The 72,089-nt window shown below is 32.9% G+C and overlaps 3 protein-coding genes and 2 long non-coding RNA genes across 16 annotated transcripts; all 5 read right to left on the reverse strand.

Moving 5' to 3' along the window:
• Positions 1 to 777: 777 nt before the first annotated feature.
• On the reverse strand, positions 778 to 2,839 carry LOC115991647. Its single transcript, XR_004092266.1, has 3 exons — positions 2,278 to 2,839; positions 1,981 to 2,124; positions 778 to 1,409 (listed from the first exon to the last, which is right to left on the reverse strand). It is a non-coding gene; the product is annotated as an uncharacterized LOC115991647 (long non-coding RNA).
• Positions 2,840 to 15,096: 12,257 nt separating this feature from the next.
• LOC115991237 (G-type lectin S-receptor-like serine/threonine-protein kinase At1g11300) lies at positions 15,097 to 16,190 on the reverse strand. The gene is made up of 2 exons (XM_031114967.1): positions 16,131 to 16,190; positions 15,097 to 15,405 (listed from the first exon to the last, which is right to left on the reverse strand). The coding sequence occupies exons 1-2, from the start codon at positions 16,170 to 16,172 to the stop codon at positions 15,097 to 15,099; spliced, it is 351 nt and encodes a 116-aa protein (XP_030970827.1). The 5' UTR covers positions 16,173 to 16,190.
• A 359-nt stretch (positions 16,191 to 16,549) lies between these two features.
• On the reverse strand, positions 16,550 to 19,402 carry LOC115991650. The gene is made up of 2 exons (XR_004092268.1): positions 19,373 to 19,402; positions 16,550 to 16,611 (listed from the first exon to the last, which is right to left on the reverse strand). It is a non-coding gene; the product is annotated as an uncharacterized LOC115991650 (long non-coding RNA).
• A 14,462-nt stretch (positions 19,403 to 33,864) lies between these two features.
• Positions 33,865 to 39,672, reverse strand: LOC115991238 (G-type lectin S-receptor-like serine/threonine-protein kinase At1g11330). The gene is made up of 7 exons (XM_031114968.1): positions 38,361 to 39,672; positions 35,498 to 35,593; positions 35,263 to 35,423; positions 34,970 to 35,180; positions 34,573 to 34,810; positions 34,330 to 34,483; positions 33,865 to 34,240 (listed from the first exon to the last, which is right to left on the reverse strand). Exons 1-7 carry the CDS (start codon positions 39,640 to 39,642, stop codon positions 33,932 to 33,934), a joined length of 2,451 nt encoding a protein of 816 aa, XP_030970828.1. The 5' UTR covers positions 39,643 to 39,672; the 3' UTR covers positions 33,865 to 33,931.
• Positions 39,673 to 46,294: 6,622 nt separating this feature from the next.
• Positions 46,295 to 53,056, reverse strand: LOC115991636 (TMV resistance protein N-like). Of its 12 annotated transcripts, none has more exons than XM_031115477.1 (9): positions 52,837 to 53,056; positions 52,204 to 52,720; positions 50,882 to 51,986; positions 50,314 to 50,766; positions 49,136 to 50,228; positions 48,651 to 48,931; positions 47,898 to 48,554; positions 47,272 to 47,729; positions 46,295 to 47,040 (listed from the first exon to the last, which is right to left on the reverse strand). In XM_031115477.1, exons 2-7 carry the CDS (start codon positions 52,701 to 52,703, stop codon positions 47,961 to 47,963), a joined length of 4,026 nt encoding a protein of 1,341 aa, XP_030971337.1. In that variant the 5' UTR covers positions 52,704 to 52,720; positions 52,837 to 53,056; the 3' UTR covers positions 46,295 to 47,040; positions 47,272 to 47,729; positions 47,898 to 47,960. The 12 variants fall into 12 exon arrangements, with proteins under 12 accessions (XP_030971337.1, XP_030971332.1, XP_030971330.1 ...); XM_031115472.1 differs by having other exon boundaries at positions 47,272 to 47,372; positions 47,594 to 47,653; positions 48,651 to 50,228; XM_031115470.1 differs by having other exon boundaries at positions 47,272 to 47,372; positions 47,594 to 47,729; positions 48,651 to 50,228.
• Between the last annotated feature and the right edge of the window lie 19,033 nt (positions 53,057 to 72,089).

The following is a 72,089-nucleotide window of genomic DNA, read 5'->3' on the forward strand; positions in this document are numbered from 1 at the left end:
AGCAACAACTCATAGTCACAAAATAATCAACATCGGACAATGATCTTAATTTTAAACCATACGAAAAGTCAGTAACTGGTAATTTCACAAATAACGGCGGACATATCTTCCCCATAAGCAAAAGCATACATATAACAATGAAGCACAATATATATCCAAAGTCATATACATATCCTGCATTATCTAAATGAGAGTTCTCTAGCTAATTCTAATCCCCTAAAACCTCTCCCTTTTGTTGTCATGAAATGCAAAGGGAGACTTTCTCTAAGAAGCCGAAACATGAATGTATCAATGAGGCACACTCCAAAGGATGGCCACTTGCTTAAGACTATTTTAGCAACTATGGCATGGAGACTCATGGTAGGTCAAGCATGAAGAAAAGTAAAATAAATGTGTGGAGTTTTATTTTAGGAAGAAGACTAAATTACAATTTATTTATACCCTTAAAGTTCATGGTAATTTTGATTTTAGCCTCTAAAGTATCAAAATTTGGACCCACACTTGTAATGTTACATCACGTTTGGACTTTTAACACTAACTTTTATTTCTGCTGATGAAATGTCCACTAAGTGCCATCTAAACTCAAAACAATGAAATTTTTATATTCAAAACTATGTCATTTTGAGTAGTGTGGCATGAAGACTCATGTCTTGATGCACACAAAACACTAGAGAAGACCATTGACAACCCGAACTTTAAGGCGCAATGCTTGAAAATTGGTGTATACCTGAAGAAAATAATGAGCAGCGCATTTTAGCAAACACAAGGTGTGCATGTTTAAAATTGGAAATGAAGAGCACAAGGTCACATTAAATCTATCCAAAAATTTACACTCAGTTCAGCAATAGCACATTATCAAATAACAACTTGCAGCATTACTAACAAGTAACAACATTAGTATAACATAGGAAAAGGTCCTTAAACTACTCCACTTTAGCAACAACCACAGGAATGGCAACAAATGGAATAGCCTTCTGCAATGTCAGTCCGAATTTGTCTTTTGTGTAGATATCTTCGGGTGTGATTCAATCCGGAAGTTTCCAATCAAATTGGTGAATGAGAGAAGCTGGCAACAAGTTTAGGAGTCTTACAGTAAGAGCTAAACCTGGGCAAATCCACTGCCCAGACCCAAATGGAATAAAAGTGAAATTTGTTCCTCAAAAATCCAAAACTTCAGTACTCATGAACCTTTCTGGTATAAATTGTGTGGGCTACATGAGATCTTGGGCTATAACCCATGCATTTACAATCACATGGGTGTGCTTAGGATTGGTGTATCCACAATTTCCACATCCATCTCAGCATAAGGCACACCAGAAGAGTTGCTGTTGGATGAAGCCGCATTGTTTCTGTAAGCAAAGATTGTAGATGGATGTGGTAGTTGTATCAGTTCCTCCATTGAACAAGTCCTGATAAATTGTCACCATGTTGTTAAATGACAAATGCATAGAGGTCCAACAGCTGAATAAGAAACTATAGGGTTTGTTGCTTGGACAAATTATAAGGTAGCATTTTGGGATAGTTTTACCTCCTCTCATGTGAATAGTGTATTCTACTATAAACTTTATTAAGACTTGTCATGAAATATTGAATAGTTATCCATTTATTCACTTCTCATTCTTTGATTACCAAAATAAAAAAAGGTTTTGCAAACTTCAATTCACTTTTTCATTACTTTTCTTTTACGAACTTCAATTGCATATAGGTGTGCAAGTCATGGAGCAAAATCAACATTTGAACGGAGCGAGGTGTATTTTGGAAATTTCTTCAATATGAATCATAGACCCAAATGCCGGCAAGGAAAAGATAAAAACAGCAATTACATATGCATTTGTATATTAATAGAAGTTTAACAGAGCATTTCATATGCTTAGCCAAATAAATAAAATAAAAGAGAGTATTACATGTGCAGCACACAAAAAAAGAAAAGTTATTTAATCAACAATAAGAGCAATTTGATAGTTAATTTAAATGATTTACCATTTTGAGCCCTTGAGAGTTGAAATCATGACCAATATAGTGAGAGCCCAGGTGGGTCGTTTGGTCCCCTTCTTCCATTAAATACCAAGTGCACCAACTAGAGAACAATGAAAAACTTTGTATCATTCCAACCTGCTTAAAAAGCTAAAAAAGAAAGTGATACAGTATGATTTTAATTATTGAAAAAAGGTAACACTAAGAAGAAAACAGAAAAAGAAATATGTCCAGGAACACAAGAAAGAAAAGAAAGAAAACAATTAGATTTATAATGGTAGGAGAGGAAGGATGATAACTTACAAGTAAAAGAAGAGAACAAAATTCTGTTTGAGATGCTAAAATCTAGATCCTAGATTTCATAATCACCTAAAAGCGTAATATACTGCGTCATCAAAAGAGAATCTTCGTCCACTGCAGTTGCTGCTATCATGCGCAATAGTTTGATTGGGATCTTCGATGTCTTCCTTGTATACCAAACGGACCCCGATTTTCTCCACCTATAAGCTCCAGGTAGCTATTTTAATCTCAACTTGATGGAATTCCTTCGCATCAATAGAAACGCAAGGGGTTTTCCAATTGTGGAGATTAGATAAATAGAGCAGCCCAAGGTAATGCGATTCAAGTTTACCATATTTTCCCCCCCATATCAAGGTCAAATGGACAACAAGTTGTTTGAAATCCATCGACTTTAATCGATTGAAAATTAATTCGAGATGGGTGTTGATGATGCTCGCTGGGTACAAAAACGAGGCACAAAACAATTCCCCTCCACTCGCACCTGTATGTTCACTTTTTTTATTTTGAAAATTTGATTCAAATTTGGGAAGCGACATAGATATTGATATCTTTGGAAAATGCAAGAAGTAACAAATGAGCTATAAGGGTCTTCGCATATGTTCACTTCTTTAGACCATGTAGGGCTGTCAATGCTCGACCCAACCCGTGAACACAACACAAACCCAACACGGGTTTTTTCGGGTTAGGGTTGGGTCTTAATGGGTTTGGGTCATAAACGGATTGACCTGAAAGCAACACGATAAGAAACATGTCATAAGCAGATTAACCTGCGTAACCCGTAATAGACACGTTTGACACGTCAATTTATTTTTGTCAACCCAAAATGACCCACTTAATACAACACGTTTAATTTTTATAACAAATAAATATTTTTTTTATTTTAGATTTGTCAAATACCTTTTATATCCAACATATATTTTAAATTTAAAAAGAAAAGTAAGTAATTACAAAAACTTACAAGGGATATAATTGGAAATTGAAACTTTACAAACCCTAGATATCTAAACCTTAAAAATCCTAAATCTCTAAACCTTCTTATAAATATCTTCTTCTTCTTTTTTAAGTTGAATACCCCTACCTCGACACAACACAAACTCGACACGCTAACCCGTATTGACACCCCTAAGACCATGTCAGAACTTCACTTCCAGGAATAATAGAAGGTAATCTCCTCCCTAGGAGTTTACCACTTTGTCCCTAAAATATACAACGCATGATGTTGAGTTTAAAGAAAAAAAAAAAAAAAAAAAAAAAAAAAAAAAAAAAAAAAAAAACACTCGGATAGAGATAGAGATATTTAGAAAACAAAGAGAAATACCTGAAGCAAGTAACTACCGCTTTGAATATTGTCAGCCAATTTGAAGCAGTTGATACATTTGAAACATAATTGAAAATGACATGGCTAGAAGGAATCATTTTGTGATTTTGGCAATCTCTCTAGTGAGGTACAATTGTTGACACATATACAATTAACTTTTGACGGAAGATTTGGTAATGACCGAAGCCTCTTGCAATCGTCCAAGTCGAGCAATCTATGTCTAATGAGTTGAGAGATGCTTTCAGGAAGGGAAACGAAATCATTTCCACTTAGACGTAACGCATTTAAAAGGGATAGGCAGCCAATATCATTGGGAATTGCTGAAAGATGGTAGTCCCTAAGATCCAAATCTTTTATTGGCATACATGATGAGAGACACAATAATGCACCCACAGGATCTTGACTTGTTGGCAAAGAATCAAATGAAGATGATGGCCATTGACGTTCACTAAAACACACTCCCATGACATTTTGAAGGCAAACGGTGGAGGAAGGCAACTCTTTTATAGCTGTAACCCGCAAATAAAGAACTGACAAACTTTCCATATTCCCCAGGTTCTCTAGCAAATTGACAATTTTTGAGCATCTAGAAAGTTGAAGACAGTTTACTTCCTTCAAATTAAAAATGGTGCTAGGAAGACACACAAGATTTTTGCAATCTTTTATATTCAAAGAACAAAGGGCAATCAAATGTCCAATGGAAGATGGCAACACTTCTATTGTTGTTCCTTCTAAAGAAAACGTATGCAGAGCTTCAAGATTCCCCAGGTTCTCTAGCAAGTTGACAAATTTTGAGCATCTACAAAGATAAATTTTAAATAGTGACTTCAAACTACAAATGGTGCTTGGAAGAATCACAAAATTTTTGCAATTTGTTAGATCTAATGAATGAAGGCTAATTAGAAATTCAACTGATGAAGGTAGTTCCTTTATAGCTATTCCACACAAAGTAAGTGTCTTCAAACTTACAATATTCCCCAAGTCCTCTAGCAATTTGTCAAATTTTGAGCATCGAAAAAGATCAAGATTGTTAAGCAACGTCAAACTACAAATGGTGTTAGGAAGACACACTAGATTTTTGCAATCCTGCAAGATCAAAATATTTAGGCTAGTCAAACATTCTACAGATAAAGGTAATTCCGTAATAGTAGTGCATTTCAAAAGAAGTTTCTGTAAGCGCTTCATGTTTCCCACAAATTTTGAAATTTTCTTGACTTTTGGGCAATGAGTAAGATTAAGAATTTCAAGAGACTCCATTTCAAACTTGTTTGGAAGAAAACTTAGTTCTTTGCACTGTTCTAAACCAAGAAGCATAAGCTTTTTTAGATCCCGATGGATGGGTGCAGCTGACATAAATTTGAACACCGTGCAAGAACTAATTTCTCAAGATTTGGGACCCCAGTGAAGTCGGGGCTAATAATCAAGGCTGATGAGCCAGCCAAATCGATGAACTTTAGCTTGTCAAAATTCTATGAGAAGAAAAGAAAAAGTTTAGAATAATTAACTTCCTAGTGTCTATTTAAAAAATTATAATACTATAAAACCGCAAATTTGTATGAGGATGCTTATTAATGCTCCTACCTTCATTCCTTCCCGAAGTCTTACAATTTTGCTTCGTTGCAAACAAAGTTGAACAAGCTCATCTGATTGGAAATAAGGCAACGATTTTGAAGGGTAATCGCTCCATTCAATAATTCTTAAATTATTAGGGTGATGTGTGGGGACATGCAGAATATTAATATTATAAATTCTTAGAAATTTAAGATTGGGCATTTTTAAAAAGACGTTAGGGTTCCAAAGTGGCCCTATCTGGTTTTTTGATGATGTGAACCTTCACCAAGATAGAGTCCTTTGGACCCATCCTTGAAGAGTAACCAACAAAGCTAACCCTTGCGAATATAGAGAGCTTAGAACCTGCCCCTGAAGATTAATCAATAAAATTGACCCTTGCGACCTCCAACATGCCTTTTTTTCTTCATGATAAATACTTGTATCCTTGGCTCCCCTGATATCTATGGCTTGAACTGCTTTTGTTCCCTAATAATAAAAAAGGAATTCGAGAACTGAAAAATATATTATTAGCATAACTATTTATATTTAAACTTTGCTGAATATGAAGAAATTGAATGAGCTCAAGTAAATAACCTCTTACCGTATTTTTTTTCAACACATGATCAATGTCCTTATAAAGCGACAAGATCCTATGCTTCCCAAGCTCATCACGGGAATATTGACAAACTTTATTCCTACCCATTTCTCCTAGTAAATTGTGTGTCAACAATTCATTATTATATGAAATTTTCAAGAGAGATTTGTCAATGAGTTCCCTCAATCCAATTTCAGGGTAGAGGTCAAGACTATGAAGTATTTCTACTACATAATCTTCACCTCGTGATTAAAGAGGCATGCAATATATAAAAATATTTCCTTGAGTAAGTCATCGAGTCCATCAAAACTTTTTTCAAGTACTTGGATAACAATTCTCCCAGGACCTTCTTTGAGCCTCTCTAAAGCACTCTTCCATTCAACAATACTTTTTCCAAACAAAAAGGAACCCAAAACCTCAAAGAGCTAAAGGAAGACCATCAACATAGTTTAAAAACTTGTTAGATAGTTCTAAAAATTCATCTGGAATGTGCTCTTTTTAAAAAGCTTTCAAATAAAAAAGATGATAGGCATCTTCATCTTTCAATGGTTTAACTTCATATATTTCGGATTTAGTTAGAGAATGTTGCAACAAATCTTTATATCTTGTTGTTATGATAATTCTACTACCCAAACCAAACCAATTATGCTCTCTAGCCAACCCTCATAACTGTTTTAATTGATTTACATCATCAAGAACAAAAAGAATTTTTTTGTGACATAACCTAGTCTTGATTTTGTTAGATAGATCATGATCATCATCATAATCCAAATAGTTTTCCTTCAAAAGTTTAAGAATAAGGGTTTTTTGAACCAAGGGTAAACGATGTCTTTCACAAACTTCCCCAACATCAGAAAGAAAACAAGAATTGTCAAATTCTTCCAAAACCTTATCATAGACAAATCCAACTAGAGTTGTTTTACCCATTACCCCATTGCCCAAACCCCTATAAACCGAACATCATCAACTTGATCTAAAGCTAAAAGAGACTCCAATTCCATAGCCTGAGGGTATATTCCTACTAGGCCTTGATTAAGTTCAAAGAATTTATATCTAACTGTACGCGTGATATATGTCTCACAATGCTTCGTATTTCTTGGGTCTTAGGATTGCAATGAACAAAAAACAATACATTGAGTTTGAAGTTTGAACCACCAATAAATAGGAGATACAAAAAATATGAAAATTGATTGGCTCATGAAAAAAAAAAAAAAAAAAATTGAAAGAAGTACAAAACATTTATGTAGATTTTCCCGTGGGACTTGCTACGTAACGCGTAATTCATCTTAATACCAACTTAAGGCCTCATTTTATCCCAAATTGGGGTAATAAAGATTTGAAGAATCATTGAAGTAGAGTTTTTTTCCCCTTTTTTTAGAGATAATTTCAATTTATGAGATCTGCTTTTGATAATTTCTCTTTATTATCAGACCAAGATATCAATTGATTTTTTAGTATAGATGTATATCAAACTCCAAAGGGTAAAACTTAGATACAGTACCTTAGGTGCTGTTCCTTAAGTACCCCTTTTAATTTTTTGACACCTGTCAAGTTAAATAAGTTAGCTAACGAAGCGTTAGCGTCATCTCCTTTTTTCTTTTTCTTTTTCTGGTTCATCTTTTTTAAATCTCTCAAACTTCTCACAGTTGCGTTAAATCCCATTTATAAAACACACAAGAAAACCCTTAGAACCCCAACCTCTTTGACCTTATACACTCAAGGAATATGAAATCTAGCTTCCATAAAGGTTTCAAAGAGCAAATCTTTTGGAACCTAGAATTTTGAAGGGGCAAAACTAATTTTCATACGCATAGGATGCGTTTTTTGTTGCTGCTAAAAACATATGATGAGTTCAAATATTAATAAAGGGTTTAATTTAGATGAACAAATCAACCTCACGAGCCAAGTCCACTCATTCATTGACCTTTGAAATAAGAATAGGAACATATCGACTTGTTTTATAATGAAAATAATGGGATTAATGAAGAAAATACCCCCTTTATCCTTCTTTGCTTGATTTAAATGAGTCAGAGTTTGAGTGTGAGAAACCTACTACTGTTGAAGGTTTGTTGATTTATAGAAGCCAACAAGATCTTCTAATATTGTGCTTGAGAAATCTGAGAGTTTTGTTGATGATATGATGTGCACAAACCAGCCCCTTTGTCCTTCATTGCTTGACTTTGATTAGAACTCTAAGATTTGGGTGTGAGAATCCTAATAGAGACCTGGGTTCTTTAGAGATGGTGCTTGAGAAGTTTCAAGTCTGAGAGATAGGAAGCTATCATGTTTCTTGTTGAAGGAGACAATGAAAAAAAAAGGGGGAAAAAAAGAAAAGAAAAAAGAGACGGGTTAACATCCATTAGCTAACTTATTTAATTAGACAGGTGTCAAAAAATTAAAAGGGGTACCTAAGGTACCATATCTAAGTTTTTCCCAACTCCAAATCTCTTATCCCATGACAAGAGACTTTATTAGTTAAGCTAATTAGAACCCATATTAAAGTAGGTTTGAGTGTTCATTTACTAATGGCAAAGGTATTAAACATCCCATAACATCCTTTGATAACAATTAACAAGACAATGTGTTGATTAAATAATAACAAATATGCACACTAAAGTACAATGGGCTAAATTGCTTAGCAACATCATTTTGTCTCAGTTTAGTGTTTTGATTGTTCGGGAGCCTGGATATATAGGGTCCAATGTTTGGATGGGTCTAAGGCCCATACCGTGATAGTAATATGAACAATCATCGGTTGGGCTTGTAGTCTCAAGTCACGATGGGAGCGTTGGGTTGAGCCTCGAGCGTGCTGGGTTCAAGGGTGTTCAAAGTAGGCCTATGGACCCAATGGTTAAAAAAAACAGAACACGATGCTTAAAATGATGTTGTCATGTGATAGCAATGGACCCAAATATTTCACATTTTGAAACAATTAAAATTAATCCCTAACGTATTAAAATATGGAAAATCTAATTGGTGCATCTAATCCAATAATTTAAACTAGACACTGAGTACGTGCATGCTTAGAGGCTCTTCTATTTTTTTTTAAAAGTTAATAATTTTTATTTATTATAATTTGGATGAGCATGTATTAACTCTTACTTTATTTTCTTTATCTCCAAAAAAAAAAAATATAAAAAATGCAAGAAAATTATTTGAATAACCAATTTCTTCTCTTCCTTGTTGTTATCAAAATCAAGGTTTTGAATTCCGTTTTGAATTGACTATTGAAACAAAACATTCTAATATCGGTGAATTGTTTTGGAATTATGCACCACACACACACACACACACACATATATAATTAATGAAAAAAATATATTATTATTACTTATTAATATTATAGATAAATAAATTATAAAAATTAATGAATTAAATATAATATTCAAAATAAGTGGTCAGAATTTTTATTATTATTTTTTTTAAGAAAAGAATTAGTTATTCTATAAATACTCTAACATACTAGGGTATATAAAAACTAACAACCTTTGAGAGCTTTCCTTTCAAATCACTTTTTCCAATCCAAAACCCACCCACGTGATCTCCTCACTTTGCCATTACATCTATGGCTTCTCCACTTGGACGCAACCATAGTGTTAGGTTCTAAAGACTTAGGATTTATGTATTTAGAACTCTAATTTGTATTGTTGGCAAACCATGATCAAAACAATGTGTTTAGAAGTGTTTTAGTCTAGCTCAAAGTTGTGCATTTATGTAAAGTTCGAATCGAGTTAAAGCAGGAAAGCATTGTGCCTTTCGGCCTGGCTCGATCGATCGATCGAAGCTCGGGCAAAATGATTTTCTACAGATTTTTCCAACTCAGCCCTAAGTGTTTTAAAACGTTCTTAGGGTTTCTTATTTGTTCTAAGTATAAAAGGCAAACCCTAGCCATGTTTTAGTGTTGCTCATAATTGCGGTTTATGTAAATCTCTTGTGAGATCTAGAGGAGCTTTCCTTTACACAAACTTAGGGTTTTCAAGGAGAAGATTTATCTACACCTTGATGATCAATTCAGTTGCTGCCATTGAAGCTTAAAGAAAACACAAGCGGGTGTGCTTGTATCTGGTGGTGAATCCAAGAAAGAAGGAGTTCGTGGATTCGAAGTTTGCACGTGGTCGTGTCAGTAAGTTCTACTGGTTGGTAGCAATAAGAAGTCGAGCATGGGGGCTTGTAAGTCTTATTGTATGAACTTTGATTCTTTCAAGATAGTGGATTCAAGTTTACCTTGAGGATAGCTAGGTCAAATCCCCCCCAAGTTTTTACTGGTTTAGTTTCCTAGGTGATCATCTCTTGTGTTATTTATTTTCCGCTGCTTTGCTTGATTTGATCTTTGTTATTGTGATAACCTAGACTTGTGAAATTGGACTAAGTAACAACTTGCCTAATTACCTAGGTTAATCTATTGTGTTTTAAGGGGTCTAAAAACCATCACATAGTAATCTCAAATCGCTCTCGGGTTAAGACCTCATTTCAATGAACTATAAATAACTAACACATCGTTAGTGAGGGAAGGGTGACTCGAATCCAAGAGTCAAGACACTCTGCATAATGGAGTCTTGTTGACCTAAGGCCTCAATCACTAGGCCACCAATCGCGTTGGTATGTTCATCTCTAATTACAACTTTCGTTGGTAGTTTTCTAGGAAAGAGGCTACTCTAGACCATCAAAAGTCTTACATTCCAGAAAATACTTTTTTATATCACAAAAATTGATAGGATGTCATCCCCCATGCTAGAAGTTGTTTATATCTTAGTTACCTTAGTCTTGAAGTTGTTTGTATATATCTCATTAACCCCAGTCTAGAAGTTTCATATAACTCATATTCTCTTCTTTTTGAAGAAAAAGGTAGATAAAAAAGAAGAAAAAAAGAAGAAGAAGATAGATAAAAGTTAGAACAAGGAAATGTTGAAAGTTCGTAAGAGGGAATAGGATACTTCAATTAAATTTCTTGAATTTTACTTATTATATTTTCTAATAAATTTCGTGACGTATCCTTGCTTCTTAATCATCTTCACACTATCAAAGTCTCTCAACTCTCAAATATAATCTATGTTTTTAAAACCAGATTTCCTGAAGTATCCTTACTTCTTAATTATATTTTTGAACAACATGGCCTATTATCTCCCATCGAATAACATATACACCAATTGGTCAAGCTATTTATTTTTCAATCAATTCTCTCCCATACTCTGCCAAATGCATCTCACCACCCCACCCTCATTTTTGTCACTTTCCACTTTTGATAGTATAGTAACTAGCTTGTAACCCCATGCATATACATGAATACACTTAAAAATATATAATAAGATACATAATATAATTCATATACATATAATTTAAATACTATTGATAGTCATTTTCATATTTTGTTAACTCTTTAAAAAAATTTTATAATGATATTATTAGGTATAAAATGTAAATTGCCCATTTAAAAAAAAAAAAAAAATTTATTGTGAAGCACTTTTTTTTTAGGATTCATTTATTTTAGACTATTTGGTTTTTGTACTTAATAACTCATTTAGATGAATATTTATGATGTGGTTCCACATTTGATTCTAAAATTAAGAAATAAAACTCTTTAAGAATAAATAATTTAGGACACGTGGTGCAAAATTAGAACTCTAATTTGGAACTCTAATTTGGAATTCTAATTTGAGTTTCTCTTAACTTCACCTATTATTATATATATAGATTAGTAACTACATGGAGAAGCAATAATTTATTTTTGTTTTGTTGTGCTTTAATTTTTTCTAAATACTTTATGAAACCTTCTCAAAAAAACTATTTTATAAAAGGTGGGTTTCAGTTAACTCAACTGATAAAATCTCTGATGGTTGAATAAGAGATCTGGGGTTCAATTCTCGTTTATACCAAAAAACGATTTGTGTCTTGGTTTAATAATAAAGAGCACAACCATCGGAAGCGGACGCCGTAGGTTAAAACTCTATATAAAAAAAGGGTAAATTCCATTAAACTCCCCTGAAGTTTGGGCAAATACCACTCAAGTCCAAAACATTTTAAAATTAACCAATTAGGTCCCTAAAAGACAACTTAATCCCTAACACCCTTAACACCGTAACCCCTCAATTACTCATTTTTCTTTCCCTCACTTAGACTTGTCTCTTCTCTCTCGTCCCTCTCATTCTCTCTTAGATCTCCTTTCTCTATCCCTTTCTCTCTCTCCAACACGACCCACTCTCTCTCAAGGGTGTTCATTAGTTGAATCATTGTGGGCGATTTCCCTTTGACTGGCATCGATCAAGATCACTTGAGGTCGGTTTTTCAGCATATACGGTGGTGGTTTTCATCTAAATGTTTGTCAATGCTATGATCTTTAATAGGTAAAAGAGAATATCAGCCACACAAGCATGTAAAAACGAAGAAGATCTCAATATTATAAACCTAATTAGAACCAACACGAACCAAATCTAGGTTAAAAATCATTAGATTTGGGTCCGAATTGAAGCCAACTTGAAATAGATCTAGGCAAATCTTGGTTCAAAAGCTTTTATATCTGGGTTGAAATCAACCAAATTAGCCGAAGCCACTTTTGATATGGGTGGATTTGCAGTGGGGGGTGGTTGTGGCTTCCGATGTGGTGGTTGGTTTGCTATGAATTGTTTGGATTTGAGTTTTGTTGTAAGACTTGGGTATTGTTGTGGGTTTGGCTGGAATTTGTTTGAATTTTTGGGATTTGAGTTTTGTTGTTGTGGGTTTGGCTGGTTTTTTTTTTTTTTTTATTTTTTTTATTAATTTTTTGGATTTGAGTTTTGTGGTAAGATTTGGGTTTTGTTGTTATGGCTTTGGTTGGGATTGGGTATGGATAAAATTGGAGCAGATTTAAGGTTAGAGAGCAATATAAGTGAAGAGTGGTCTGAAAGAGGGAGAGGAACGAGAGAGAAGAGACTAGAGAGCAGTGATAGAGCTATTCTTGGATCTGGGGGGACAATGCCCCCCCCCCCCCCCCCTAGATTTTCAAAATATTTTTTTAGTATTTATATGATATATTATTTTTAGCAATTTGTTCCAATAAAATTGTACTTTGCCCCCCTTGACAATACCATTGGTATTTTTAAATGCTATAAAAAAATTTAGCCCAACAGCAAAAATTAAGCCAAAACAACACCCCAAAAAAAAAAAAAAATCAAAGCCGGTTCTAATTTGATATCTACCTAGCCTAGGAGTAGTAAACGCCAAACTTACCTCACACATATAATAAAAGGGAAAAAAGAAGGGGATTTCTAAGCCATTCAAAAAAAAAAAAAAAAAAGAAAAAAAAGAAAAAGGAAAACCTAACTTATGGTTGAACATAGTGAGGAATTCGGTAGCCAGCGGCAGAAGAACTGAAAAAGCAAAACCAGTGGCAATGGCAGTCAAGGACGCTAGGGCTGGGAGCTTGGGGATGGGACAGTGAGACTTGAGAGTGGACTCAAAGACAGAATATATAGAGAAAGAGATAAAAGAAAGGTAATAGTCATCTTTATCTTTACTCTTTAGCATTAGAAAAAGTTGCATCTGACAAGTGACAAACACAAGACCACACGTAACAGTCAACACTTGATGTTTTCTAATTTTATTATTATTATTATTATTATTATTATTATTATTTTTAGTTTTGTCTTTAACAATAATGAATAGGCTGTGATGTTTTGTGATATATATATATATATATATATTTTTTTTTTTGTAGTTTTTTCTTTAGTGTTATTGTCATTTAGTTAGTGTTTTTTAAAACATTAAAATTGGATAAATAATTAAAGAGATTATTTGTAACTTTGAAATTTATTGGTTAGTTGTAAAATATTTGTGTGCATAATATTTGTCTATTGTGTGTAATGATTGTAGATAATTGACCATATAATAACATAATAATTTCAAATTATATTTTATTTGTAGATTATGAAAAAGTCAACTACCATATTTGATTTTTTCAAAAGAAAAGTTTCAAATGATTTAGAAGCTAATACTAGTGGTGCAACATTGCCAACCAGTAATGTTGAGGAAAATCCTAATGTTTCAATTGAGGAAAATCTCGATGTCCCAATTAAGGAAAATCTTGATGAACCTGCTGAGGAAAATCTCGATGTCCCTATTGAGCAAAATTCTCAAACAAAATTTCAAAAGGTTGATATGAGTTTGTTGCAATTAGAACTTGATCCTGGATTGCGTAGACAAATATATACTTATCGTGTTGATCAACGAGATGAGATACGTTACATTAAGTTGGGTCCATACCAGCCTCGTTTTAAAAAATTTTAAAAATCTGAGAAGGGTCGAAGCTTTCAAGGTTCTTACTGTGACAATTAGTACGGATTCAATCATAGATGATTTCAAAGATTTAAAAAGACGACAAGTTCCATTTTCATAAATAACTGCATTGTAATATCTTAAAAAACAATAATTTTGTGTATTTTTATTTGTTGATGGTTTATTAAATGATTGTTTATTTAGAGTTTCAAAAAAAAAATTTGTTTATACTTTTGCCCCCCTAACTCCAAGTCCTGGCTTCGTCCCTGCTAGAGAGAGATAGAGAATGAGTAGAATGAGAGAGAAGAGACAAATCTAAGTGAGGGAAAGAAAAATGAGTAACAGAGGGGTTACGGTGTTAAGGGTGTTAGGGATTAAGTTGTCTTTTAGGGATCTAATTGGTTAATTTTGAAATGTTTTGGACTTGAGTAATATTTACCCAAACTTCCAAAGAGGTTAATGGAATTTACCCCAACAATAAGTACTTTATAAAAGTTGTGGCAACTGATACTTTTTACAAATTTAATCCACTACCTTGAACAGTTGCCTTTATTAGCTTTCTTTCTGGTCATGTGTTGCAATCATCTTCATCTACAGTTTTTCAAACCACACTCATGATCAGTAGACCCCACTGTAGGATCAGCACCATGCTTAGCATTTGGAATTGACATATATTGGCTTTCTTTCTTGTCAAGTGTCTCAATTTGAGGCTTCAGAATTCTGCAAAACGATGCTGGAAAAAATGCCTTAAGTGAGGATTCTAAAGTTGGTAACAATTTTAACAGTATATTGAAAGTTGTGACTCTTCAACTATGACCTTTTTTGAAAGTTTTGACTCTTCCATTATGACCTTTTAATGATGCTCTTTCATTGTGTCTTCGTTGTCCATTTTTAAAATCATATTTAGGATTTTTTTTTTTTTTTTTTTTTTTTTTTTTTTTTTTTTTTTTTTGAATATTTGAACACTTATAAGAAATTCTGAAATTCTATAGAATTGTTATATGTAGAATTCAAACTTTGTTATATCTGAACTTTGAAAAGAGAGTTCAGTTTGCATCCTTAAAAATGCTAAACAAAGGGAATGCTATCTCAAGCATTTTCTTCCTAGTTCCTATCTAGCATAAACTGTTGTAATAGTGATATTGCAACTGGAGGACTTTATCTGGCCCAGTTGAGCAGGCTCTTCATTTGAAGCAATATGCCTTTCGGTGAATGCAGGTTGCTTTGGAGTGGGCAAATCCAGAATCTCACTATTAAGCATTGAAATTATAGTCGACACAGTTGGCCTGTCTCTTGCCAATTCTTGCACACATAGAAGTCCCACATGTATGCATCTCAACATCTCCATTTGAAAGCAAGGATCCCATATTGTTGGGTCTACCAAAGCCATTATGTTATCATCGTTCCACAATTTCCATGCCTGAAAGATGACAAGTGTGAAAGACAAAAATTTAACATACTAATTAGCTGAGCTTTAAAGAAAAAAGATTATGAGTCAGATACCTACAAATCCTACAAGGCTCAAGTAGTACTGCTAATCATCATAAAAGCAAGTGGTTTTTCTCCCAGTAACAATCTCAAGTAACAAGACACCAAAGCTAAAAACATCTGATTTTTCTGAGAAAAAACCTTGCATTGCATATTCAGGAGACATATATCCGTTGCATTTGAAAAATAAAACACTTGCTCATCATTTGAGCACAAATAATGGTGTTATTATTTAAAATTTAATTTCAACAAAGCTCTTACTATGTCCCGATGACCCTTTTAGTATTGGCTTGATTTTCACTGCCATTGAAAATTCTAGCAATTCCAAAGTTTGATATTTTTGGATTTAGCTCTTCATCTAACAAGATCTTATTTGCCTTTAGATCCCTATGAATAATCTTCAGTCTAGAATCCCTATGAAGGTAGAGCAAACCTCTACCAATTCCTTCAATAATGTTGAAGCGTTTTTTCCAATCAAGGTGCTTTTGGTTGAGTGGATCTAAATAAATGGCGACAAAAAGAAATAACAAATAGTTAGAGTAAATTTGTAAATGGAGGTCAAGGGTTCAACACATTAAGTATATAGAAACCAGATTTCTAGATTTCAGAGTTATTCTATTGAAGAGTCTAAAAGGAAGGGAATTTAAATGTACTAACCAAAAACAATTGCATCCAAACTTTTGTTTGACATGTAGTCATAGATCAACATCTTCTCTTTTCACTACTATTTCCTGTCCATCATGCAACTTTCCCTGGCAAAAGAAGCAACGAATATAAGTACATATCTGTTTGATTTGAAGAAGAACTAATGAAGGCTACTAGAGCAACCATCACCTTATAGACTGTACCAAAGCCACCGCTCCCAAGCATATTAACTACATGAAAGTTGTTTGTTGCAATTGCCAATTCTTTTAGACTAAAAGTTGGTAGCTCATGGGGTTTAACGTCATTCGGGTTTTTAGATGGTAAACTCTCCCTACTTTTATTTTTCCTTGCTGTTACAAATTCTAATAGTAAGCTATGCATCTAGTACTTTCTAGTTCCCGTTACTAATGATAAGGCATATTACCTCTTTGTTTGGTCATCCATCTCCATAAGAAGTATGCGGTGCTGGGAATGGCCATTGCTCCAATAATCACTATAATTGTGATGATTACTTTCAAATTTCTCTTTTTTTCTGTGTATCAAAACAAGTTTCAAACTAATTCTTTCAAATTAGAGAAAATAAATCTATATAATATCTAAGAGTTAAAGCTAAGGCTAAGCTTCTGTTGAGTCACACCACATTAAAAAATATAAAAATATATCATTGTGTCATATCATCCACTTAAGTTTAACATCTTCTTTCTTTTTTTAAACTTTTCTTCTCCCTATTATTATTTTTTTTTTTTAAAAAAAAAAAAAAAACTTTTCTTCTCCCTATTAGTCCATAACTACTATTATACTTCTTCCAACTTTTCCCCTCCCCTTTTGCCTCTTTATCTCTCTACTACTATTTACTTCACTGTTACACTTCTTTCATCATTTCTTCTTTATTTTATTTTGACTGTTCTTCTCCCCATCTTATTTTGTATAAATTTGATACCATTTCTCTCGTTTAGTTCATATTTTTCTCACACAAAAAGTGTGAGTACACTCTCTCTCTTTGGATTTTTGTTCTTTCTTACAGCTGTAATTGAGGTTGATGGGCTTTTTTTTTTTTTTTTTTTTTTTCCCATCCATAAGTCTTCTCTCTCTTTCTCTTATAGCTTTGGTTGGATTTTGGTTTGAGTTAATACTTAGTTGGGGAAATTATACTTTGCCAACTGTGGTTTGTCCGAAAAACACTTTGCTTACCTGTGGTTTAAAAATTTACACTTTACACATCTGAGGAAACATCTGTTTGCTCCTGTTACCCACCTCTGTTAAAAATAATAGTGAATTTGTATTTTTTTCTACTCTTTTATATCTCTCTAAAAAGTTATGGGAAAAAAGATATAAAAGTTAGGTTTTAAAATTTTTAAGTTCATTCATATAATTAAAAAAAAAAAAAAACTTTGAAATTCAATATCAGCCATGTAACATATATGATCTTATAGCTAGATCAGAACCTGACTCATGAACTCAAATAGGAAACTCTTAATTTTTCACAGGAAAATGCTAATCCGAGAAAAAGAAAAAAAAAAAAAAAAAAAAGAGTTCACATACACCAAAACCAAAAACATTGAAAACTAATTGAAATAAAAGGAAAGCCATGCGTGTCAATTAAAAAAGAAAAAGTCCAGAAATAAAGCTTGGGGGTAGAGAAAAAGTCCACAAAAAAAAAAAAATGGTTGAATGTTTTTGTAAGAATGCAATTCAAGCCATTAAGAACATATAAAAATACCTTGTTGTTGCTGTTCGGGTGGGAAGGAGGACATTGTAATAAGAGGATGAGATGCTTAGACCAGGTTTGAGGTCTGTGCTCAAATCAAATCTTGAGCTGTTATTACTTTGATTTTTTAGCTTTTTATGTTTGGAGAGTAAAAAGACAAAGGATGGTAAAAATACAAATTTATCCATGTTTTTAACAGAGGTGGGAAATTGGAGACAAGCAGAGCTTAACTTAGGTGGGTAAAGTGTCAATTTTTAAACCATAGGTAGGCAAAGTGTATTTCAGACAAACCACAGGTAGACAAAGTGTAATTTCCTCTATTTAGTTTTTTTTTTCTTAAATAAGAATTTGAGTTTATATCCAAAAACAATCTACATAACTATGAATTCGAATGTGTTTGCCAATTGTTTAAGTAATAAATTATTATAAAGTCTATCTTTTATGCCTTTGGTTTCATTTTAATTTTAATTAAGATAAAATTGCAATTTTGTTATGAGTTTTGATTATCATGATAATCTCCATATTCCTTAAGAGATGGGAAATTTGAATAACAAACTTGAAAATTACAAATTTTAGTTGTATATTAGGCTGATATAACACATTATAATAGAAGTTAGAAGAATGTGGAACACCTTAAAAAAAATTAATCAAACACACCAAAAAATAATAGAATGATATATTTATAAAGATAAAAAGATTAAAAAAAATATTTGTAGAAATCTTTATAAAAAAAAAAAAAGACAATACTTGAAGCAATTGATGGGTGGAGTTGCAACTAGCTTAATCTAATGTGTCAAACTCAGGCTAATTTTGCCAAATAGCTTAATTTTAGTAAAAATTTAGCAGAAACCCATCCATCCAAATTTATTTAGTTATGTAGTACTCTTTTAGAACTCAAGTTCCAAACTTAAGTAACACATAATGCTTGGAATTCAAGTTTGGTAAATTCGAGTTTCACTTGTATTAGAACGAAGCACTTACCCACTGCACCAAAAGCTATACCTGATGGTAATGGTGCAACTTTATTCCCTTAAATGTGGCAACCCAACACCAACAGGTTGACTGAGACTTGACCTCTGCCTTTAGTAGGATGTTGGAATTGGCCCATTAGGCCTCCGCACAACAATCCCACCCCCAACATTTGCACATGCACAATAGAGTGGAACTTGTGACCTAGCCTTGATAGTAGGCCTCCAATAGCATGGAACTCAAGTTTATTAAATTTGAGTTCCAAAAAAGTGTTACATAACTAAATAAGTTTGGCTGAATGTGTTTCTCGTAAATTTTTCCGTAAATTATGCTATTTGGCAAAAAAGGCTGTGAAACTTGCTGGATTTTATGTTTTGTCAATTTATAATGGGGGTTGTTAAGTCAAAGAAGAGTTGGAGTAGTGAAGATCAACTAAGTTCCAAAACTTATCACCATAAGAATTAAAGTTTCTCTCTAGTCTAATGGATGATCATAAGCATAAGAGTATACAAAACTGGGAGAGACAAAACTGGGAGAAAAAAAAAAAAAAAAAAAAAAAAAAAAAAAAAAACCTTACCAAATTCCAAATAAGACAAACGAATATATATATATATATATCTAACCCACCAGTCGAGAATTTCTGTAGGTCAATTCCACCAGTGGAGAATTTTTGTAGGTCAATTAGGTTTCCACTCCATGACATACAACCAATGCCAGTATCATATGCATAAGCTACACAAGAATAGTTCTCCAAGCACTGCTTTCGACAATCATCTTTAGTTCGATATGACCACTCTGCAAAATTTGGCACTTTGACCATCTCCAGTTTCAAAAACTAATCTGCTTTTCCTCCTCCTTCACTTCTATTGTTCACCCTTTCACACTGCAATGGTGTCCTCCTCACACACCCACTCATCCAATTACCTCTATTCCATTCCTCAACAATCTTTGGCTCAAACCCTTTCAAACAACTGTAGATTGGTGAACTCAGAGCATAACAGCTTCCAAATGCACCACAGGTGCCATAAAAATCACATTCATTTGCTAGAGCAAACCCGACAACCTCCCAATCCTCCTTCCCATCATCCCAAAGTAATTGCTTTAAATTTCCTTGTGAATCCAAAAAATGTTTTGACAAACCTAGCCCGTTCAAACATACGCAACAAAGGGCATAGAACAAGCTTCTCTTGCTAAGAAATCCCATTACTTGTTCAGACCTTTTGTTTGTGTGTGAGGTTGCAGAACAGGGATGCCATTTTCATCTTACAAGTTACAACTTGGGTTAGTAGAAGAGGCTACTATAGACTACCAAAAGTCTTAAAACTTTGGCAATAAGTTGTTTATACGATTATATCTCATTGACTAACTCATTGGCGGCTTGAAGTAGTAGTTGTTGCTCTTTTTGGGCGGCTTGAAGTTGTTAATATCTCATTTGACCCTAGTCTAGAAGTTGCTCAATATTCTTTTCTTTTGAAGAAAAAGATATATATATAATGTCAGATCAAGGACAGGGACTAATGTTGAAACTAAGGAGGGAATAGGATATCTCAATTAATTTTCTTGAATTGTCCTTATTATAGGATACTTCTTAATTATATTCACACTATCCGAGTCTCAATTATGATCTATGTTTTTAAAACCTAGTGTGAGTTTGGATAGCGCATTTGCGCGTTTTCACTGGCGGCTATGTTTTTTGTATGGGTCTTGTACACTGTTCACGGGACCTGCAAGTACTTTTTTTCAGCAAAAACAACTTTAAAACTAGGTCTCGTGGCACTATTTACACATTTAAAAATTATTTTTCTTCAGTATTTTCAGTTTTCATCAATTAGCGGTATCTAAACAAACCCCTAATTTCCAAAAGTATCCTTACTTCTTAATTATATTCTTGAGCAGCATGGAGACTCAAACATATTATCCCGACTCCATTGAATAACTTATACACCAACCATTGGGCTATTTATTTTTCACTGGCGGCTGCATTTTTTGTGTGGGTCCCGTACATTGTTCATGGGACCTGCAAGTACTTTTTTCAGCAAATACAACTTTAAAACTAGGTCTCATGGTACTATTCACACATTTAAAAATTATTTTGCTACAATATTTTCAGTTTTCAACAATCAGCGGTATCTAAACAGACCCTAATTTCCAAAAGTACCCTTCTTAATTATATTCTTGAACAACATGGAGACTCAAACCTATTATCTTGATTCCATTGAATAACTTATACACCAACCATTGGGCTATATATTTTTCACTCTCTTCTCACAGCCACCACCCTCATTTTTGTTGCTTTCCATTTCTAATACTAACAATAACAACATGGAGACATAATATTTATTTATGCATTTTTATACTTTAATTTTTTTTCTTTCTATTTACCTTAAAAAAAGTTGTGGATACGGTTACTTTTTATAAATTTAATCCACGTATTTGTATTTTAACTAATTTTTGAAATAATAATGATACCAACAATATCAATATCTGGGAGAAAATGGGCATTTGTCATTAATTTATAAACTATGCAGTAAAATGCCCTTGTTTTGAAACTATTTAGCAAAATGTCCCTATTTTTGAAACTCGATTTTACAAAATTGAGTTTACAATTGAAACTCGACATTAGTAATGTTGAGTTCTATGTATATTTTGCCACTTAAATTTTTAAAAAAAATTTAAATGAAACTCAACATTACTAATGTCGAGTTCCATTTAAAAATATACATAAAACTTGATTTTGAGGATATTAAGTTTTACACAAAACTCAATTTTGTTAAAATCGAGTTTCAAAAACATGGATATTTTGCTAAATAGTTTTAAAGCAAATGCATTTTGCTTCATAGTTTGTAAATTAGGGACAAATACCAAATTTTCCCCAATATCTGATCCTAGGTTGACCCCTAGTCAACCTAGATTTTGGAGGGATTGGCTACCTAACACATAATTTATCTTATTACCTAACACATAATTAATTTCAACATAGATGAATGGCATCACCACTCACCACCAATAATAGGATTTTCCAAGTGTGATTTACTACCTAATGCGTAATTTATCTTAATGCCAGCCTAAGACCTCATTCTATCCCAAAATTGGTTATAAAGTTTTAAAAACTCATTAAAGTAGGTTTTTTTTTATTTTTTATTTAAAAAAAATAGTTTCAACCTGTGACGTTTGCTCCTAATAATTTTGTTTTATCATTAGCCCAAGATCCTAATTAGTTTTTTAGGCAATAATCAAACTCCAAATATCTTTTTAACAACAAGAGACTTTACCAATTAAACTAACTGTAACCCTCATTAAAATAAATTTGAGTGTTCTTTTACTAATGGTAAAGATATTAAGCACCTTGCAACATCCTTTAAACAAAGTTAAAACATTTTAGTTATCTAAAGTTTTAACAATTCATAAGACAATTTATTGATTAAATAATAATAAGTAAGAGCAACCACATCAGTTCATGCAAATTTTCTATCTATTTTGCAAGAAAAAACCTACTTTTTCTATTTTACACATCCAATTTTACAATACACCCATATCAGTTTATCTATTCAACACATTTAGTCAATAAAATATTCATTCTTTTTTACATTTTTTATTATTTCCTTCCCTCTCCTCTCTGCAACCCTCTCACAAACCCAACACAAATCCAAAATCACCCACACCCAGCCACCATCTTCTCCATTGAGCTACTGTCTTCTCTGTCAAGCTACAAACCCAACACAAACCCAAAATCACCCACACCCAACTGCTAGCCACCGAGTTGAGGGCATTCTGGACATTTCACATAGTCAAAAGTAGCTGCGAGATCAGCCCTTGGTCCATCGAGGTCACGACCTCGTTCCCGACGGTGATGAGCATGATGTTCCTAGCCGGGTTGTAAGGCAACACGTTTGAGTTCACCCACTGAGTCACCGAGTTCGGATTGGAAGCCAACGTCAGAATGTCGCCGTTAGCGGCTCCGATAACGATTCCGATTCCAGTGTTCGCGAGTGCCCTGATGATATGAAATGAGAACAAATGTGAGAGTTGTGATATGAAATGAGAACAAGAGAGTTGAGATGAGAGTCAGATGTAGGAGTGAAAAGAAATTATTAAAATAGTTAATACATGAGCTACAATGATCGTGCATAAAAGAAATTATTAAAATAGTTAATACAATAGTTAATACATGAGCTACAGTGACTGTGCATATATGCACGGTCACTGTAGCATTTGTATATTTATGCACAACTTTACACAATTTTACACCTACTAATGTGGGTGTTTTTTTTTTGGCTAAAATGTGTAAAATGAAGGAGTTTTTGTAACATCATTTTTGTATCAGTTTGGTATTTTGATTGTTCGGTGTTTGAATATATAGGGACTAAGGCCCAATGTTTGGATGGGTTTAAGCCCCATATCGTGATAGTAAATTGCTAAAATATGAGATAAGATGCAAATGGTAATCATTTTCGTGAGTTATGAGTATGCTTTAAAGCTCTTCATTATCTTCCTTCTTGAAAATGAAACATTAACCCTACACCAGTATCCCTCCTCCTCATTTATCAACCAGTGCCCACCACATTTCTAACCCAAAATTGAAATTTACACAAAAATGAAACCTCGCCTATCAAACATTTAAAAACCATAACTTCAACTCCTCCAACCTCACCATCAAATAGTTATCCTTTCACACCAGAAACTTTCTAATTTTAAAAACCACTGTTAGGTTCTAAATATTTAGAACAATTGGCAAATCGTGAACACAAACTTGTCTAGATATAGATCTTAAAGTCTATAGGTATTATTAGACAATGCTCAAGGTGATTCAAGTCAAGATTCAAGATCATACAAGCTGTAGGAAGAAGATTTCATAATCTATCTAGTTCGATCGATTGAAAGACAGGCTCGATCGATCGAAAGTTGTATCTGTAGAATTTTAATTAAGCCCAAACAGCAGTTCAAGCCCATTTAGGATTAGGGTTTCTAATCTACTTCTCCCAGTATATAAAGGAAACCCTAAGCACGTTTTTATGTGGCTTTTTAGAGAGAAAAGAGTGTGCCTCTTTTGTATTTAGGGTTTTGTTCCTAAAAAGCTCTCTTATGTCTTCTACCGGTACTATTGCTTGAATAATCTCAAGATCCGGTATTGTAGAAGTTGCTGCCTTCTCTAGTCATCAAAGGTGTTGATGATCTAAACCTTCAAGGGTGGTTTTGGAGTCACAAATGGAGAGTTTGTGTTGCTAAACCTTTGAGTGGGATCTCAAAGTCACAAACGGGGGTGTTTGTGTTTTGCAAAGGCCAAAGAAAGAAGGAGTCCGTGGATTCGGAGCTTGCACGTGGTCGTGTCAGTAAGTTCTACTGGTGGGTAGCAATAAGAAGTCGAGCATGGGGGCTTGTAAGTCTTATTGTATGAACTTCGATTCTTTCTAGTGGATTGCTTTTTACCTTGAGGATAGCTAGGTCAAATCCTCCCCAGGTTTTTTACCGGTTTGGTTTTCCTGGGTGATCATATCATTGTGTTATTTATCTTTCCGTTGCTATGCATGATATGATTGTTTGATTATGATAATCTAGACTTGAAATTTGGACTAAGTAATCACTTGGCTAATTACCTAGGTTAATCGAATTGTGTTTTAAGGGGTCTAAAAACTATCAACCACAAAACCAATACTCGAATTAACTTCCCATAAGAATTACCACCACACCAGCGATGGAGCCAAGACTTTAAGGGGGGCAATTTTACTGTTGCTTGCATGTTGCGACTCTAGCCTTCGGCTTTGTTTCTGAATAGCTAATGGTTTTATTTATTTATTTATTTGTGTTTATTATGTATGGGTCTTGGTATGAACAAAATTATTTTGTTTAAATTTTTTTAAAGGGCCAGGTTGTTTGTTTTGGGTAAAATTGATTGATTGGGCATAATTGTTTTTTAGCTTATACGTTTATATTCAACCATAAACAGGTCTAAGACATTTCTTCCTCAAAATTTCAATAGCTAAAAAGCAAAATTTTTCAAAAAAAAAAAAAAAAAAAAAAAAAAAAAATAAATTAAATGCATCTAAAGCAAAATTCAAAGGAAAATTGGAAAAAAAAGCTAAAAACTATGTCATACTGACCTACATAATCGCCCATAAAGAGATAATTGGTATCGGGAGCATTTCCTCCTATCCGAAAGAGCTCGATGAGATCATAGAATTGGCCATGGATATCACCACAAACCGTCACCGGACACTTCACCGGTTATACATTCCATTCCTCGACGAGAATCGTCCTCACCTGATCGCAAAGCATTTTCACCCCTACCTCTTGCAACGGCTTGCACTCCATCAGATGCTCGATCTGACGATCCAGATCCGTGTGCAATGGCATCGTTTTGTGTCTTTTTCAGTCAGTCAGTCACTCTCTCTCTCCCTTCGGTCAAATCTGCATCATCGAGATCGCCGACTTCACCGATCGAAATCAAATTAATACTGCGAAGGTCACACCGATCTTCGAGATTCAAAGATTTTCTTCAATCGAAAATGTTTTTGGATTTTGTTTTTTGTTTTTTGTTTTGTTTTGTTTTTTTGTTTTTGTTTTTGTTTTTGTTTTTGTTTTTTTAAATTTCTGGGTTTGTGTTCTTGTTCAAGACACCCATAGATCTCAATTCATATGATTTTTTAATTTTTAATTTTTTTATTTAGTTAAAATTAATAAATTAATTTTTTAATTTAGATGCTGACGTGGCATTTTTTAATGTCAAAAAATATTTTTTATTATTAATTTAGGCCACGTGGACATTAATTTAGTATTATTTATTTCTGCCGTTTACCACGTCAGTTTTCTCCGTTTCTAATGTAACAGTAGAGACCAAAACAGGAAGTGTTTTTCAAGATAGGGACTAAAAGCGGTAAAAATAAAATGTAGGTACTAAATGGGAATAGCCTAAAAATGTAGGGACTAAAAAGTACTTTTCACCAAAAATAAAAAATAAAAAATAAAAAAGCTAGGTTGGAGAGAGGGAAAAGGAATAAGGGGAAATTAGAGGAGCGGAAAATGGTCATAGACATTCCTTCTTTTTGTTTGGATGTTTTAATAATTTAAAAGTTAGGAGAGAAGAGTAGATGCTCGTTCTCTTATTTGGTTGCAGGGTTGTAATAAAAGAAAAGAATAATGTATAAAGAAATTAGCAATTATACCATCTATGTTTGAATTGCTGTAATAAATTTTTTGAATTTTCAAAGTGTTTGTCTTGATTAAAATTCTCGGTTTGACCATGAAAAAATGGTTTGCAGGCGTGTAAATTGTTTTATACCCTTCAAGGCTAGGGGTGGAATGTTGTGATATCAAATGATCAAAGTAAGGAAATGAGTTGAGTCAATAACATATTAAGTTAGGAGTGAGCTAATAGTCTTGTGCTACCTCTGAAATACTAGTCGACAAAGTTGTTGTCAGTATTAATTTGAAATATTTTATAATTTTTGTTGGAAGAACAAAATATTTCGATAGTTACTAATATTGGAGTACTGTTTTGAAAACAGTGAGTATTGAGAAATAAATCATGTTGCTAAGAGTCTTGTAACTCAAATGACACTTTTTAGTATTCTAATGGAGATGTCTAAATTCAAATACCATCCTCCCATTGTAAAAATAAACTAAATCATGATATTTGACAACTTTATACCCCTTTATCTTTTAATATATACTTAAAAGTGAAATGGTAATTCAATGTAGAACACTTTTCATGTCCTCTCATCTCTCTCTTCTTACAAGCAAAAGAAAGAAACATTTATTTATTATACTATATTTCTTTTGAGAAAAATGTCATTTTCCATTCTTTCCTTTTTCATCTACCCACTTGCTTTTTTTATCAATCCCACCAAAAAAAGAAAGTGCGAGAAAAGGAAATAGCAGTAGGTGCTTCACTGCATTAGTACTCATCAGGTGTCCTAAACCCACTATTTTATTGTTAATTAACTCGCATATTACATCTAAACTCTTAAACAAAGCTTTCAAGTATAAACCACAGGGTTCTAATTAATGGTGGAACATGCCAACATACAATAACACGGCTTTGAAGAGGAGACTTCAATGTTGGGAAAACTCTAATTTTCTCATTACTACCATAATTGGAAATCCCCAAGATATTCTATCACTAGTGAATTGGATCATAATATGAGTAGATGAAAATTTTAATTTAAGAGAAAGTAAAAAATATATATAATTTTTATTTATGGAGAACACAAAATTTCATTACTTAAAAAAAGGAAGCTATATGACATTGTTTATTAAAAAAAAAAGATCACTGCCCACTGTTGGTTTGGTAAAGAGGATTATATAAAATGAATATTTCTTAATTAATAGGTTAATACGTTTAAAATGAAATTTTCTTATGAGAAACACTTTGTTACAGATGACTAATTCTAATCCTAATATATGATTTTACGAATATTTTAGAAAATAAATTATATATTATATTTCATTACAAAATAATCACATATACTTATGAAACACGCTTGTCGTTACAGGTTTGCGACTAGCTTAAAATAAAGGCCAAGGCGAAAAGTGTGTGTGTATATATATATCACAAATGGACATTAACATAAACATAAACATAAGCATAAATGCAAAAATTCACATTGAATTCAACAATTTAATAATTTATTAGAGAAAAACAACTAGATGAATTTTTATATATTTTAATAACTAAATTTTAAATTTTTTATACAAACATTTATAAAGAAAAATTTAGTGATATTTGAATAGTAATTTTAATTTTTTTTTTAATCTTTGATTTGAAATTCTACTTCTTATTTACCCAATTTTTCCCACTAACTAATTTATATAACTATTAATGGTGTATTTGTGTGGAAGCTCACTATTTTAGTTAGCAAAAATATGTGTGTAATGAAAGAAAGATAAAATATGGAGTCAATTTTTTTTTTTTCAAAATAATTTAAAAAACAAATGGATGAAAGTATAATTTTAAGGAAATTACTTGATTTGCTTGTTCAACAAGATCGAGAAAAGAATTGTTAGGCTGATTCTATGGTACTGCAATAACCTTGTAGTGACTCTTTCATATTAATTTAATAAAGTCATACTTTGAGGGTTCTAAATTTCTATTCCTTTACTTTGTGTAAGCAATCAATTAGTTGATGCAACAAACAAAAGGTGGTGCAACATTCTCAAGGTGATTGTCATATGTGTGGTCTTTTTGCTTCTAGTTAAAAGAAAGGCAATGTTAAAGGTAGAGTCACACACTCTTGTAGAAAATTTTCGGTACAATATTCTTAAGGTAATGACATTTGGGTTCAAGAATAAATTCTATTCCTTTGCTTTGCATAAGCAAAAAATTAGTTGATGCTACAAAGAAAAGATGGTGCAACATTCTCAAGGTGATTGTCATTTGTGTGGTCTTTCTATTTCTAGTTTAAAAGAAAGGTAGTACCAAAGGTAGAGTCATACACACTCACACACACACAAACAAACATTAACATCAACATGTGCATATACACAAACATACTGAATATATAATTAATAATTCATAGAAACCATAAGCTAATAAGTGAATACATATCTATATATATAATAATAGGTGAAACTTAGAAAAACTCAAATTAGAATTCTAAATTAAAGTTCCAATTTTGTGCCATGTATCCTAAATTATTTATTCCTAAAGAGTTTTATTTCTTAATTTTAGAATCAAATGTGGGACCACAGGTCCACATCATAAATATTCATCCAAGTGAGTTGTTAAGTATAAAAACCAAAGAATTTAGAATAAATGAATCATTAAAAAAAAAAAAAAAAAAAGTGCTTCACAATAATTTTTAAAAAAATATGGACAATTTACATTTTAGACCAAATAATATCCTTACAAAAATTTTTAAAGAGTTAATAAAATATAAAAATGACTATCAATAGTATTTAAATTATATATATAAGAATCATATTATACATCTTATTGTATATTTTTAAGTGTATCCACGCATATACATGAGGTTACAAGCTAGTTTGTGTATACGTGTGTATGTGTATATATTTCAATAAATTAAATTATATATATATATATATATATATATATATATATAAGCTCACAAAGAACAACAAAATAATGAGTTTTGAAAGGTAATTCTAAATTTATCTTTTATGTATATATATATATATATATATATTTTCTATGTGATTTAAAATACTACTTATTTATCTTTTTATCTCACTAACTTATTAGTATAACTATTAGTTGTATATCAATGTGGAAGGTCAGTACCTTAGTTGGCAAAATCCCAAAATTGTGAAGGGAAAAAACCCTAACTAAATTGGAGAAGCAATAAAATGTGTGCAATGGAAGAAGGATAAGTAGAGGAACTAATAAAATAGTCTGAAAGAAATTATGGTGGGCTAAAAAATTAGAAGTAAACATATTAAAAATTTTCCAAAATAATTGGAAAGGAAAATGGATGAAAGTATAATTTGTAACAATTTTAGATTCCAATGAAATGGCTTCATTTACTTGTGCAACAAGCTTGAGGCAATTAATAATGCATCTGGAGAAGAGTGCGTCGAATATTCCTTTCTTGAAAACTCATTGAATTTAACATAATGGTAATAATAATTTGAAAGGTAAATGGATGAAAGTATTAGCATAATGATTTTAGATTTAGATAAAATGGAATCATTAACTTGTGAAACAAGGTCAAGAGAAAACTTTTCTGAGTAGATTCCTAAAACCATTGTTAGGAAGATGATTATGAAATTCTTTAAACTTGCTCAGTATTGAATTATTTCACACACTTCACATAATTTTTTTATACAAATGGTATATTGCGTTAATGATATGGAGGTTTATCAGTCTAGGTTACATAATGTGTGTGAGATGGTTCAAATGGTATATTGCATTAATGAAATTGCTATGTTTTGAAAATTTTGAAAATTATGATTTTGAGGTCAAATGAGTCTTGAGAGTTTGAGAGCATGAATATTCATGGTACACCGCTTCACTGTGCATTTTCATGTTATTGTATCATATATTGTGTTGGGCGTGATAAAACTTTAGAGAGCCTCCAATTGAGTAGTTAATATAACATATAGAAACATCACTTGACCAAAAAGACTTAAGGCTATGTTTTGGGGTGCAACTATGTTATATTAACCACTCTCTCTTTGCCTTTCCATGGGTTTTGGCCAAATCCTACTCGCTCCCACTTGCCTATGAATTTTTTCTCCATCACCAACACACCATCCATGGCCCACTCGTAGGTCATCAATGTCGTTGGCTCTGATATCACTTGTTGGGGAGATAGCACTTTGGGGAGTCACCAATTGAATAGTTAATACATACATACATATATATATACACAAATTTTGACTGGAAAGACTTAGGTTTATATATTTGGGCCTAACTATATATATTAGTCATTCCCTCTTGACATTCTTGTTTAATATGAGACTTCACTCACATGTGCATTTTCAACATATTGAAATCTTTATTGAGTACATGTGCATTTTGCATTTTTATTTTATTTTATTTTATTTTTTGCATATTCTACTTTACGTTTTTTTAATTTGCACATTCTTGATCACTCTTTGACAATCAAAATATTTTTTAGAAGGTTTTTCTTTTTTTGATTGCTTTTTGATTAACTCTCAATTGATCAAAAAATTCATAGAGATTTTCTATTTTTCATGAAAGTAGTACCGTATTAATTAACCTTCGATCGATGGAAACTTGTCATGAAAGTGTTACTATCCCTATTGATTGATTGATTGAACTTAGAATTCTTATTTTAATTTTCTCATTTTATGTGGTCATATTTCTCTCTCTCTCTCTCTCTCTCTCTCTCTCTCTCTCTCTCTCTCTCTCTCTCTCTCTCTCTCTTCTTCTTTCTCTCTTTCTCTTTCCCCAATCACTTAAGTTGGACTCCAAATCCTTCAAATGAATCTTATCAATGTCCTTTAATTCCTCGATCGTAGAGATCTTGGCATGGAATCTCTCGGGTAGAGAGATTTGAGCACCTTTCTCACAATCTTGGGTTCAGGAATGGTTTCCCCAAGATTGAAAGCTGAGTTCACTATGTCCTTGAGCTTGGCATAGAACTTATCGAACGACTCATCCTCCTCCATCTTGATCTCTTCAAAGCTTGTAGTAAGCCTTTGAAGCTTCGAATCCTTGATAGCCTTGGTTCCTTCATAGGTTGTTTGAAGGATGGTCCATGCTTCCTTCGTAGTTTCAGTGGAGGATATCTTCTTGAATTCCTTATTAGTGATTGCATTGAACAAAGCATCAATGCCCTGCTGTTGAAGTTTGCCGCCTTGATCTTGGCATCATCCCAATCGGCCGGCGCTTCCTTCAGCTTGGTCCAACCTATCTCCACAGCTTGCTACACCTTTTTATCTAATGACTGCAAGAAAGCTCTCATGCTTACTTTCCAATATGCATAGTTAGTGCCATCAAATAAATGATGTATAATAAGGGACTATCCTCTATCCATGACAAACAGGGGTCAATGGATCACATAGCAAAGATTAAAACCTAATCAGAGTCTGCCTGCTTTGATACCACTTGATAGGCCAAAAACGTATTGACCATTTGTGATAAATTAATTGATTAATTAGTCAAGTTTATTAATTAATCATATTAACATGCAAACGCATGGTAGCATAACCAAATCACCAATTAAACTAAATGCAGTGAAAATTAAATTGATACGGTGATTTATTTACGAATGGGGAAAAACTATACGGCAAAAACCCCATCGAGTATTTTAAGGTTACCACTCCTGAGAATCCACTATTATCAAAACAAGTAGTTACAAGTAAAGGAATTCCAATACCTTATACCAACGTACAGTTGAACCCTTACCTCAATACACAATTGGACTTGTTCTGTAGTGACAATCTCTCCTTTTCAATGCACAGCTCTCAGTACGTGAGTAACCAATTGTGTGGATCCCAATACGCGGCTTCAATCACCAACTAGAGACGGTTGTTGGCTGCAAAGTTCTTCAGTTTATCAAATGATGAAGATCGAGAAGTTCCTTGGTTACAAAACCCTACGATGCATAAACACAGCAGCTTCTTCACAAGAAAGATGAACTAGGGCAAATTCTGTCTCCGGTCACAATTTGCATGAACAAACTTTGCTCAATACTTGTACAACTTGTGTCTACTTTGACAGCCCTTAAAATAATCCTTTTATATGTCTAGGGTTGTGAGAAAAGAAAGCCCAAACATACAATCACGGATTGAATGAAACACAGTCCTGAAAAACTGAACTTCATAAACCTCGACAGATTCTTATCTGTCGAATTGCTGTCGAGCCACGGGCTAGAACAGCTCTTCAAGGCTTGATAGATGCTAGTTGTCGAGCTTTAATGAACATCACTTTTCACACTTGAATCTTGGATAGACTTGCATGGCTTTAACACTTGAACTTGAAATCTTGTTTCTTGAAGTATTAAACACATCCTAGATCTACCCAATTACAAGTAAAATGCGTTTTGTCAAAGGATTAGCCAATTACATAAAATAGTGACATATGTTCCTAAAATGTGAAACACATATGTCCTAACAATACCATATTCCGAGGTAGCGATTGGTGGAATTTACAGGGTTGAAGAACCCCAGTCTGAAAGCACTCCCATTGGATATTATGTATGCAGGGTCTTTGATGGATTGAGAAGATTTAATGGTGTCAATTGCAACTCCCAAATTCAAACAAAAGCAACAAAGGACAGACAACAAGTTTGTCTTAAGTCCCATAACTTGTTCTCTGGCCTACTTGTGTCCGAGAATGCTAAACAGGTAGGCCTTGTTCATCAAACAAGTTACAGCTTTGTTTATTCGGGAAAAAAACAAAAAAGTTTAACCTTTGGCTGGTAGTTTTTTAAGAAAAGGCTACTCTAGACTTTCAAAAGTCTTGATCCCAAGAAATAAGTTTGTCATATAAAATTATAAATCAAAGGGGTTTGTTCCCTAGTCTAGATAGTTTCTTCCTTTATCAAAAAGGACAGGTTGAATTTCAACCAAGGACTAGGCGACTAGGGATGGGAAATAATTAAAGAGACAATTGGAATAAAGTACTATAATTAACACTGAATAAGACGCAGGAATAGAATCTACAAAATCCTAAAAAATTAAGTATAGATCCCTATGCAGAAATAAATACATTAACAGTTAATCACAAAAAATAAAAATTATATACCCAACAGAATATATGTATACAAACCACAGTTTATGCAATAAAATCAAAAGCAATAGAGATGGTGACACAGTACATAGATTAATCATGATGTGGAAAGCCTAAGAACAATCTCTTGAAGATAACATCCATTTTGTGCCTTTTGTAAGCCTCCTTTGTTATTTATTTATTTTCCTTTATTTTGCCTTAATTTTCCCAACATCCTGACAACCTAGTATTAGTAGTATATATCTTCTCTTAAGTAATATTTCATGACAAGATGATCTTAGTTATTTAAACTACATTCACTGGACATATGCATCTTTCTTTTGCTTTCCTTCTGATCAAGTGTCCTCAACCATCATGGTTGAATATCATGAACCAAGCTGAATGATATCCTCTCCCCGTCAACTTCTTTCTTGTCACACGTCTCTATTATCTTCAGCCTACGTGACTCGGAATACACCTCTGATCAATGGCCTTCATTAGCTTTCTTTCTGGTCACATGTCGTAATCATCTTCATCTAGAGTTTTTCAAACCACAGTCATGATCAGTAGACCGCCAAGTATGATCAGCACCAAGATTAGCATTTGGAATTGACATTGGCTTTCTTTCTTGTCAAGTGTCTTAGTTTGAGGCTTCAAAATTATGCAAAAAAAAGTGCCTCAAGTGAGGATTCTAAAGCTGGTAACAATTTTAACAGTATATTGAAAGTGGTGACTCTTCAATTAAGAATTTTTTTGAAAGTTTTACCTCTTCAATTATGACCTTTTAATGGTGCTCTTTCATTGTTGTGTCTTCGTTGTCCATTTTTAAAATCATATTCAGTTTTTTTGTGCAGAATAATTGAACAAATATAAGAAATTCTGAAATTTTATAGAATTGTTATATGTAGAATTCAAACATTGTTATATCTAAACTTTGAAAAGAGAGTACGGTTTGCATCCTTAAAGATGCTAAACAAAGGGAATGCTATCTCAAGCACTTTCTTCCTATCTAGCATAAACCGTTGTGATAGTGGTATTGCAACTGGAGGACTTTATCTCGCCTAGTTGAGCAGGCTCTTCATTTGAAGCAATCTGTCTTTCAGTGAATGCAAGTTGCTTTGGAGTGGGTAGATCCAGAATCTCACTATTAAGCATTGAAATTATAGTCGACACAGTTGGCCTGTCTCTTGCCAATTCTTGCACACACAACAGTCCCACATGTATGCATCTCAACATCTCCATTTGAATGCAAGGATCCCATATTGTTGGGTCTACCAAAGCCATTATGTTGTCATCGTTCCACAATTTCCATGCCTGAAAGATGACAAGTGTGAAAGACAAAAATTTAACATACTGATTAGCTAAGCTTTAAAGAAAAAGGATAATGAGTCAGGTGGACCTACAAATCCTACAAGGCTCAAGTAGTATTGCTGATCATCATAAAAGCAAGTAGTTTTTCTCCCACTAACAATCTCAAGTAACAACACACCAAAGCTAAAAATGTCTGATTTCTCTGAGAAAAAGCCTTGCATTGCATATTCAGGAGACATATATCCGCTGCATTTGAAAAATGAAACATATCCTCATCATTTGAGCACAAATAGTGGAGTTAATATTTAAAAATTTAATTTCAACAAAGCTCTTACTATGTCCCGATGACCTTTTTAGTATTGGCTTGATTTTCACTGCCTGTAAAAACTCTGGCAATTCCAAAGTCCGATATTTTTGGATTTAGCTCTTCATCTAACAAGATATTACTTGCCTTTAGATCCCTATGAATAATCTTTAGTCTTGAATCCCTATGAAGGTAGAGCAGGCCTCTACTAATTCCTTCAATAATGTTGAAGCGTTTTTTCCAATCAAGGTGTTTTTGGTTGAGTGGATCTAATTGAATAGTGACCAAAAGAAATAACAAAGAGATAAGAGTAAATTTGTATATAGAGGTCATGGGTTCAACATATTGAGTATATAGAAACCAGATTTCTAGATTTCAGAGTTATTCTATTGATGAGCCTAAAAGGAAGGGAATTTAAATGTACTAACCAAAAACAATTGCGTCCAAACTTTTGTTTGACATATATTCATAGATCAACATATTCTCTTCTCCCTCAATGCAGCAGCCAAGAAGTCTTACAAGATTTCGATGTTGCAGCTTAGAGATCACAAACACCTCATTCATAAATTCTTCAAGCCCTTGTCCAGAGGATCTTGATAGTTTTTTCACTGCTATTTCTTGTCCATCATGCAACTTTCCCTAGCAAAAGAAACAACGAATATAAGTATTTATCTGTATGATTTATAGAAGAACTAATGAAGGCTACTAGAGCAACCATTACCTTATAGACTATACCAAAGCCACCTCGACCAAGCATATTAGCTACATGAAAGTTGTTTGTTGCAGTTGCCAATTCTTCCAAACTAAAAGTTGGCAACTCGTGGAGTTTAACATTGTTCAGGTTTTTGGATGGTAAACTCTCCCTGCTTTTATTTTTCTTTGCTGTGGCAAATTTTAATAGTAAGCTATGCATCTAGCAATTTCTAGTTCCCATAGTTAATGATAGGGCATATTACCTCTTTTTTTAGTCATCCATTTCCAAAAGAAGTATGCAGTGCTGGGAATGGCCATTGCTCCAATAATCACTGTAATTGTCAAATTTCTCTTGTTTTCTGTGTATCAGAAAAAGTTTCAACTAATTTTGTCAAATTTTTGAAAATAAATCTATATAATATCTAAAAGTTAAAGCTAATGCTAAGCTTCTGTCAAGTCACATCATATCAAAAAATATAAAAATGTTAATGTATGCAATAAATTTTGCTACTCTATCATTGTGCCATATCATCCACCTATTCTCAACATCTTTTTTCTCTTTTTAAACTTTACTTCTCCCTATTATTTAAAAAACAAAACAAAAGCTAAAACTTTTCTTCTCCTTGTTAGTCCACAACTGTTGTTACACTTCTTCCAACTTTTCCTCTCCCATTTTGCTTCTTTATCTCCTTACTACTCTTTACTTTACCATTACACTTCCTTCATCATTTTTTTATTTTTATATTTTGACTTTTCTTCTCTCCATCTTATTTTGTATAAATTTGATATCATTTCCCCTATTCAATTTATATTTTTCTCACACAAAAAGTGTGAGTACTCTCTCTCTCGGTGATTTTTGTTCTTTCTTATTGCTCTAATTTAGGTTGATAGGTTTTTTTTTTTTTTTCCTAAATTTCCCAGCCATAAGTCTTCTTTCTCCCTCTTATAGCTTTGGTTGGATTTTGATTTGAGTTAATACTTAGTTTTTTTTGGAAATAGGAATTTGAGTTTATATCAAAATACAATCTACATAGCTGTGAATTTGAATGTGTCTACCAATTGTTTGAGTAAAAAATTATTATAAAGTCTATCTTTTATTCCTTTGGTTTCATTTTAATTTTAGTTAAGATAACATTGTAATTTTGTGATGGGTTTTAATATCATGATAATCTTCATATTCTTTAAGAGATGAGAAATTTGAATAATAAATTTAAAAATTACAAATTTTAGTTGTATATTAGGCTAATATAACACACTGTAATAGAAGTTAGAAGAATGTGAAACATCTTAAAAAAATATTAATCAAACACACCAAAAAATAATATAATGATATATTTATAAAGATAAAAAGATTAAAAAAAATATACTTGTAGAAGTCTTAAAAAAAAAAAAAAATACTTGAAGCAATTGATGCGTGAAGTTGCAACTAGTTTAATCTAATGTGTGAAACTTGGACTAATTTTGCAAAATAGCATAATTTTAGAAAAAATTTAGTAGAAGCACATCCGGCTATATGTAGCACTTTTTGGAACTCGAGTTTGTCAAACTCAAGTTCCAAGTGAAACTTGAGGTTACCAAACTCAAGTTCCAAGCTTAAGTAACATATAATGCTTGGAATTCAAGTTTGGTAAACTCGAGTTTCACTTGTGTTAGAACCAAGTGCTTACCTACTACACTAAAAGCCATAGTTGAAGGTAAGGGCGCAAATTTATTTCCTTAAAGGGTGGTAACCTAGCGCCAATAGGTTCACTGAGACTTGGCCCAACTTGGCCTTTGCCTCTAGTAGGATGTTGGAATTGGCCCACTAGGCCTCCGCCAATAGTCCCACCCCAACACCTACACATGTGCACCAGGGAGTGAAACTCGTGACCTGCCTCTAATACAAGGCCTCCAACAACTTGGAACCAGGGACAGGCCTAGGATTTTAAACTAGCAGGGGCTTAAAAAGAAAAAAAAAAAAAAAAAAAAAAAAAAAAAAAAAAAAAAACTCCAAATAGGCATCCATATAGTATAAAAAAAATCATCATTTCTAAATACATTAAGATGCAATCATTTACCAACAAAGACAAAAACATATAATAATAATAATAATAATGTCTTTTTTTAATACTAAGCTAGCTAAGAGTTTTTTTTCTTTTTTGGTTGAAGTTAGAGCATTCACAGTGGTGGTGCTAAAATTTTTAGCTTATAGCACCTCAAAAATCTTCTTTATCTATTTTACCACCTCACTTTACAATACACTCAATATCAAATGTTTTATTTTTTTATCACTTCATTTAAAATAATATAAACAAATCATTAAAATAATAAAGGAAACGAGAGAATTTGAGTTTTTTTTTTTTTTTAAATTATCAAGGAAGAGATATAATTTAATAAAATATTGTATTTTATTTTTAATAAATACTACAGTCAACTGGTATTTATATCAATTTACTATAGTTGCAAAAAATTTAGCTTTAACTTCTTCAATAACACATGATTTTTTGGTTCTTTGGTGGTAAAATAGTTTTTTTTTTTGTTGCTAAAATACAATCACCATTGTGAATGTTTTTATTGTTTTTGTTAAGTTTTTGGATTGGATAGTTGCTATTTGCGTAAGGCTTGTTAGACTTATTGAGGAGAAAGAGGGCTTAAGGTTTTAGAAGGGGGCCCAACTATAAAAATAAAATATATAATAACTATAAAAAAAAAAAAAAAAAAATGGACCCAAGGGACCCCACCTGGGTTCGTCCTTACTTGAAACTCAAGTTTGTCAAACTTTAGTTCTAAACTCGAGTTCCAAAAAAGTACTACATAACTATATAAGTTTAGTCAAATACATTTCTCCTAAATATTTCCTTAAATTATGCTATTTGACAAAAAAATGCCGTGAAACTTGTTGGATTTTATGTTTTGTCGATTTATAATACCTAAACATCTGACCAATGTGTTACTGATCAGAAAAGGATATATAAAATAAGGGAAAGAAAAAAGGGGGGGGGGGGGGGGGGGGTTTAAGTCAAAGAAGAGTTGGAACAGTGAAGATCAACACTTCACACCATATGAAATAAAGTTTCTCTCTAGTCTAATGGATGATCATAACCATAAGAGTATACAAAATTGGGAGAGAGAAAAAAATGAACTTACCAAATTCCAAATAAGACAAACGAATATATATATCTAACCCACCAGTGGAGAATTTTTGCAGGTCAATTAGGTTTCCACTCCATGACATACAACCAATGCCAGTATCATATGCATAAGCTACACAAGAACAGTTCTCCAAGCACTGCTTTCGACAATCATCTTTAGTTCGATATGACCACTCTGCAAAGTCTGGCACTTTGACCATCTCCAGTTTCAAAAACCAATCTGCTTTTCCTCCTCCTTCACTTCTATTGTTCACCCTTTCACACTGCAATGGTGTCCTCCTCACACACCCACTCATCCAATTACCTCTATTCCATTCCTCAACAATCTTTGGCTCAAACCCTTTCAAACAACTGCAGATTGGTGAACTCAGCGCATAACAGCTTCCAAATGCACCACAGGTGCCATAAAAATCACATTCATTTGCCAGAGCGAACCCGACAACCTCCCAATCCTCCTTCCCATCATCCCAAAGTAATTGCTTTAAATTTCCTTGTGAATCCAAAAAATGTTTTGACAAACCTAGCTCGTTCACATAAGCGAAGGTTGAATAAACTATCTCTTCTTTATCATATACTAAAGTGTATCCCCTATGATAATCTAGAACCCAGCTCTGCGCTCCAGTAAAGAACTGACCATTCCATGGACCAGTCCGCCAATATGGATGACCGTCTTTCCAAATGAAACCTTGGGGAATGTTTTGTGGATTAACGCCTGCCGAGAATCTTCCAGTGGATGGATCAGAAGGGCTCTTCCATGATGTCAGTTGTATTTTCTGATTTGTTCTTAAATTGTTACTAAGTTTCATCCTTGGCAAGACTGTATCACAAGGATGTTGAAAACTCTCCCATACAATTGCTCCTGTTGTGTCGCCTTGCAAGACAAGGTTACCGGAATCCAACAGAGTGGCACTTGAATTGGGTACAGAATTTGAAACATTTGATGACCACAGAATCTCTGCCTGTCCATTTAGTACCAGATTTCCATCCTCATCTATAGTAAGAACCCCAGAAGAATCCTTAAGGGGTCTCTCTCTGTTAGCTACCCATACAACACTGAAATAAGTGACCACAGAAATCTTATTATACCATATTCCGAGGTAGCGATTGGTAGAATTTACAGGGCTGAAGAATCCCAGTCTGAAAGCATTCCCATTGGAGATTATGTAGTCAGGATCTTTGAGGGATTGAAAAGAACTAATTGTGTCTCTGGCAACACCTAAGTTCAAACATAGGCAACAAAGGGCATACAACAAGCTTCTCTTGCTAAGAAATCCCATGACTTGTTCAGACCTTTTGTTTGTGTGAGTTTGCAGAACAGGGATTCCTATGAGATATAGTAGCCTCTTCTTAATTAAGGTGTTTGCTCATGGTTCAGGAAAAGACAAGTTACTTTCTTTGTGATAGATATCTAATAACAGGTGGTAAGTCTTAGTTTTTTTATGTGGTTTCTCGAGATTGGCTGTATTACTTGAGTTTATAATGGGATTTTTTTAAACAAAAAAAAAAAAAAAAAAAAAAAATTGTAATGGGGATTTACTCACGGAATAGCCAAAGGAAGAGATAATTTGGATTTTGATTGGCAAAGACGAAGGGGTTCACTGAAATCAATTCCACGTTCACATAGATGCCACCTTCTGCATTGTCATACTCATACTCTGCCAAACCACAAATCAGCAGGACTTTCTACACGCCCATGTGCCCAATAGGCCAGTATTCAAAGCCTCCATAATATTACACGTAAGGCGGCGCTGGAATTTTATAATTCTCAGATGAAATTGATGACAATCACAAATGATTCTGATCTAAGTGCGATGAAACTTTTATTTTATAAATCATGGCACATCATTCAACCCAATTGTCAAATTTAATAACATAAAATTTAATAACCAAAAAAAAAATTAAAAATAAATTTTGTACAAATTTGCTAAATATATATACAAACAGTCTTTCTCTTTTTCATGTCACCACACTACCTCAATTCATATAAAAAAAAAATGAAAGTATAAAAATGCATAAAGAAATATTGTCTCCATGTTGTTATTGTTAGTATTAGAAATGGTTGTGAGAAGAGAGTGAAAAATAAATAGTCCAATGGTTGGTGTATAAGTTATTCAATGGAGTTGAGATAATAGGTTTGAGTCTCCATGCTGTTCAAGAATATAATTAAGAAGTAAGGATGCTTCTGGAAATTAGGGTTCTGTTTAGATACCACTGATTGCTGAAAACTGAAAACACTGTAGTAAAATAATTTTTAAATGTGTGAATAGTGCCATGAGACCTAGTTTTAAAGTTGTTTTTGTTGAAAAAAGTATTTGCAGGTCCCGTGAACAGTGTACGAGACCCACACAAAAAACGCAGCCGCCAGTGAAAACGCACAAATGCACTATCCAAACTCACACTAGGTTTTAAAAACATAGATCATAATTGAGACTCAGATAGGAATATAATTAAGAAGTATCCTATAATAAGGACAATTCAAGAAAATTAATTGAGATATCCTATTCCCTCCTTAGTTTCAACATTAGTCCCTGTCCTTGACCTGACATTATATATATCTTTTTCTTCAAAAGAAAAGAATATTGAGCAACTTCTAGACTGGGGTCAAATGAGATATTAACAACTTCAAGCCGCCAAAAAAGAACAACAACTACTACTTCAAGCCGCCAATGAGATATAATTGTATAAACAACTTCTTGCCAAAGTTGTAAGACTTTTGGTAGTCTATAGTAGCCTCTTCTTAATTATATTCCTATCTGAGTCTCAATTATGATCTATGTTTTTAAAACCTAGCGTGAGTTTGGATAGTGCATTTGTGCGTTTTCATTGGCGGCTGTGTTTTTTGTGTGGGTCTCGTACACTGTTTACAGGACCTGCAAATACTTTTTTCAACAAAAACAACTTTAAAACTAGGTCTCATGGCACTATTCACACATTTAAAATTTATTTTACTACAATGTTTTCAGTTTTCAGCAATCAGTGGTATCTAAATAGACCCCTAATTTTAAGAAGCATCCTTACTTCTTAATTGTATTCTTGAACAGCATGGAGACTCAAACCTATTATCTCAACTCCATTGAATAACTTATACACCAACCATTGGGCTATTTATTTTTCACTCTCTTCTCACAACCACCAACCTCATTTTTATTGCTTTCCATTTCTAATACTAACAATAACAACATGGAGACAATATTTCTTTATGCATTTTTATACATTAATTTTATTTTATTTTATTTTATTTTATTTTATGAATTGAGGTAGTGTGGTGACATGAAAAAGAGAAAGACTGTTTGTATATATATTTAGCAAATTTGTACAAAATTTATTTTTAATTTTTTTTTGGTTATTAAATTTTATGTTATTAATTTTGACAATTGGGTTGAATGATGTGCCATGATTTATAAAATAAAAGTTTCATCGAACTTAGATCAGAATCATTTGTGATTGTCGTCAATTTCATCTGAGAATTATAAAATTCCAGCGCCGCCTTACGTGTAATATTATGGTGGCTTTGAATACTGGCCTATTGGGCACATGGGCGTGTAGAAAGTCCTGCTGATTTGTGGTTTGGCAGAGTATGAGTATGACAATGCAGAAGGTGGCATCTATGTGAACGTGGAATTGATTTCAGTGAACCCCTTCGTCTTTGCCAATCAAAATCCAAATTATCTCTTCCTTTGGCTATTCCGTGAGTAAATCCCCATTACAATTTTTTTTTTTTTTAAAAAATCCCATTATAAACTCAAGTAATACAGCCAATCTTGAGAAACCACATAAAAAAACTAAGACTTACCACCTGTTATTAGATATCTATCACAAAGAAAGTAACTTGTCTTTTCCTGAACCATGAGCAAACACCTTAATCGCATGGGAAAAAACAGGTATAAGCAACAACTCATAGTCACAAAACAATAAACATCAGACAATGACATTAATTTTAAACCATACTAAAAGTCGGTAATTAGTAATTTCATAAATAACAGCGGACATATCCCCCCAGAAGTAAAAACATACATATAATAATGAAGAACAATATATTTCCAAGGTCATATAAATATCCTGTGTTATCTAAATAAGAGTTCTCTAGCTAATTCTAATCCCCTATAACCTCACCCTTTTTTGGTCACCAAATGCAAAGGGAGACATTCTCTAAAAACTTACATGCAAAAGATTAACCAACAAAATAGGAGCCTAAAATGCCAAAACATGAATGAATCAATGAGGCACACTCCAAAGGATGGCCACTTGCTTAAGACTACTTTGGCAACTGTGGCATGAAGACTCATGGTAGGTCAGGCATTACAAAAAGTAAAATAAATTAGTGGGCATGAAGACTCATATCTTGATGCACATGACGCACTAGAGAAGACCAATTAATGACAACCCAAAATTTAAAGCGAAAATCTTGAAAATTGGAGTAAACCCAATGAAATCCATGAGCGGGGCATTATAAATGGAAATGACGAGCACCAGGTAACATTGAATTTACCCAAAAATTTACACTCAATTCAGCAATAGCAAACTATCGAATAACAACTTGTAGCATTACTAACAACATTAGTATAACACAGAAAAAGGTCCATAAACTATTCCACTTTAGCAACAACCACAGGAATGGCAACAAGTGGAAGAGCCTTCTGCAATGTAAGTCCAAATTTGTCTTTTGTGTTGATACCTTCAGGTGCCATTCGATCAGGAAAAAGCTTCCAATCAAAGTGGTGAATGAGAGAAGCTAGCAACGAGTTTAGTATTCTTACAGCAAGAGCTAAACCTTTCTGGTATAAATTGTGTTGGCTACATGAGATTTTGGGCTGTCGCCCATGCATTTACAATCACTTGGGTGTGCTAAGTTATGGTGATCCACAAATTTCCACATCCATCTCAGCACGAGGCACCAGAAGAGGTGCTGTTGGATGAAGTAGCATTGTTTCTTTAAGCACAGCTTGTAGATAGGGAAGTCAAAGGATATCTTTCCCTTGTATGCTTTGTCCTGTTCCAACTGTTGCAGCAAGTTTTTGCTTTGTCTTGGCCATTATGTCAGGATTGCGAAGAAGCTCAGTCATTGCCCATTCACTTGTAGTGGTAGTTTGTATCAGTTCCTCCATTGAACAAGTCCTGATAAATTGTCAAAACGTTGTTAAACAACAAATGCGTAGAGGTCCAATTTCTGTATAAGAAATTATAAGGTTTGTTGCTTGGACAAATTATAAGGAAAATATTTTGGGATGATATTACCTCCTCTCAAGTGAATGGTATATTCTACCATAAATTTTATTAAGACTTGTCATGAAATATTGAATAGTTATCCATTTCTTCACTTTCACATTCTTTGATTACCAAATAGAAAAAAGTTCTGCAAACTTCAACTCACTTTTTCATTACTTTTCTTTTTCTAACTTCAACCGCATGTAGGTGTGTAAATCATGGAGCAAAATCAACATCTGAACCACGTGAGGTGTCTTTTGGAAATTTCTTCAATATGAATCATAGACCCAAATGCCAGTAAGGAAAAGAGAAAATATTATTATAAACGTCAGACTATCAGAGTAAAAGAAAAACACGATTACATATGCATTTGTATATAAATAGAAGTTTAACAGAGCATTTCACATACTTAGCCCAAAAAAAAAAAAAAAAACACAGCATTACATATGCAGCACACAAAATAGAAAAGTGATTTAATCAACAATAAGAGCAAATTGGCAGTTGATTTAAATGCATTACCATTTTGAGAGTTGAGATCATGACCATTGCTAAGCTCCCAACTTCGTCCCTCAGGTAATTGGGACTTCAAATTCCTTTCCTTTTCCGGTAGTTTCTCGTCGACCAAAACAAACTTGAACTAATTTGTAAACTACAGGACCTAATTGCTATTACTGTTATCAGAAAAAGTAAAAGCTAAAATAATCTGTGTGTCGTAAACAATGGAGCTTTACGTTTTGGGTATTTTCTTTTCTTCTCAAAGAAAGAAAGCAGAAATTAGTTGCTTTTGTTTGTGAATCAAATCAGTGGTGTATTGCATGAATGTATACTTAGTAATTCAATTAGGATTTCTCTTCTTTTACAGTTTTACTATCTTCTTCAAGATGGGAAGCATCGATTTGAATATGGGATACACATACAATATGATATGATATGTACACAGCCAATAGTATTTTGAAAAATCTAGGATACAACATAGGAGGGATACTGTAATTAATATTGTGAAAAATAGATATTATTTTAATTTGTAGCTTAAAATTTAAGCAACAAATGCTAAAGTAATTTAGGAGTGCCCTCCGCTCAAGCAATGTATCATGGGGTCGAGGCTTAAAACGGGCTTTTAAAAATATTGAAGGTAAGACTGCCTATCTATGTCCTATACCGGCTCCCACGAAAGCCGGAGTCTTGTGCACGGGGTACTACTATTTTTAATTTCATAGGGAGTTGTTGTATTTTGAGTATCCTTATTAGATACATGTTTGATATGTATGTATATGGAGGATCTAGAGTATCCTTAGTCCCAATAAGAGCAAATAGGGATTCCATAACCTATTTGGTCCTGTTCTTCCATTAAATAAAAGTTTACACCAACAATGAAAACTTTGTATTATTCCAACCTGATTAATAAAAAATAAAAATAAAAAGGAAAAGAAAAGAAAGTGATACCAGCATGATTTTAATTTTTGAAAAAAAAAAAGGTAACGCTAAGAAAAGAAAAGAAAGAAAACAACTAGATTTACAATGGTAGGAAGAAAGATGACAACGTACAGGTAAAAGAAGAGAATAAAATTTTGTTTGAGATGGTAAAATCCTAGATTTCATAATGACCAATTAAAGTAACAGATATTGTAAGCATTCTCCCTTGTATTCCAAACCGAAACCGATTTTCTCCACTTCCACGCTCACGGTAGCTATTTTAATCTCAACTTCATGGAATCCCTTCGCATCAATAGCACCACAAGGGCTTTTTGGAGAGGGGAGATGGGGTAAATAGACCAGCCAAAGGTGAAGCGATTCAAATTTACAATTTCTTTCTCCAAACCTATGACACTTCAAGGAACCTCTTTAAATATTTGCAACAATGACCCTCACTGGAAAGAGAACTCGTTGGTTTCAATCTTTCAAACACCATCTTTGGGATCAAAAGAGATTTGCTAATCAAAATCCTAATTATCTGTTCCTTTGGCAATTCTGTGAGTAAATCCCGATTACAATTTTTTTTTTTTAAATCCCGTTATAAACTCAAGCAATACAGCCAATGTTGAGAAACCACATAAAAAACTAAGACTTACCACCTGTTATTAGAGATCTATCACAAAGGAAGTAACTTGTCTTTTCCTGAACCATGAGCAAACACCTTAATGGCATGGGAAAAAACAGGTATAAGCAACAAGTCGTAGTCACAGAATAATCAACATCAGAAAAAGATTTTAATTTCAAAACATACTAAAAATCGGTAACTAGTAATGTCATAAATAACACCGGACATATCCCCCCAGAAGCAAAAACATACATATAACAATGAAGCACAATATATATTCATGGTTATATAAATATCCTGTGTTATCTAAATAAGAGTTCTCCAGCTAATTCTAATCCCCTAAAACCTCTCCCTTTTTTGGTCACCAAATGCAAAGGGAGACATTCTCTAAAAACTTACATGCAAAAGATTAACCAACAAAATAGGAGCCTAAAATGCCAAAACATGAATGAATCCATGAGGCACACTCCAAAGGATGGCCACTTGCTTAAGACTATTTTGGCAACTGTGGCATGAAGACTCATGGTAGGTCAGGCATGACAAAAAGTAAAATAAATTAGTGGGGCATGAAGACTCATATCTTGATGCACATGAGACACTAGAGAAGACCAATGACAACCCAAAATTTAAAGCGCAAAGCCTGAAAATTGGAGCAAACCCAATGAAAACCATGAGCGGGGCATTAAAAATGGAAATGAAGAGCACCAGGTAACATTAAATCTACCCAAAAATTTACACTCAATTCAGCAATAGCACACTATCGAATAACAACTTGTAGCATTACTAACAACATTAGTATAACACAGAAAAAGGTCCATAACCTATCCCACTTTAGCAACAACCACAGGAATGGAAAAATGTGGAATAGCCTTCTGCAATGTAAGTCCAAATTCGTCTTTTGTGTTGATACCTTCAGGTGCCATTCGATCAGGAAAAAGCTTCCAATCAAAGTGGTGAATGAGAGAAGCTAGCAACAAGTTTAGCATTCTTACAGCAAGAGCTAAACCTGGAAAATCCGCTGCCCAGACCCAAATGGAATAAAAGTGAAACTTGTGCCTCTAAAATCCAAAACTTTGGTGCCCACGAAACTCTCTGGTATAAATTGTGTGGGCTACAGGAGATTTCGGGCTATCGCCCATGCATTGCCAATCACTTGGGTGTGCTAAGGAATGGTGATCCACAAATTTCCACATCCATCTCAGCACGAGGCACCAGAAGAGGTGCTGTTGATCGAAGTTGCATTGTTTCTTTAAGCACAGCTTGTAGATAGGGACGTCAAAGGATATCTTTCTCTTGTATGCTTTGTCCTGTTCCAACTGTTGCAGCAAGTTCTTGCTTTGTCTTGGCCATTATGTCAGGATTGAGAAGAAGCTCTGTCATTGCCCATTCACTTGCAGTGGTAGTTTGTATCAGTTCCTCCATTAAACAAGTCCTGATAAATTATCACAATGTTGTTAAACAACAAACTTATAGAGGCCCAATTGCTGTATAAGAAATTGTAAGGTAAATATTTTGGGATGATATTACCTCCCCTCAAGTGAATAGTATATTCTACTATAAATTTTATTAAGACTTGTCATGAAATATTGAATTGTTATCCATTTCTTCACTTTCACATTCTTTGATTACCAAATAGAAAGAAGTTCTGCAAACTTCAACTCACTTTTTCATTACTTTTCTTTTTCTAACATCAACTGCTTGTAGGAGTGCAAATCATGGAGCAAAATCAGCATCTGAACCACGTGAGGTGTCTTTTGGAAATCTCTTCAATATGAATCATAGACCCAAATGCCGGTAAGGAAAAGAGAAAACATTATTATAAACAGCGATTACATATGCATTAGTATACAAATAGAAGTTTAACAGAGCATTTCACATACTTAGCCAAAAACAAAAAGACAGAGCATTACATATGCAGTACACAAAATAGAAAAGTGATCTAATCAACAATAAGAGCAAATTGGCAGTTGATTTAAATGCATTACCATTTTGAGAATTGAGATCATGACCACTTTAGCGAGAGCCCAGGCAGGTCATTTGGTCCTCTTCTTCCATTAAATAACAGTTTACACCAACAAGAGAACAATGAAAACTTTGTATTATTCCAACCTGATTAAAAAACTAAAAAAGAAAGTGATACCAGTATGATTTTAATTTTAATTTTTTTTAAAAAGGTAACGCTAAGAAGAAAACAGAAAAAGAAATGCTAGTATATGTCGAGGAATACAGAAAAAGAAAAGAAAGAAAACAACTAGATTTACAATGGTAGGAAGAAAGATGATAACTTACAGGTAAAAGAAGAGAATAAAATTATGTTTGAGACGGTAAAATCCTAGATTTCATAATGACCAATTAAAGTAACAGATACTGTCGACGGATTCTTTCAACTTCACTGCGGTTGCGGCTGCCCTGTAAGAATTCTCCCTCGTATTTCAAGCCGAAACCGATTTTCTCCACTTCCATGCCCTCGGTAGCTATTTTCATCTCAACTTGATGGAATCCCTTCGCATCAATAGAGCCGCAAGGGCGCGACATCTTATGTGTATAGAGAAAACGGTCAAGGGAAAATTCGAGCAGCCAAAGGTGATGCGATTCAAATTTACGATAACTTCCCCCAATACTATATAAATTTGAAAACTGTAGCTCTCCATCGACTTCAATTGAATAAACGTCAATTTGAGATGGGTATTGATGACGCTCGCGGGGTACAAAAACAAGGCACAAAAGAATTCCCTCCCACTCATCGCACCCATTAAAAGGCACCTGTATGTTCACTTTTTTTGTTTTTAAAATTCGATTCACATTTGCGTATCTTTGGAAACCCCGAGAAGTAACAAAGGAGCTATGAGGCTCTTCGCATATTTTCACTTCTTTTAACCATGACGGAATTTCACTTCCAGGAATAATAGAAGGTAATCTCCTCGCTAGTAGTTTACCACTTTGTCCCTGAAATATACAAAGTATGATATTGAGTTAAAAAAAAAAAAAAAAAAACCAACACAGACGGACAGAGACTGATATATTTAGAAAACACTAGTTTACCTGAAGCATGTTAAAGCCGCTTTGAATATTGTCAGCCAATTTGAAGCAGTTGATACACTTGAAACATAAACTAAAATGATCTGGGCTGAAGATATTTTTTGGTCCTGGCAATCTCTCCAGTGAGGTACAATTGTTTACACTTATATGATTAAAATATGGCGGAAGATTTGGTATTGACCGGAGCCTTTTGCAACCATCCAAGAGGAGCCTACTCAGCTTAAAGAGATGAGAGATGCTTTCAGGAAGGGAAACGAAATCATTTCCACATAGATTTAATGACCCTAAATTGTACAAGCAGCCAATATTATTGGGAATTGCCAAAAGATGGCAGTCACTAAGATCCAAAATTTTTACATGTGTACAGAAACGCAATAAATTAGGCATGAGATCAAATGAAAATGATGGCCATTGACATCCCCTAAAATGTACTTCATAGAGATTTTGAATTAAAATAGTGGAGAAAGGCAACTTTTTTATAGATGTACCATTCAAATGAAGACTCCGCAGACTTTTCATCTTCCCCAAGTCCTTTGGTAAGTAGACAATTTTTGAGCATCCAGAAAGATTAAGATGGCTGATACTCAAACTACAAATGGTGTTAGGAAGACACATAAGATTTTTGCAATCTCTTAGTTCCAATGCAAAAAGGGCAGTCAATCTTCCAACTGAAGATGGCAACATTTCTATTGCTGTTCTTTCTAAAAAAAGCATTCTGAGACCTTCGAGATTCCCTAGGTTATCTGGCAAGTTGACAAATTTTGAGCATCCACAAAGATAAATTTCATATAGTGACTTCAAACTACAAATGGTGCTTGGAAGAAACTCAAAATTTTTGCAATCTGTTAGATTTAATGAACGAAGGCTAATCAGAAATTCAACTGATGAAGGCAGTTCCTTTATAGCTGTTCCCCACAAAGTAAGATTCTTCAAACTTATGATATTCCCCAAGTCTTCTGGCAATTTGTGAAATTTTGAGCATTTATAAAGAGAAAGATTGTCAATCAATGTCAAACTACAAATAGTGTTGGGAAGACACTGTAGATTTTTGCAACCTCTCAAGGTCAAAATATTAAGGCTAGTCAAACATTCAACAGATGAAGGTAATTTCGTAATGGCCGTGCATTCCAAATTAAGTTCTTGTAAGCGCTTCATGTCTCCCAAAAATTCTGGAACTTTCTTGACTTTTGAACAATAGGAAAGATTAAGAATTTCAAGAGACTCCATTTCAAACTTGTTTGGAAGACAACTTAATTTTTTGCACTGTTCTAGGTCTAGAAGAATAAGCTTTTTTAGATTCCCGATGGACGAGTGAAGCTGACGTAAATTTGAACACCCTGCAAGAACTAATTTCTCAAGATTTGGCACCCCAGTAAAGTCTGGAAGACACCTTAGTTCTTTGCACTGTTTTAGATCTAGAAGAATAAGCTTTTTTAGATTACCAATGGATGGGTGAAGCTGACGTAAATTTGAACACACTGCAAAATCTAATTTCTCAAGATTTGGGACTCCAGTGAAGTCGGGGCTTATAATAAGGTTTGATGAGCAAGCCAAATCGATAAGCTTTAACTTTTCAAAATCCTATTAGAATAAAAGAAAAATTTTAGAAAAATAATAATCAAATTAAAAATCAAATTTGTATGAAAATGCTTATTAACACTCTAACCTTCTTTCCTTCCCAAAGTATTACAATTTTGCTCCGCTGCAAACGAAGTTGAACAAGCTCATTTGGCAGGAAATAAGGCAACGATTTTGAAGGATAATCATTCCATTCAATAAATCTTAAATTATTAGAGAGTTGTGAGGGGACATGTAGAAGATTAATATTACGAACTCTCAAAAATTTAAGATTGGGCGTATTCCAAAAGGCGTTAGGGTTCCCAAGTGGCCCTTTTTGTTTTTTTGATGATGTGAAGCCTTGCCAAGATAGAGTCCTTTGAACCCATCCTTGAAGAGTAACCGAAAAAGCTAACCCTCGCCACGATAGAGAGCTTAGAACCCACCCTTGAAGCGTAACCAACATAGACCCTTGCGGTCTCCAACATGCCTCTTTATCTTCATGACAAATACTTGTTTCCTTGGCTCCCCTGATATCTATGGCTTTAACATTTTTTGTTCCCTAATAATAAAAAAGGAATTTATGAATTGCAAAATATATTATTAGCATAATTATTTATATTTCAACTTTGATTACTAAGAAGAAATGGAATGAGTTCAAGTAAATAACCTCTTACCGTATTTGTTTTCAACACGTGATCAATGTCCTTATAAAGCCACAGTATACTACGCTTCCCAAGCTCATCACAGGACTCTTGACGAACTTTGTTCCTACCCATTTCTCCTAGCAAATTGTGCATCCACAATTCATTATTATTCGAAATTTTCAAGAGAGATCTATCAATTAGTTCCCTCAATCCAATATCTGGGTGGAGGTCAAGACTATGTAGTATTTCTACTACATAATCTTTCTTCTCATGATTAAAGAGGCATGCAATATATAAAAATATTTCCTTAACACAATCATTGAGTCTATCAAAGCTTATTTCAAATACTTCGATAACATTTCCCCCAATACCTTCTAAGAGCCTCTCTAACGCACTCTTCCATTCAACAGTACTTCTTTCGAACAAAAAGGAACCCAAAACTTCAAGAGCTAAAGGAAGACCATCAACATAATTTAAAAATTCCTTTGACAATTCTAAAAATTCATCTGGAATATGCTTTCTATTAAAAGCTTTCAAACAAAAAAGATGATGTGCATCTTCATCTTTCAATGGTTTAACTTCATATATTTCGGATTTAGTTAGTGAATGATTCTGCAACAAATCTTTATTTCTAGTTGTTATGATAATTCTACTGCCCAAACCAAACCAATTTCGGTCTCCAGCCAACCCTCGTAATTGTTTTAATTGATTTACATCATCAAGAACAAGAAGAATTTTTTTGTGACGTAACCTAGTCTTGATTTTGTTAGATAGATCATGATCATCATCATACTCCAAATGGTTTTCCTTCAAAAGTTTAAGAATAAGGGTTTTTTGAACTGCGGGTAAACGATGTCTCTCACAAACTTCCCTCACATCAGAAAGAAAACAAGAATCGTCAAATTCTTCCAAAACCTTATCATAGACAAATTCAACAAGAGTTGTTTTACCCATTCCCCCCATTGCCCAAACCCCTATAAACCGAACATCATCAACTTGATCTAAAGCTAAAAGAGTCTCCAATTCCATAGCTTGAGGGTATATTCCTACTAGGCCCTTATTAAGTTCAGAGAATTTATATCTAACTGTATGTGATATATGTCTCACAATGCTTCGTATTTCTTGGGTCTCAGGACTGCAATCAACAAAAAACAATACATTGAGTTTGAAGTTTGAACCACCAATAAATAGGGAGATGTGAAAATTATGAAAATTGATTGGCTCGCAAAAAAAAAAAAAAGGAAAAAGTACAAAACATTTATGCAGATCTGCTTAAGGTTTAAAATGGAGTTGTATATATGAAGTGGGTCATGTGATTATTAGAAAGAAAGAAATACATCAAATTAAATTACCTAATATTCTTTAAATGAAATCCGGTGAGATTGCCCACATATCTCAAAGCTTCTCTCCATGTCTCCACCTTCTTCTTCTCAAAACGTTCTTCATGTTTAACAAAGGCTTCCTTAAAAAGTCCCAATTGTTTCCGTACATCAGAAGGATCCACATAGTGAAAAATAGGGAAAACTGTCATTCCCAGTTCTTTCTTGCATTCAATGATCTTTGCAAGTTCATCCAAGCACCAAGATGAAGTTGCATAGTTTTCTGAGAGAATGACAATAGCAAATCTCGATTCTTCTATAGCTTGCAGCAGTTCTGATGAAATAGATTTTCCTCTCTTAAGTTTTTCATCGTCCCTAAAAGTGACAATGCCTTTCTGTACTAAAGCTATGTATAGATGATCCGTGAATTTGTAACGAGTTTCCTCACCTCTGAAACTGAGAAACACGTCATACTTCCATTTGCTGGTAGAAGAAGTTGAAGAACTTGGTAAAGATAACGAGTTTGAATCCATTGAATCACGATATGTATCTGCGGGAAAAAAAAAAAAAATCAATTAGAACTGAGGAAAATTGAAAAAGAAAACAATTATGAAAGAAGAAAAACTATTTGATGAATTCCCTTCATCAGATGGGCCAAACATTAACCTTTTTTTTTTTTTTGGAATTTTATGAGCAAGAACAACCGAAGCTTCACAGTTCAGAACTCAGGGGGAGTGTTGGGATCGTAAGGCTAAATTGTGTAGTAAGGAGAGGGATCGGTTGTTGGGTTTTCTCTCTGGCTATTTGTGTTTATATTTTCTTTGGCTAAATTGTGTAGTGTTTTGTTCCGAACTAAAGTGACAGTCTTTGGTGGTACTAAACAAAGAAAGTGGGGAATGGAAAAATCTAGGTAAGTTGTAGATTCCACCCATTTTTCAATTTTTGCTTTTTGTCAAATTTGAAAGAAAAAATTAAACTGTCCTTCGGGTCGACTTTTTTTTTTTTTTTTTTTCCTTAAAAAATAACTTTCAAAAAAAAGCTAGATTATACTTAAGTTAATTGTTTGGTTTATATCGCTGCATATTTTTGGGGCAATGGTCATAAACACTTATAGAATGTAGGGTATAAGAGCCATGATTCATGTCTCTCAAGTTCAAAAAAAAAAAAAAAAAGTTGTTTGGTTTATATAAATTGTTTTCCCTTTTCTTTTTCTTTTTTTGAATGAATTTTTTTTTTCATCATTTAAAAAAAAAAAGTCATGATCATAGAAAAAGTGAAATACAAGGGGGAAAAAAAAAATGTCAAATTGGATGCTAAAAATCTATGTCTTCTAATACACGTACCACATGTATAATACGATATAATATTAAAAATACCTACATAGATAACTAAATATATCACTTTTAACTCAATCAACTCAGTGTAGTTGTAGATCTAAGTATCTAACATTAAAAATATTAATCAACGGTTTCTCCAAAAAAAAAAAAAAAAAAACATTAAAAATATTCATGCTTGAGAATTTTACGTTAAATTTGTAATTAATTTTGTCAATTTCTTCATCTATAATACATTAATTTAATAACTTAAGTAAACACTGAAAAGAATAGGTAAAATAGAATTATAATTTTAATCCTTAAAAAAATGGATTGACCGTCTAACCCAAAAAAGTCCTATAGCCATAGCCATGTTATCTTATCTTTTAGGCTTTGAGCGAATAAACATATTAGAGTCCAATTTTGTCGTGCTTAAAAGAAAATAAAGAAATCACTAAATTTTATATAAAATTAAGAAAGTAAAAAGGTTCTGAATATCTTGTAAGAATTACTTTTATTTCTAGGAATTAATAATTATAAAAATATAAAACAAAAAAAAAATTAAGTTTATTTTTTGTTCTTTTTATGTTTTATTCTTTTTAATTTTACATCCAAACATATACAGTATATAATGAGTATTACTGTCCCCTTTTTTTCATTCTTATCCTTCCCCTTATATAATTAGAGTAATTATTTTGGCCATTCTGTGGCCTCGGGTTTCTCACTTTTTTTTTGAAAAGGAAGATTTTATAAAACACAAGAACCAGGAAGACAGAGCCAGAGAGGCTACAAACAGCAGGCCCCTAGGCCAGATACATATAGAGTTATTATGGACTAACAAAGAAACCGCAGGGGGAGGTAGATTCCTCCCTCCGAGCCAGTTGAGCAAACTCATGAGCAACAATATTGGAATAACAATTAATAATTACAAAAATATTAAACAAAAAATTTAAGTTTATTTTTCATTCTTTTTAATTTTATATCCAAACACATATATAATGAGTATTATTGTCCCCTTTTTTTTATTCTTATTCTTTCTCTAATATTTTTCTTTTCTTTCTTCCTTTAAACATAATATTAATTTCAAAAAACAACAGAAAATTCCACACCCTCTTTTTTTTTTTTTTTTTTTTTGGTTGTTGTTGTTATAGTACTTGGTATCCACGTATTTTATGAGTTTTATTTTTATTTAGTCTTTTGCTCTTTTTGTTCAGCTATATTCAACCGATTGACAAGAATTCAATCAATGCCATGAACCTAATATTTAAATTCACATAAAAGAATGGTCGATTGATCAACTATCAATCGAAGACCGATCAAAAGAGATCCATTTTTTGCTTCTTTTTATTTTTTAGCAGAATTTTAGAAAAAAAGATGAGACTTTTTTATTACTTTTTTTTTTCTACAATATATTTAATAAAAAAAAATTTTAAAAGATACCGTGCAAATTTTCAACCCTTGTATTCCCCACCAGAGTGTGCACAGCTTTTGAGGAGCAGAGTGAAGATTGAGGCTTCGTCACGCGTACGTAGGAAATTTCCAAGAAGCTTCATTCAATGTATCTATTACTTTAGCATACCGTGTTTGATGTTTCATTCACTTTTTTTATAAGAAAACAATTTTTTACTTTTATATATATATATATATATTTTGTTTATTCCACAACATATTTAGCAAAATAAATTATAAAAGAAGGGTGCAATTTTTTAATTTATTTGAGGAACAGAGTACAAATTGGGGCTTCGTCACGTGTACATAGGAAATTTCGAAGAAGCTTCATTCAATGTATCTTTTACTTTAGCATACCGTGTTTCATTCACTTTTTTAGAGGTTTTGTGCAGAAGAGATTCAAATGGTGATTCAAAATAGTAAGTTAGGAACGGTTTGTAAGAATTTAGAAAAGTAGCATCTCGAGTTTTTAAAACTCGAGATCCATATTAGAACTCGAGTGCTAAAGACTCGCGTTCTGAATGAGAAAATGCCACATAGATCTCGAGTCTTTAAGACTTGAGTTTTATGAAAAAAATTTTATCTATAGTGGCGTTTTTAAGCCTTACAGTGACGTTTTAAAGCCCTATAACGGCGTTTTCCTGCAAAAATTTTTGTAAGTACCAGGTTTAGGGTGCCCTATAGTGGCGTTTTTAATACCTATAGTGACGTTTTAAAGCCATATAGCGGCGTTTTTTGCAATTTATGGAAATCGAGTCTTTAAAACTCGATTTTCAGCGCAATTTTTTTTCTCCAAATCGAGACTTAAAAACTCGAGTTCCAAGATGGAACTCGAGTTTTAGATACTCGAGATGTTATTTTTCAAAATTGTTTTGAAATATGACAATTAACTAATTTTTTTAATATTTATTGTTATTTTAAAAAAAAATTCCACTTTTTTATAAGAAAACAATTTTTTACTTATATATATATATATATATATTTTGTTTATTCCACATCATATTTAGTAAAATAAGTTATAAAAGAAGGGTGCAATTTTTTAATTTATTTGAGGAACAGAGTGAAGATTGGGGCTTCGTCACGCGTACATAGGAAATTTCCAAGAAGCTTCATTCAATGTATTAGCATACCGTGTTTCATTCACTTTTTTATAAGAAAACAATTTTTTACTTTTATATATATATATATATATATATATTTTGTTTATTCCACAACATATTTAGTAAAATAAATTATAAAGAAGGGTGCAATTTTTTAATTTATTTGAGGAACAGAGTGCAGATTGGGGCTTCGTCACGCGTACGTGGGAAATTTCCAAGAAGCTTCATTCAATGTATCTTTTACTTTAGCATGCCGTGTTTCACTCACTTTTTTATAAGAAAACAATTTTTTTTACTTTTTTATATTTGTTTTTGCTTTTTACTACCATATATTTAGTAAAATAAATTATAAAAGAAGGGTGCAATTTTTTATTTTTATTTTTGAGGAACAAAGTGCAGATTGGGCTTTACGTAGGAAATTTCCAAGAACCCTTCATTCAATGTATATTTACTTTGGCATTGTGTTCAGTTGCTTCTTGTTTTACCTTGCTTTTTGACCAGCCAGTGAATGGCAATGAGAAAACTGATATCCAGAGCCAGTGGAAATAGTGGTTTCAGTTTCATGATGCCGTGGGTTCTAGTTCTTTTCTTCTTTTTATATTTCTTTCTAATTAGCTGTAATTTTTTTTTTCTTTTTTTGGAGGAATAGCTATAAAGTTTTCTCAACAGTTAACACTACTTTTTAACGAACACAGTGATGGATTTTTGTGAACAAAGTTAGGACTTTTACACCGGGGTGATGAATTTTGGGAGTGGAAAATGGGGAAGAAAAGTGAGAGAATGGCTTTTATTTATTTTTTAGTTTAGTTGGAATGATTTTAAGAAGAAAAATTTTAACAGTGGTAGAACATAAATAATTTCGGCCAAATACAGTATTTGACCATTTTTGCCCCCAAAGTTGTATATAGATGATTTGTAAATTTGAAGTGAGTGTCATCCCCTCTGAAATTAAGGAATACATCATACTTCCATCGGTTGGTAAAGATTAGGAGCTTGAATCCATTGAATCATGATAAAGATTTGCGAAAAAAAAAAAAAATCAATTAGAATTGATGATGTAAAAAATTGTCAATTGAACTCCTCGTCAATACAGATGGACGAAGGCAACTTGCAATAAGATATGAAATAGAAAAAAAAAATGCACCGATTAAGTTTGATATATTTCAATTATTTGTAGGTTTTAAGGATATTTTGATCATTTTAGAGGTTAAGTGAAGTAGGTTCCTTTTTTTTTTATAGATAATTTCAACTTATAACGTCCGCTTTTTATAATTTTGTTTTATCATTAAAGCAAGATACTAATTTGTTTTTTTGATTTAGGAAAGAATCAAACTTTTCAAATCTCTTTTTCATAAATAAAAAACTTTACTAATTAAGCTAATTGAAAATCGGGAACCCTCATTGAAGAAGTAGGTTTGAGTGTTGATTTACTAATGGTAAAGATATTAAGCATCATGTAACATCCTTTAAATGGAGTTAAAAACTTGCTCTCAGCAAGTGAAATAACATTTATAACATGCAAATCATTGGGCCACACACATCTTGTTGATCAAGAATAAAAAATTAATAAATACAAACCAATTTAAGTATCAAATATATTCAAAAATTAAATGACACATCACGGTTTAACTTTGGTTTGACCTCAAAAATCTTGAACCTCTTCTTTTTTTGGTCCATTAAACGGTCCGAGTTTCAAAACCTTGCTAGATTTAAGTACAAAGGTCTAAATTGCTTAGTAACATTGTTTTCATATCAATTTGTTATTTTAATTTTTCAGGTGTCTGAATATATAGGGACTAGGGTCCAATGTTTGGATTGGTCTAAGGCCCATATCGTGATAGTAAATTACTAAAATATGAGATATATGGTATATATATTACTAGACTTACACTATACTTGAACTTAAAAAATCATGGGCTGGGCTTGTAGTCTCAAGTCGCAATGGGAGCAGTCAGTTGAGCCTTGAGTGTGCTGGGTTCAAGGGTGTTTGAAATGGGTGTATGGACCCACGATTAAAACACAAGGCATAAAATGATGCTGTCACGTGACAACCAAAAAAAAAAAAAAAAAAAATTTACGTTTTAAAACAATTAAAATTTACTCTTAAGTGTTAAAATATGGAAAATCTAATTGCTACAAATAATTAACCCAATAAATTAAATTATGCTTTCTATGGAAAATAGGAAAAACTTTTGGGTATTGATAGTTACCTTTCTTTGTTTTGTGTCTCGTGTATACAAGAAGATGCTAGATGAATGAAAAAACTGTGTTATGAATTTTAACTCATGTGATAAATTCAATCTATGTTCCATGAAAATGATTATTAAGATTTTAGTTGCATAGGAATTCGTACCTTAGGTGGTTGTCTACAGCTAAACAACCATTTTTCTGCCCTTTCTCTTTGACACTACATAAATAAGAAGTTATTTGGAGTATTGGTTTTGTGATTTTTGAAATTAGAAAGTTTCTAGTGTGAAAGAATAACTATTTGATGGTGATGTTGGAGGAGTTGAAGTGATGGTCTTTTAAATGTTTGATAGGCGAGGTTTCATTTTTGTGTAGATTTCAGTTTTGGTTTAGAAATGTGGTGGGCACTGGTTGATAAATGAGGAGGAGGGGTATTGGTGTAGGGTTAATGTTTCATTTTCAGTAAGTAAGACAATGAAGAGGTTTAAAGCACACTTATAACTCGCCCAAATGATTACCATTTGTATCTTATTAATTTGAGAAAAGCTACGTCTACAATATTTTTACAACAAATCACGGATGATTAATTGTTATTGGTTCAAATTTGAAACTAACACTAAGATTACTTTTTTGCCCCAACAATAACAATCAGTAACAACCTGTTACTTAAGATTTGTTGTAAAAATGTTGTGGACATATTATTTCTCTATTAATTTTCCTAACCATTCCCATTCCAACATCTATTCAACAATTTTGTTGAAAATGCATTAATTGATGTTGAACCAATAATTGTTTTTTATAAAAAAAAAAAAAAAAAAAAAAAAAAAAAACTACTAAAAATATTTAGTGTCATTATAATAAATGCATGAATTTCCTTCAATAATGCCACTCGGTAATTATCATGTGCATAATAACTAAGAAATAATAAAATAATAATAATATTCCACAAAAAAGTAGTGTACCTAAAAAAGAAATTCCATAAGGAGAGATGGCTTATTAAACCAATAATTTGAAATAAAAATAAAAATTAAAGAAAAAAAATGAGTTCACATCAATCCATTTCAATCTATTTGGTTTAGTTCGGTCTCTCAATTCAATCTAACTAGTTGCTAACCCGTGCGATGCACGGAAAATCTATTAACTCCGAAAAAAAAAAATGAAGAAATATTTAACTTCTATACTTTTCTATAGTTTAGAAGTGCTGTCTAACATTGAACATTATTGAGTTGCAAGTGCATACTTACCGAAATGTACAAAGTAATTTACAATTCTTAAATTAATAAAGCAAAACTCCCAATAATTATATATATACTCACACTTAAAACTAATATATACTGCAAATATATAAACTAAGACCATGACATGAGGAAGACACACCAAGTTTCAAATTTGAGTAGAAATATGACTTTCTCATAGTAATAACAATATAGAAAATTTAAAACATTGAACAATATCAAAATTATAATACCTAATTCCATTATTTTTTATGTTGAATCCAAAAAAATAATTAATTCAAATTAATCCAAACAAATAATTAATCAACCAAAAACCATAGCTTTTAATAAGAAAACAAAAATTCACATAAATCTAAATAAAAAGCATTTAAGGTGAAGAATTAAAATCAACCTACTGAGATGCAAATACCAAAAACCCCAAGACTTAAAGCTGTAAAATTTATAGAATCCCCAAATTCTACTTCAAAACCAAACCAAATTCAACAAATTTATATATAACATACAAAATAAAAATTTGTAGTTCCCTAAACAGGAACACATAGGTTGCAGCTTTAATTTTTCTCCAAAAAAATAGAGATGCTTTATCTACCAAGTACAATAAAAAAAATAATTAGTAGAAATTTCTATCCAAAAACCAAACCCACGAAAACAATGTCAATATAAATATGGAAATTAACCCAAATACTCAAAAGAAAATCAATTCTAAACATAACAAAAGAATAAGATAGAAAGAAAATTTTAGGCACATATGAAAGCAAATAAAAATTTCGACATAAAAGATAAAATTCATTAATAAAAATATAAACAATTATCCACATATGTTGAATTGAAATTTTATTAATAATAACAATATAAACAAATTCGACATAAAATTCATTAATCAAAAAAGAAAGTTGAATTAGATTGCTTGCTTTTTTTTTTTTTTTTTTTTTTTTTTTTTTTTTTTTTTTTTTAAATCCTAAAGTGAAGTTAAGTTTAGGGTTTTAAGGTGGTAATTGCCAAGGTTTTGAGGAGGGAAAAGAAAAAAACAACGATGATTTATGAATTGCACACTTCATTATCAAAAGCAAATTCCTAACTTCAAATTAAAGGGTTGCATGTTCTCTAACTCAAATTCCTATATCAAAACTGCAAATAATTATATAAAATTGATACAAACCATGCATAGACAATCAGTAAGCTCTATTGCTAGTATTTAGCACTAAGATTTGAATTGCATCGTAATCATATCTGCATAATATATATAATTAGATGTCAAGGCTTTCTAGGGCTTCACATATACTTCTTTAGGATCCTCTACAACAATTGTAGCAATGCAAAAGCTCTTTTTTTTTTCTTTTCTTTTTTTTTTAAGTACCAAGCTTGAGAAAGTAGAGACAATTAATACCTATGGTAGAGACTATAAACGGAAAAGAGAGAGAAATAATAGCGAGAGAGGAGCAGGCTTAATTGCTACATGAGTCTTTTTTTTTTCTTTTTTTTTTATTTATTTTTTAGTTTTATTATAATTTTTGTTTTTATATGGATTATCAACATTTGAGTTTGAGTATAAGTTAGACTTATTAGAGAGATAGAGTTTTACTACTTGTTAAGTTTTGATTAAACAAAAATATTTTTATTTAAAAAAATGATAATAATGAGTTTGAGTTTAAGTTGAACTTGTTAGAGAGATAGAGTTTCACTCTTTGTTAAGTTTGAACTAAATAAAAATAATTTTATTTAAATAAAATGACAATTTTATTTAAATATTATACTGACGTGGAAAATTGTGAGAGTTTCAGAGACTTCAGTTTTATATATATAACTAGTCGCTAACCCGTGCTATGCACGGGAACTTACCTATTTGTGAGATTGACTAAAATAATTTTATAAAATCTTAAATTGATTAAAAAATTGCACCATTGCATGATTCTTGCATGACTTCAATTTGTGTTACAATTTGATAGAGAAGCCATTGCTTGAACGTACAATTGCTTACAAAAAATTTGTTAGACAGTTTCAAATACTGCAAAATAATAACTCAAATTGAGTTTAAGTTGAACTTGCTAGAGAAACATAGTTTCACTTCTTATTAAGTTTAGATTAAACAAAAATAATTTTGTTTAAAAAAATGATAATGATGAGTTTGAGTTTAAGATAGACTTGTTAGAGAGATAGAGTTTTACTCATTGTTAAGTTTGGACTAAAGAAAAATAATTTTATTTAAAAAATTGATAATGATGAGTTTGAGTTTAAGATGGACTTGTTAGAGAGATAGAGTTTTACTCCTTGTTAAATTTCGATTAAACAAAAATAATTTTGTTGTAAAAGAAATTATTTTATTTAAATAAAATGATAATTTTATTTAAATATTGTGCTGACATAGAAAATTGTGAGAGCTTTAGAGGCTTCGGTAGAGTTTTACTCCTTATTAAATTTAGATTAAACAAAAATAATTTTGTTAAAATAAAATTGATAATGAAGAGTTTGAGTTTAAGAAGGACTTCTTAGAGAGATAGAAGTTTGAGTTTAAGATGGACTTGTTAGAGAGATGGAGTTTTACTCCATGTTAAGTTTGGACTAAAAAAAAAAAAATTATTTAAATAAAATGATAATTTTATTTAAATATTGTACTAACGTGGAAAATTGTGAGAGTTTCAGAGGTTTCGATTATATATATATATATATATATATATATAAATTAGTTAGCAACATCATAGTTAGAAATAAGTCAAATAACCACGGGACATCATTGAAACCATAACAATTCTAAACCAATCAATTAAATAGCTATATAAATTCATTAAGGAAAAAAACCATTTACAAATTGTGAGCAGAAAAAGAAAAGATGAATCAAAGAGCACTAACAAAGCACTAATTTAGCAACTTCTCAAATTCCATCTCTAACTCTTTGTTTAATAATTAACAGCAGCTAAATTTCAGAAAACTAAAAATCAGAACCTAGAGTAGAATCACTCACTCACCAAAATCAAAAGCAAAATTCATTACTCAATCTGTGTGGAGTGTGATCAGTGTACTAATTTTTACATGGGTACATGATTCAAAGATACAATTTCTCTGTTTATACAGAAATGCATAATGTGCTATTTGAATTTGATTACTTATTTTCTTGTAAGCTCTAGATGCTGTTAAGATAAATGCCTTTGATAATTGATCTACAGCTCACGTTGCCTCTACAAATCATGTTGCAAATGAAAATTCCAATTCAAATACTTCTACAACTTTCAAATAACCTTGCAGTGGATTTGGTTCCAACTATTGTATTTTATTTAAATTCAAATGTCTCATTATTATGTTTTATCCTTAGCTTATATCTAATAATCTAATAGTTTTCTTTTGTTTGTTATATATAATTTCAATACAACTCATGGGTTGGTAATTTAGCCAACACCAATTATTTGGATTTTGATTCAACCAACGATTCTTTGAAAGTAAATAGGAGTACAAATCATCTCCTTCGCCACTACCAACCCAAATTTGGTTGGTTTTATTTTATTAATAGTCTCTTAGATGTTGAGTGACTCCACCATAATTTTGTGGTGCCTTGCTTGACATATGACCCCATATTCATGTATCCACAATTCTTTTCAATATATATTCAAAAACACTAATAACAGTAGCACTACCTATAAATCCATAATTTCCAATAAAAAAACTTCCTAATAGGCCAAAAAATCAAAAATATCAACCCAAAAAAAAAAAAAAAAAAACACTTAACAACAGTAGCACTTCCAATACCAATTATATGCCAACAACACCAGTAAAAGAACTGATAGAAATTAGATACAGAGCATCTCACCTGTGTAAACTGGGGCTAGAGTTTGAAGCATTGGTAACTACTGCTTGTTATGACAATGGAGATCTTGTGATGGCTTTGATGGGTAACGACAGTTATGGCTTCGTCATGGGTGTCTATCCTCTCTTTGTGCCTTTGAGTAGACTCTTGCGTTTGGAATGTATTTTCAGAAACTAATGGTTAGTTTTAGAGAGTCTGTTAGGTTATCATGATATGTTGCAGCATGAGCTTGATCTTCAATAGTCAGCTTGGCATGCAACACCCTGCCTTTGGTCTCCGTATTTTTGTTAACGATGGCAGACGGTGGGAGAGTTAAAAGTGTAGTCAAATCCGTAGGGTTTTGTTTTTGAGTGAAATAGAGTTTTTATTTTTTATTTTTATTTTTTAAATATTGTGCTGATGTGGAAAATTGTGAAAATTTCAAAGGTTTCGGTTTTATATATATATATATATATATATATATATATAGATAAATATATATAGGTAATATCAAATTTGTTAGAAAAATAAAAATAAAACATTTATACAGTACTTGATTTTTCTAAAATCAAGTACCATGCAAAAAATATATTAAGTTCAGTTCCTCCACGCACCTCCAAACACACACGCACAGAGTGGAGAACTCTTCCACTCTCCAAAATCTTTTCCTTTCCTTTCCTTTCTATCCCCAATTCCCATTCCCAAACCTTCTCTCTCTACCCTCTTCTCTCCAAACGCGAACAGGTAGTACCACAAGACTGCCATCGTCGGATATAGTAAAAGCCCATATGAGGTTTCTGTCTGTTAGCTACACATATGACAGTGAATACAGAAATGTTATGTATTCATGGCCTTCAATGGATTGAGAAGATCTAATGGTGTCTATGGCAAAGCCGAAGTTTAAACAGAAAAACAAAGGACAGACAACAAGTTTGTCCTGTTAAGAAGTCCCATAACTTGTTCTGACCTGCTTGTGTGGTAATTTTCAAGGATAGACTTCACTCTAGAGACTTTGAAGAGTACTCTTACATCCCAGAAAACACTTTGTCATATAAAATTATATATCGAAGGGCTGGTATGGAAATTAAGAAGACTAAAAATTTATGTTCAGGCCCCAATGTGATTACTACTACAGAATAATTGAATTTGAAGGTCTATCACACCAGTTGTAAAACTATCTACCCAGATATATAATTCCATCACAGTTTTTCAAAAACCAAATCAATCAAAGCAATAAATAATCTAATACAGAGATTTGGTAAGGAAGTGGAAAATCAAAGAATAACCTCTTCAATGGAAAAACCAGTTCAAGGACACAATTTACTATGAAGTTGCAGTTACAATTTTTCAGAACTCACAAAATCTTTCTACAATGATTTGCTTCATGAACTTCTTGTTCGCATAAACCAGAACCTTTGACACTCCAAGGAACCTCCTTGACCCTGAAGATTTACAGCCACAGAAATGGCAACAAGTGGAATAGCCTTCTGCATTGTAACTCCAAATTTGTCTTTCATGTTGATATCTTCCGGTGCCATTCAATCAGGAAGCTTCCCATCAAAGTGGTGAATGAGAGAAACTAGCAACAAGTTTAGCATTCTTACAGCAAGAGCTAAAACCTGGGCAAATCCGCTGCCCAGACCCAAATGGAATAAAAGTGAAATTTGTGCCTCTAAAATCCAAAACATTAGTACTGATGAACCTTTCTGGTATAAATTGTACTGGCTTGTCCCAGTACATGGGATATCAGGCTATCACCTATGTATTTACAATCACCGGGGTCGTGTGCATATCCACAAATTTCCACATCCATCTCAGAATGAGGCAGCAGAAGAGGTGCTGCTGGATGAAGCCATTCTTTAAGTACAGCTTGTAGATATTGAAGTCATGGGATATCTTTCTCTTGTATGCTTTGTCCTGTTCCAATTGTTACAGCAAGTTCTTGCTTTGCCTTGGCCATTATGTCTGGGATTGCGAAGAAGCTCAGTCATTGCCCATTCAATTGTAGTGGTAGTTGTATCAGTTCCTCCAATGAACAAGTCCTGGTAAATTGTCACAATGTTGTTAAACAACAAATGCATAGAGATCCAATTGCTATATAAGAAATTATAAGGTTTGTTGCTTGGACAAATTATAAGGTAAATATTTTGGAATAATATTACCTCCTCAATGTGAATAGGTGTATTCTACTATAAACTTTATTAAGACTTGTCATGAAATATTGAATAGTTATCCATTTATTCACTTCTCATTCTTTGATTACCTAATAGAAAAAATTTCTGTAAACTTCAATTGACTTTTTCATTACTATTATTTTTCAAAGTTCAATATGTAGATGGGCAAATCATGGAGCAAAGTCAACATCTGACCAGGTGTATATTGGAAATTTCTTCAATATGAATCATAGACCTAAATGCCAGTAAGCAAAAATGATAACATTATTACATACGTCGGACTGTCGGAGAAAAAGAAAAATAGCAATTACAACAAACTGTTACAGAGGGCCAAGAAATCTCAATATGCATTCTATATTAACAGAAGTTTGGTAGCGCGGGAAAAATTCACACATGGATGATGCTTATCAGTAAAACCCTCAAGACACTTTAGTTAACAATATGTCAACAACAAATCACATTAACAGAGCGTTTCATAAGCTTGATGAAAAAAAAAAAAAAAAAAAAAAAAAAACACAAGTGATTTAATCAACAATAAGAGCAATTTGACAGTTTATTTAAATGCTTTACCATTTTTAGTCCTTGAGAGTTAAGACCATGACCAGTTTAGCGAGAGCCCAGGTGGGTCGTTTGGTCCCTTCTTCCATTAAATACAAGTGCACAACTTTGTATTATTCCAACCTGATTAAAAAACTAAAAAATAAAAAGTGATACGGTATGATTTTAATTTTTGAGAGTTTGGCGTGATTTGGGTCTGGCCATCTGGGTGCCAAAAGGTAACGCTAAGAAGAAAACAGAAAAAGAAATGCTAGTATATGTCCAGGAAAAGAAAAAAAAGAAAACAAAGAAAACAACTAGATTTATAATGGTAGGAAGAAAGATGATTACTTGCAGGTAAAAGAAGAGAACAAAATTCTGTTTGAGATGGTAAAATCTACATCCTATATATCGTAATATCTCCTCTGCCGTTGCTGCTGTCCTATGCAATCGTTTGATGGAAAAAATGGCTAAATGTCATTTATTTTTAAAGCATGCAGCAAAACATCCATCTTTTCAAAGTATCTAGCAAAATTCTCCTGTTTTGAAACTCAATTTAACGTAAAACTTGATATTTACAAAATTGAGTTTTATGTATTTTTAAGTAGAACTTGACATTAGCAATTTCAAGTTCCACTTAAATTTTCAAAAAAAAAATTAAGTGGAAGAATATGTAATTCGAGTTCCACATAGAACTCAACATCAGCAATATTGAATTCTAAAAATAAGGGTATTTTACTAGATACTTTGAAAGCTATTCTAATCTCAACTTGATTGGGATTCGCATCATTACTGCTGACCAATGAGAAATGGCCATTTTGAGGGTAATAATAGAGGTGATGCGATTCAAGTTTACCATACTTTTCCTCAATAATAATGAAAAATGGATCAGCCCATGGATCCCATTTCTGTCCATTGATTGAAATAAACTTAGATGAGTTTGAGCTGAATATTGATGATGCTTGCTGTGTACAAAAACAATGCACAAAACAATTCCCATCCACTCACTACGCCCATTAAAAGGCACATGTGTGTTCACTTTTTTTTTGGAACTCTTCTCCTATGTTCACTTCTTCAAACCATGTCGGAATTTCACTTCCAAGAATAATAGAAGGTAGCCCGAGTGGTAGTTTACCACTTTGTCCCTAAAATACACAAAGTGTGATGTTGAAGAAAAACAAAAAACCACACACAAAGGCAAAATCAGAGACAGAGATAGATACAACTTATTAGGTAATAACCCAAGTACATATTTAGAAACACAAATAGAGAGAGATACCTGAAGCATGTTACTATCGCTTTGAATATTGTTAGCCAATTTGAAGCAGTTGATACACTTGAAATTGAAATTAGAATCACGTAACCACTTGGATCTGGCAATCACTCCAGTGGGGTACAACATTTTAGACTTGTATCAAGTGCTAACAAAGCATTTGGTAATGGTCGAAGCCTCTTACAACCATTCAAGTTGAGTTTGAGAAGATAGAGTTGAGAGATGCTTTCAGAAAGGGAAAAAATAATTTCCACTTAGATCTAACTTATCTAAAAATGAAAAGCATAAGGGTCAATATCAATAGAAATTGCCGAAAGATGGCAGTCACTAAGATCCAAATACTCTATACTTAAACAAGATAAGACACAGAATAATGTGCCAGAATCAAATGAAGATGATGGCCATTGACATTCACTGAAATACACTCCTATGAGCCTTTTAAGGTGAGTGGCAAAGGTAGGAAACTCTTTTATAATTGTACCACTCAAACAAAGACTCATCAGGCTTTCCATATTCTCCAAGTTCTTTGGCAAGTTAACAATTTTTGAGCATCTAGAAAGATAAAGTGCTTCTACCTTCTTCAAACTACAAATGGTGCTAGGGAGACACAAAAGGTTTTTGCAATCACTTAGATCCAATGAACTAAGGGCTGTCAAACTTCCAATGGAAGATGGCAACACTTCTATTGTTGTTCCTTTTAAAGAAAGCTTTTTCAAACCTTCAAGATTCCCCAGATTCTCTGGCAAGTTGACAAAATTTGAGCATCAAAAAAGACAAATTTTAAATAGTGATTTCAAACTACAAATGGTGTTAGGAAGACACACAAATTTTTTGCAATTAGTTAGTTCCAATGAACTAAGGGTAGTCAAACTTCCAATGGAAGTTGGCAACACTTCTATTGCTGTTCCTTTTAAAGAAATCTCTCTCAAACCTTCAAGATTCCCCAAATTCTCTAGTAAGTTGACAAAATTTGAGCATCCAGAAAGACAAATTCTAAATAGTGACTTCAAGATACAAATGGAGTTTGGAAGAAATATAAAATTTTTGCAATCTGTTAGATCCAATGAAATAAGGCCAATCAAGAATTCAACTGATAAAGGTATTTCCTTTATAGCTGTTCCACCCAAAATGAGCCTCCTTAGACTTACCATATTCCCCAAGTCCTCTGGCAATTTATCAAATTTTGAGCATCCAAAAAGATCAAGACATGTAAGTGATGTCAAACTACAAATAGTATTTGAAAGTTCAATTAGTGTATAAAACACTATGAACATTTAGACCCCCAATTTACAAATTACCAATTCAAACTTAATATCAAACAATTAATGTCCGAAATATAAATATAAGCTTAAAACAGAATTGATAAACAATCTAAACTAAATAAAATCACATCCACAGCAAAAATTAAATAGAAAAGATTAAGGGAAGAGAGATGCAAACACAAGAACAGCACACGATGTATTATTGAAGAGGAAACCGAAGCTCTCGGTGTAAAACCTCTCCACCACCCTCCAAGTGGTAAACAATCCATTAAAGAATGTAGTTAGAATACATGAATAGTAGAAGACCCTCCAAGCCTAATCTACCCAATATACCTAAGCCCTCCAAGCTCTTACTCCAACGAGGTTACACCGAATCTATTTCTTTTTTAGCTTACCGAATTCCACTACTTGACCAAAGTATCAACCAATATGAAATTGGTCCATTTTTAACTACTTCCCAAACACCAAATGGCCTTTTCATAGATATGAGTATGGTGAGAAAAGGTTTTGGTAATGTACCTCTCAAGGATTTGACAATGGAGAGGAAGAGAGTAGAGGAATTTGAAGAGTCTCTATATGAAGATTGTGGATAAATCAATCTTGTTTTTCTTTAGGGTTTCACTCTCAAAATTCTCTCTAGAAGCTCCCTCAATTTCGTGGGTATAAGGGTCTATATATAATAGGGTGAGAAGGAATGTGAAAAGACAATTTTTCCCAAATAGGGTGGTCTGGCCACTTAGCCTCGCAACTGGGCTGAGTCGTGAGTTCAAGCCGCGAGCTAATGGCCTGGCCAACCTGGGACTTTTATCCTATAGTGCAACAACTGACATGACTCTTCAGCTCCCCTGCATGCTTCACACGTGTGCCAACTTTGGTGGCTTGCCAGTCGCGAGTCACCCGCGAGTCCAGCCGCAAGTCTCTGCATCCTTGCACAATCTTGAGCATTTCTTCACACTCTCTCACTCACTACTCTTACATAATTCCCACTTAAATATAGGGTTACTAATTGCTAAAATACAAGCAAATTTGGCACGGAATAAAGCCAATAAGATGGTTGATAAAATTCAACCTTACAATCTCCCCCTTTGGCTATTCCGTAACAAAATCCTAAAACAAACTCTAAACTTAATAAGTGAGTTGAGAACAGTTGAACAAAACTCACTCACACTTAACTTTAGAATCTGATAAGCTCTTGAATCATATGAATAAGTAACTCCTGAAACATAACAACACAATTTGATCATTGTATGCAGAAAACTTGTAAGGCATATGAGGCAAGCACAATGCCATCAAGCAAAATGGAATGAGAAATAAACCATGGCTTGACCAAACAGGCAATCATTATAAAATAGTGACCACAATACTCATTAACACTTGGAATGAACATTTGGATATAGAAGCCAATAAGCTTAATGCAAATCACCTGCATGTCCAACACTCAACCAATGCACAATACATAAAGTATATGCATCTAGGAACAAAATCTTACAAGGTTACAAGAGTGAGAATACTTAAAGAAAATGCATAACATTTAGCTAGAAGTATTAGGCAACATAACATAAAGACTGCATAATCATGGTACAAACCATGAAAGCCTACAAATAGCACATGGAAACAAACCCTAAAAGCTTACAAAAACAACATAGGCACAAACACAAAATATTTTAAATAAACTAAAAGTGCTTAAAGTTTCTCCCCTTCAAAATGATATATAATTGTGATGCATTTGGATGAGAAGCTGTGATGCACTTGGAACATATATACCTATAACCTAAAACACTTGCATAAAACACATTAGACCTTTAAGGCAAAGCAAGTAATAAAAGAACAAGTATAATGTAATAAGTAAATTGCAATCAAGTAAAAATGATGTGAAACATATGAGTAATTTGATCATACACAAAAATAGTCATATAGAAATGACTACAATGATCACATAGCAAAACAATTGATCATCTGAACATGCATTTAATGAAGCACAATAACATAAGAAAGTATGCAAGTCCAAAACACAAACATGATGCGATGAAAACAACAAAGAATAACTCAAAGCACCATAAAGCCAACAAGAAAACAAACAGAACAGAGTTTTCTAATTAACACAAAGTCTTCTCCCCCTTGGTATATGCATCTCCCTTATGGAATATCTCTCCCCCCTATAAATGTGCATGAAAAATAGAATTTCTCCCCCTAAGAATATGCACAAGAGTCATATAGAAATGACAAAACACTCTGATATACTCTCTCCCTTTTTGTCAGGAATAGACAAATGGTCAAGAAAAAACGAGGGTAAGAAATGAAGGTATGAACAATGATAATGATGCATGAGGGGTGTGAGATGAATGAGAAAATGAAGCACAAACCTAAGACAAAGTAAAATGCTACAAAGCATAAGGTAAACATGATATGCTAGGATGGAGAAGTAAGGTATAGACCAATGCATGACAAGGGTAACAAAGGTTTATGCAAGATGTGGTTATGTGTAATATATGACCAATGCATGGAAAATGCATATATGGGGAAAGGTATGTTAAATACACAACCAATGAACCAAACATGTTCCTAATGAGGAAGCATGAGAAACCCCAAAGTTTGGTACTCGTCAGAGTCCAAACAAGCGAGAAAATGCCTAAGAGGCATTTTATCAAACACCTAGCATGCACACTATGAACAACAATGTGAAACAATGCATGAACAACATGAAATCCATCCTTAATACATGTTCTTTTTGCCACAAGGGGCCGACAATCAAAGAAAATCATCAAAAGAAACCAATCTCATACAAAATTTTGGTAAAAATTAAGTTTTCCCAACCCCTATAATAAAAATCCCAACTAAGAGCACAAAACTCACCAAAACATAATCCAAGGATCCAAATCAATGAAAAGAGTTTAAAATTATCTTAGAGATGTTAATGGAATGAAAAACAATTCAAATTGGATAGGTTTTGATATAAAAATATTGAAAGAGGGGTTTTAGAGAAGATGGAAGAGGTTTAAAACAAGTTTCCCACGAAAAAGCTCTTTAAAAAGCTGATTCTGGGCTTTTCATGAATGGGTGAGTCGCCAGGTTCAGTAGCGAAAATTTTCACGAGTCGCGAGTGAGTCGAGAGTGAGTCACCAAAGCTTCTGGATGAACTCGCGACTGGGGTTTCGCGATTGGCGAGTCGCCAGCTGAGTCATGAAAAACTCTAACACCTGTTTTTCAACACAGAACATGTTTAAACAATGAAAAACAAAGTAAGCACTAAATATGAACACAAAGAGTGATAAAAATCACTTCCAAAAATATATAAAATGATCAAAACTCTTTTTGGATTGATCCATATATAGTTGAGCACACACACCTTACATTTAAACAAGTACAATCGAACAAATGAATAAGTCATTCATTGAACATTAGGCATATGTGTTGTGTGTACGTATCAAGTGTGGAATAGTCCATAGTCTAGAGTGAAGTTTCAATGATCAATTCAATCAAGTCATACACAATTAGTACTAAGTCAAGTGATCTATCTCAATTATAGAAATGAACATATACGACTTCCCACAAGAAAATGATTACATAGTTTTGAAGCTTTTCATTTGATTTCTTTACAAATCACAACATTTGAT

The sequence above is a fragment of the Quercus lobata genome, chromosome 5 (assembly GCF_001633185.2).
Source record: "Quercus lobata isolate SW786 chromosome 5, ValleyOak3.0 Primary Assembly, whole genome shotgun sequence".
In the NCBI taxonomy this organism is placed as follows: domain Eukaryota; kingdom Viridiplantae; phylum Streptophyta; class Magnoliopsida; order Fagales; family Fagaceae; genus Quercus; species Quercus lobata.

Bases quoted from the DNA above. Each gene is read 5' to 3' on its own strand.
- LOC115991238 (XM_031114968.1), bottom strand. From the start codon at position 39,642: ATGGGATTTCTTAGCAAGAGAAGCTTGTTGTATGCCCTTTGTTGCCTA. The intron at 35,181-35,262 runs GTAATGGTTGCT...TTCTTTTGCTAG, and splicing joins GCTTTGGTATAGTCTATAAG to GGAAAGTTGCATGATGGACA. The intron at 34,484-34,572 runs GTAAGAGCTTTG...TTTCAAATGCAG, and splicing joins AAAAAGGTCATCGGGACATA to CGGATATATGTCTCCTGAAT.
- LOC115991237 (XM_031114967.1), bottom strand. From the start codon at position 16,172: ATGACTACATGTCAAACAAAAGTTTGGATGCAATTGTTTTTG. The intron at 15,406-16,130 runs GTTAGTACATTT...GTCATCTTTCAG, and splicing joins TTTGGATGCAATTGTTTTTG to GCATGGAAATTGTGGAACGA.
- LOC115991636 (XM_031115466.1), bottom strand. From the start codon at position 52,703: ATGGATTCAAACTCGTTATCTTTACCAAGTTCTTCAACTTCTTCTACC. The intron at 51,987-52,203 runs GTAATTTAATTT...TGTTGATTGCAG, and splicing joins TTTCATTTAAAGAATATTAG to TCCTGAGACCCAAGAAATAC. The intron at 50,229-50,313 runs GTTAGAGTGTTA...TTATTCTAATAG, and splicing joins TACTTTGGGAAGGAAAGAAG to GATTTTGAAAAGTTAAAGCT.